Source organism: Ranitomeya imitator, chromosome 8 (genome assembly GCF_032444005.1).
Source record: "Ranitomeya imitator isolate aRanImi1 chromosome 8, aRanImi1.pri, whole genome shotgun sequence".
NCBI lineage: Eukaryota > Metazoa > Chordata > Amphibia > Anura > Dendrobatidae > Ranitomeya > Ranitomeya imitator.
The window spans coordinates 6095176-6167264 of NC_091289.1; the positions used below are offsets into that span (position 1 = coordinate 6095176).

Below are 72089 nucleotides of genomic sequence, written 5' to 3' on the forward strand. Positions count from 1 at the left end.
TGGGGAGCCGAACTTGGGGGTTCAGTGGCCACATACTGAGACACTATCCGCCCCAAATCGGTCCCAAGTAATACATTAGCAGGAATATTCGACGTTACTCCCACCTCCCGCATTCCCCTCCCGGCACCCCAGTCCAAAAACACCTTTGCAACAGGCAGCGCCGGTTCCATGCCTCCAATTCCGGAGACGGACAGGGTTCTCCCTGGCACCAAGTCTTGAGGGGACACCACCTCAGGACGTACCAGGGTTCGTTCAGCGCCTGTGTCCCGCAGTCCCACGACCGCTGAGCGGCCGATAGTGACGGGTTGGTAATTGTCCAGGGACCTCCCACCATCCCCTCCCACACATAAAACAGTGGACGGTTCCGGGGACAGGGATGGGGCCTTAAGACGCTGGGGACATGCAGCCTTGAGGTGTCCCAGCTGGTTGCAGTGATGACAACGCCTGGGTTCTGCGCCTGGCCTGGAGAGGGCATCAGGGGGGTACACCCCTTGCACTCTGGGGGCTGGGGAAACAGGGGCAGGATTGGGCTTACCCCCTCTCCAGGTGCTGCTGGCAGGCTTCTTCGGCTCAGGTGCCCTGTTATTGGCATACTCATCTGCCAGGGCCGCTGTAGCAGAAGCCCCCTTCGGTTTCCGGTCACGGAGGAACTGCTGGAGGTCCTCTGGGCAGTTCCACAAGAATTGCTCCATGACGAACAGTTCCTGGACCTCCTGGCGGGTGGTGAGCGCTAGACCCGAGGTCCAGTGCTCTGCAGCTCTCAGCAACGCCCGCATGTGGTCGGTCCAGGTGTCCTTTGGGCCCCGATGCAGGCTCCGGAACTTCTTGAGGTAGGACTCTGGGGTGAGGTTGTAGTGCTGGATCAGCGCCCGCTTGATGCTGCTGTAGTCCTGCTCCGCCCCGGCAGGTAAGTCCCCCAAAACTTCCAGGGACTTACCCCTCAAACGGGGGGTCAGGTATCTTGCCCACTGATCCGGGGCCAGATGGTGTTGAAGGCAGGTCCTTTCAAAGGCCAGCAAGAAGGAATCCAGGTCTCCATCCTTCTCAAGCAGAGGGAAGTCCTCGGCCCGGACTTTGGAAGCCCTGGACTCTGGTGGTGCTGGGGCGTCCAGCAGGAGCCCGCGTTGAGCCATCTCCAGTCGGTGCTGGCGCTCCGCTGCCCGCTCAGCAGCTCTCTCTGCCCGCTCCTCTGCTTCACGGCGTTCTGCCCGCTCCTCTGCTTCACGGCGTTCTGCACGCTCGGCCTCAGCTGCTTTCTCTGCAGCTGCCATGAGTCTCATATAGGCGTCTTCATTACCCGCCTCAAGACGTGCCACTGCCGCTGCAACAAGGGCCGCTGATGTGGACAGGCAGGGGCGGGTAGGTGGTGGGTAGTCCCTTGCCGGACTAAGCACGGGTGGCTGGCTCCTTGGGGAGTCTGGGCTGAGCCCCCCTCGCCTGGAACAGTACCGTCCACCACCACCTCCTCATAGGCCATAGCACTGGCCTGCGCCCTCACTGCACTCCTGGTGCCATCCGCCATCTTTGGAACCTCTGGTTACTGACACAGCTGTAACCCCGACCTTGCACACAACTTATTATATCTACACTCTGACCGTCTAGTGCTGGGCTGACCTTAAGACCCCAGCAGCGAAAGTTACCACTGGTAGTCTTTAGTGTCTGGGAGTAGGGGTCCCACGCACACTATTACTCTGATCCCACGTACGCTGCCACCACTGTGAAGGATTACCCCTTCCTCCCACGTCCCCGATCCGTGACGTCACTACCCAGGCCCAGCCCTCCGGCACCCCCTTTGTCTCTCAGGTCAGTAAAGGAACTGCACCCAGAGCAAATGGCCGCCGGGGAGACTGCCCTGTTACCCACCCTGGGTATTCTAAGATTCGCAATCAGAGTAAAAGGATCAGCCCAAAATTAATTTATGATTTAATTGCCTTAAGGGCGCACTAGATAATTACAAGAAATATACAATCACAATATATCAAGAGTTACAGTCAGAGTACAATATAACAATAATAATACAAGGCTTAAAGGTATAAAGCTGGAGGTCAATTTACCAGGTTGAAGGTCGCTTGTGGAAGCCGGGGGGCATAGCATTCCGCAGGTCCAAAACTTAGTTGCCGGGCAGCCCCCAGAAAGCATGTGCTTGCTCCCCCCTCTGGCTGGCATACCCTGTTCCTTAAGAAATCATCATAGTCTTCTTCTGTGGAGTGAGACCCTCCCAGTGACCTCAGCTTCTTCTTATACCTGGCTGAGCCCCCCTGCCTGCAGCTGGGTGGGCTTAGCAATCTCCACCCCCTCTGCCTCCCTGCAAGATTTATTCCCATATCTAATAAATGGGATAACTTCTCTCAGGATGATTGGATCAGCACACGGGCAGTACCAGCGCCTGTGGTTTGTTCTGCCGGTCGTACTGGGATCAAACCTGGACCCATTCGGTCCCTGTGGGAGGCTGATCCCTATATCTCGGGTTTCAGACCTTCCACCGTCACGGGAGTCACACTGTTGGATGCACAATTTCTTTAGGGCAAGGAGAATATTTTTTATGAGCCTGTACCTCGGACGATGCGTCCATAATTCACAATTCCATGTTGGAGACGGTTCGGCTGGGCTGCCATAATAGATGTGTATCCAGTGGCCACTTGGCATGCGTGTTTTAATTAAGTCCCCAAGCATTTCCAAGCCCCCTGCTGGCGTGGTTTCCTCACAGCTTTGAAATACCATCTACAGTTTACACTGAGCTCAGCCCGTTAGCATACTAATAGGAACTCTATTCATTAGCAAAGGTGGGGGCCAGGAGCACTCCTGGCTGCCGACCTGAGACCAGGAGACAAAATGGAGTCACGCCAATCTGTAAGAATGCCTGTTCCAAGATGGCGGCTGGTCCCTCATCACACATCTGCTTCTCCTCAGTGTGGCAGACACCCCTAGCTCATTATCGCACCTGCTTCTCCTCAGTGCTGCAGACACCCCTACCTCCTTACCGCATCAGCTTCTCCTCAGTGCTGCAGACACCCCTACCTCATTATCGCACCTGCTTCTCCTCAGTGCTGCAGACACCCCTACCTCCTTATCGCATCTGCTTCTCCTCAGTGCTGCAGACACCCCTACCTCCTTATCGCATTTGCTTCTCCATGCTGCAGATACCCCTACCTCCTTATCGCATCTGCTTCTCCTCAGTGCTGCAGACACCCCTACCTCCTTATCGCATCTGCTTCTCCTCAGTGCTGCAGACACCCCTACCTCTATATCGCATTTGCTTCTCCTCAGTGCTGCAGACACCCCTACCTCCTTATCGCATTTGCTTCTCCTCTGTGCTGCAGACACCCATACCTCCTTATCGCATCTGCTTCTCCTCAGTGCTGCAGACACCCCTACCTCCTTATTGCATTTGCTTCTCCTCTGTGCTGCTGACACTCCTACCTCCTTATCTCATCTGCTTCAGTGCTGCAGACACCCCTACATCCTTATCGCATCTGCTTCTCCTCAGTGCTGCAGACACCCCTACCTTCTTATCGCATCTGCTTCTCCTCAGTGCTGCAGACACCCCTACATCCTTATCGCATCTGCTTCTCCTCAGTGCTGCAGACACCCCTACATCCTTATCGCATCTGCTTCTCCTCAGTGCTGCAGACACCCCTACCTCCTTATCGTATCTGCTTCTCCTCAGTGCTGCAGACCCCCCTACCTCATTATCGCATCTGCTTCTCCTCAGTGCTGCAGACACTCCTACCTCCTTATCGCAACTGCTTCTCCTCAGTGCTGCAGACACCCCTACATCCTTATCGCATCTGCTTCTCCTCAGTGCTGCAGACACCCCTACCTCATTATCGCATCTGCTTCTCCTCAGTGCTGCAGACACTCCTACCTCATTATCGCACCTGCTTCTCCTCAGTGCTGCAGACACCCCTACCTCCTTATCGCATTTGCTTCTCCTCAGTGCTGCAGACACCCCTACCTCCTTATCGCATCTGCTTCTCCTCAGTGCTGCAGAGACCCCTACCTCCTTATCGCATTTGCTTCTCCTCAGTGTTGCAGACACCCCTACCTCCTTATCGCATCTGCTTCTCCTCAGTGCTGTAGACACCCCTACCTCATTATCGCACCTGCTTCTCCTCAGTGCTGCAGACACCCCTACCTCCTTATCGCATCTGCTTCTCCTCAGTGCTGCAGACACCCCTACCTCCTTATCGCATTTGCTTCTCCTCAGTGCTGCAGACACCCCTACCTCCTTATCGCATCTGCTTCTCCTCAGTGCTGCAGACACCCCTACCTCCTTATCGCATTTGCTTCTCCTCTGTGCTGCAGACACCCATACCTCCTTATTGCATCTGCTTCTCCTCAGTGCTGCAGACACCCCTACCTCCTTATCGCATTTGCTCCTCCTCTGTGCTGCTGACACTCTTACCTCCTTATTGCATCTGCTTCAATGCTGCAGACACCCCTACATCCTTATCGCATCTGCTTCTCCTCAGTGCTGCAGACACCCCTACCTCCTTATCGCACCTGCTTCTCCTCAGTGCTGCAGACACCCTTACCTCCTTATCGCACCTGCTTCTCCTCAGTGCTGCAGACACCCCTACCTCCTTATCACATTTGCTTCTCCTCAGTGCTGCAGACACCCCTACCTCCTTATCGCATCTGCTTCTCCTCAGTGCTGCAGACACTCCTACCTCATTATCGCATCTGGTTCTCCTCAGTGCTGCAGACACTCCTACCCCCTTATCGCATCTGCTTCTCCTCAGTGCTGCAGACACCCCTACCTCCTTATCGCATTTGCTTCTCCTCAGTGTTGCAGACACCCCTACCTCCTTATCGCATCTGCTTCTCCTCAGTGCTGCAGACACCCCTACCTCATTATTGCACCTGCTTCTCCTCAGTGCTGCAGACACCCTTACCTCCTTATCGCACCTGCTTCTCCTCAGTGCTGCAGACACCCCTACCTCCTTATCGCATCTGCTTCTCCTCAGTGCTGCAGACACCCCTACCTCCTTATCGCATTTGCTTCTCCTCTGTGCTGCAGACACCCATACCTCCTTATTGCATCTGCTTCTCCTCAGTGCTGCAGACACCCCTACCTCCTTATCGCATTTGCTTCTCCTCTGTGCTGCTGACACTCTTACCTCCTTATAGCATCTGCTTCAGTGCTGCAGACACCCCTACATCCTTATCGCATCTGCTTCTCCTCAGTGCTGCAGACACCCCTACCTCCTTATCGCACCTGCTTCTCCTCAGTGCTGCAGACACCCTTACCTCCTTATCGCACCTGCTTCTCCTCCGTGCTGCAGACACCCCTACCTCATTATTGCACCTGCTTCTCCTCAGTGCTGCAGACACCCTTACCTCCTTATCGCACCTGCTTCTCCTCAGTGCTGCAGACACCCCTACCTCCTTATCGTATCTGCTTCTCCTCAGTGCTGCAGACACCCCTACCTCCTTATCGCATCTGCTTCTCCTCAGTGCTGCAGACACTCCTACCTCCTTATCGCATCTGCTTCTCCTCACTGCTGCAGACACCCCTACCTCCTTATCGCATCTGCTTCTCCTCAGTGCTGCAGACACCCCTACCTCCTTATCGCATCTGCTTCTCCTCACTGCTGCAGACACCCCTACCTCCTTATCGTATCTGCTTCTCCTCAGTGCTGCAGACACCCCTACCTCCTTATCGCATCTGCTTCTCCTCACTGCTGCAGACACCCCTACCTCCTTATCGCATCTGCTTCTCCTCAGTGCTGCAGACACCCCTACATCCTTAAAAGGGCTGTCGCAAAAACAAAGTACATTTTAGTTAATACATTTTAGAATAAAATATTGCAATAATATAACAATACATTATGTAAGAGCAGTAAAAAGCTTATGAGCCAATCGTCTAATATAAATATGTAATAACAAAGGATAAAAAACCTTCAATAATACAGATAATAAAGTATGGTGCTAAAAAAAGTGCCTCCAAACACAGTGTGATACCCCCATAGTGAAGTCCTCCACAGTACCCTCCACATGCACGGTTTGATGACCCTAGGGTACCTCCTTTCCCTCAATCCTCCTGGCAAGGAATGGTGACTCACAATGAAAAGAGGAAACAAAGCCAGCTCCCCGATCTTCAGAAGGAGCACGGAACTCCGTCCTGATGAGACATGACCAAGAGCAAAATTGTAAATGAAGTATTCCAGCTCCTTCTTGATAAAATAATTTCTTTATTCCATATATATTAAAATGCAAAAGGCTCCTCGGACATCACCATAACGCACGTGAGGACAAGCGACGCGTTTCGACTGCTGCCACGGTCTTCATCAAAGCTGATTCGCCATGGAATCATTAAAAACTATAAATTAATAATAAGACAGGGATTCTTTGTTACAACCATTAGTTTGCAGAATTCCAGGGTACATTAAGGATATTAAAGATGTTCTTGATATTTTATCTCACAAAATGTGGTTATCGGAGTATACCTGTGTCGGAGTATACCTGTATCGGAGTATACCTGGTTGAGTTGTGACGTTACAAGCCCTGGAATTCCATCTCAACACTTACAGTAATTATTCTAAAGATCTTATTAATTATGTTTTACAGGTTACATTATTTTTGTTGACTCACAATTGTTTTTCTTTTGGACAGGAATTTTATTTACAATGTACAGGAGTGGAAATGGGGGCAAAATTTTCACCATGTTGTGTACTGGTATCTCTAGACTGGTGATATATAAGATACTGCTGACTCCAACATCAAATAATAATAATAATGATAAAAATAATAGTGATAATAATAATGATAAAAATAATAGTGATGATAATAATAATGATAAAAATAGTAATAATAATAATGACAATAATAATGATGATAAATAATATAACAATAATAATACGAATAGTGCGAAACCGGCTAAATAAGATTAAAATAGATAAATCTCCGGGTCCGGATGGCATACACCCACGAGTACTAAGAGAACTAAGTAATGTAATAGATAAACCATTATTTCTTATTTTTAGTGACTCTATAGCAACAGGGTCTGTTCCGCAGGATTGGCGCATAGCAAATGTGGTGCCAATATTCAAAAAGGGCTCTAAAAGTGAACCTGGAAATTATAGGCCAGTAAGTCTAACCTCTATTGTTGGTAAAATATTTGAAGGGTTTCTGAGGGATGTTATTCTGGATTATCTCAATGAGAATAACTGTTTAACTCCATATCAGCATGGGTTTATGAGAAATCGCTCCTGTCAAACCAATCTAATCAGTTTTTATGAAGAGGTAAGCTATAGACTGGACCACGGTGAGTCATTGGACGTGGTATATCTCGATTTTTCCAAAGCGTTTGATACCGTGCCGCACAAGAGGTTGGTACACAAAATGAGAATGCTTGGTCTGGGGGAAATTGTGTGTAAATGGGTTAGTAACTGGCTTAGTGATAGAAAGCAGAGGGTGGTTATAAATGGTATAGTCTCTAACTGGGTCGCTGTGACCAGTGGGGTACCGCAGGGGTCAGTATTGGGACCTGTTCTCTTCAACATATTCATTAATGATCTGGTAGAAGGTTTACACAGTAAAATATCGATATTTGCAGATGATACAAAACTATGTAAAGCAGTTAATACAAGAGAAGATAGTATTCTGCTACAGATGGATCTGGATAAGTTTGAAACTTGGGCTGAAAGGTGGCAGATGAGGTTTAACAATGATAAATGTAAGGTTATACACATGGGAAGAAGGAATCAATATCACCATTACACACTGAACGGGAAACCACTGGGTAAATCTGACAGGGAGAAGGACTTGGGGATCCTAGTTAATGATAAACTTACCTGGAGCAGCCAGTGCCAGGCAGCAGCTGCCAAGGCAAACAGGATCATGGGGTGCATTAAAAGAGGTCTGGATACACATGATGAGAGCATTATACTGCCTCTGTACAAATCCCTAGTTAGACCGCACATGGAGTACTGTGTCCAGTTTTGGGCACCGGTGCTCAGGAAGGATATAATGGAACTAGAGAGAGTACAAAGGAGGGCAACAAAATTAATAAAGGGGATGGGAGAACTACAATACCCAGATAGATTAGCGAAATTAGGATTATTTAGTCTAGAAAAAAGACGACTGAGGGGCGATCTAATAACCATGTATAAGTATATAAGGGGACAATACAAATATCTCGCTGAGGATCTGTTTATACCAAGGAAGGTGACGGGCACAAGGGGGCATTCTTTGCGTCTGGAGGAGAGAAGGTTTTTCCACCAACATAGAAGAGGATTCTTTACTGTTAGGGCAGTGAGAATCTGGAATTGCTTGCCTGAGGAGGTGGTGATGGCGAACTCAGTCGAGGGGTTCAAGAGAGGCCTGGATGTCTTCCTGGAGCAGAACAATATTGTATCATACAATTATTAGGTTCTGTAGAAGGACGTAGATCTGGGTATTTATTATGATGGAATATAGGCTGAACTGGATGGACAAATGTCTTTTTTCGGCCTTACTAACTATGTTACTTATAATAATAATGATGATGATGATAAATAATGATAATAATAATAACAATAATAATGATGATGATGATGATAATAATGATGATGGTGATGATGACGATTGATGATGATTATAATAATAATAATGATAATGATGATGATGATGACGATTGATGATGATAATAATAATAATGATAATGATGATGATGATGACGATTGATGATGATAATAATAATAATAATGATGATAAATAATGATAATAATAATGACAATAATAATAATGATGATGATGATAATAATCATGATGATGGATGATGATGATGATAATAATAATGATAATAATGATGATGATGATGATGATGATGATGATAATAATGATGATGATGGATGATGATGATGATAATAATAATGATAATAATGATGATGATGATGACGACGATTGATGATGATAATAATAATGATGATAATGCACAGGTCTTGGTGTTAGAGATGAGCGAGTTGATTCTGCACAAATTAAGTTTGACACAAATTATTCTAAATTTGTCAAACTTTGTGAATCTGACTAATTCTCAGTTCTCTGATGAATCTGACCTTACTTCGCCGCCTTTTTGCTGCAGAAAGCACAAGATAGAAAATCAGGGTAACATGACGTTGGGCATGGGCGGGCAGAATTACCGATAAAGCCTTGTGAATAGCACATCCTATATGTCAGAAGTCAGCAATAACTTACAGCCAATGTAAATGCATATAGAGGAGTAAAATAAATCACACTTCGGTCAATGCCGCGGTGACGCAGCTTCCTACGCAGAGCGCAGCAGCGGAGAGGAGTTTGCCATGGACTGCTGCGCTCTTCATAGGCAGTGACTCAGATGATGCAGCTCTCAATATGATGAATTTAGCTTTGTCCTCTCTGTCAATGCTTATACAGAGCACAGCAGCTGAAACAAAAATTCAGCTCCACTGCTGCACTCTGCATAGGCAGCAACTGACATGGCCCCCACGATTCTCCGCTGCACTCAGAGGCTCCTCATCGCAAAATGTCTGGTAAAAGAATGAACAGGGTGACAAAAAAGGAAAGACCCCGTGCCCGGTCATCTGACAGTAAGAATGTAGCAGCAGCCCTCTCGGCGCCGGCGGTCCGGACTGTTGTCATTGATAAAAATGTTGTACCTTTCCTTTTGAAACTCAATAAAAGTCTGTCAGTGATGTGTGTTAATGAACGGGCTTTTCCCATCAGATACGATCCGCTGACCCATGGCTAGATACATTGCTGAGAAAGAGTTTGGAATCAGTCCTAGGAGACCTCAGAGTGTTACACGCGTCTTTTCTCACCAGTTGGATTCTTTGCAGCACTTTTCGTGTCGGATCTATGGTTATTTTTCAGCCGACATTTGGGGACTTTCCTCTCTTGTTGGTATCCGCTGGTTCTCAGTGGTTGACTTGTTTGCATTAAGCTCGCTCGTGTCTTCTCATCCACATCTAGGTAAGATTTGGTGATTGTTCCTTACCTTTATTCTTGCAGGTGCGCGGCCTTGAGCAGGTTCCTACTGCCCACATCTCATGGACCCATTCTAAGTCGGGGCTCACAATGTCTCCGCAGACCCCCCTATGTGGTCTATCTACACGTGACCTGGTACAATGCGGGCGAATATCGTGACGATACTATTAATGTCTTCTCTACTCCCTAAGCAGTAATGTAATAGGATTACAAAATAGGCTATCCTGAGAATTCTCCGCTCCGGTGGTCCGACCGGTCATTGCTTATACGCACTCAGCGATGGGAGCAAAGATGCCAATAATTTGGCACAGAACCGCCGCTACCAGGGAGTAAATGGTTAAAAATAAAAAAAAGAGTAAGTAACGATGCTGCTGATTTATGAAGATGGGCGGAAATGGAAGTAACAGATTTATTCAGGATAACAGAGGCTGCACGTTTCTTCTCTAGACTAGCCCCTTCCTCAGGCCGCATTACAATAACACACACAATAATAAGGAAATTAACACTTAGGGAACATTTCTAAAAAGAAAGCACAGGTTGGATTAGACCCCAGGATTGTACCTTAAGGTCGTAATGCTGCCACTAAACCACATCCTGATAACATCACTGATGGTGAATTTTTTGCTTATACAGATAGACGAGTCTCTTGACGGCATCTTTCAGGTCTTTGTTTCTGATACTGTAGATCAGGGGATTCAGTAAAGGGTTAATGAGGGCATAGGTAACGGAGACCACCCTGTTCAGAGTGAAGAGCTTACTGGTGGTGGGCACAAAATAGATAAAGATAATGGACCCGTAGAAAATAAACACCACCGTCAGATGAGAGGTGCAGGTGGAGAAGGCTTTACGCTTTCCGCGACTGGTCCGGATTCTGAGAACGGTGCGTAAGATGCGAAGGTAGGGGACAAATGTGACTGTGAAAGCCCCGATTCCGAAGCTTCCACCTACCAGTAATGAGACCAGGATATTTAGGAAAATGTCAGTACAAGAGATCTGGAACAGATGAGGAAGGTCACAGAAGAAGTTATGGATGGTGTTTGGACCACAGAAGGTCAACCTGAGTGTGAATAAAGTGTGGACCAGTGAATAGAGGAACCCAAGAATCCAAACCCCAGAGGCCATGTAGGTACAAGCCGTCCAGGACATGATCTGGGTGTAACGCAGGGGGTGGCAGATGGCAATGTATCTGTCATAGGACATAGCAGAGAGCAAGAAGAGCTCCGCACTGGCCAAGTAGATGAAGAAGAAGACTTGGGTTGTGCAGGCCGGTAAAGATATTGAGTGGTTTTCGGTGACCAAGTCAAGGAGCATTTTAGGAGCCGTCACTGAAGAGTAGGAGACATCTATAAAGGCCAAATTTCCAAGAAAGAAGTACATCGGAGTGTGAAGCTGGGAGTCGGTGAAGACACAAAGGATGATCAGGAAGTTTGTGATGACGGTCAAGACATAGATGAAGAAGAAGACAATGAAGTAAAGATGTAAGTTGTGCGGATGATCTGAGAGGCCGATCAGGAGAAACCCAGAGACATTGGCTAAATTCTTCATCGCTTTGGTCAAAGTCTTTGTGGTGCTTAGAAACCTGAATGACGTGGGTCAAAGAGACGCTGAGGAATTAGCATGAAGAACTCGAGAACACAAGAGGTCGGCACAGAAGTCTCCTGAAGGGTTCATACTGTTCATGTGGAGTCATTGCTGCCTGATAGATATAGAGAAATATTCACCTTCCCAAGAGACGCCAGGCTTGGAGTGTTCCTACAGATCCCCAAAGCAGTCATTATATTTTGCAGTTTTTGTGTTTTTCACTTGAGGTTATTAATTATTTTCCAGGCAATTTTAAAGTATTTATTTTAATAACTCATTTATATTGACATGGATTTTGGTGGAAGGGCTAATCCTTCTGTGGCTCTCCTGTATACCAGCAGCAAATCTAGATCCAAAAAGTGATCTTATCCACCAAAATGTAGATACTTTACTAAGTGTCAGGAAATGAAAAAAATCCACGAGACGGCATCTGACGGGAACTTGAGAGAGTAACAAGGGGAGTGACTAAGGGACAAAAACTAGAATAGATCTTCAGCGACACATGATGGAGCATTCAGGACTAATCGGACTGTTAGGATCCAGGAAAAAGTGGTCATGAGTTGTAAGTGAGCATCAGGGATCAGTAAGGAGAAGATCCGGGGACAGGTGAGCATCAGAGGATCAGTAAGGAGAACATTCGGGAACAGGTGAGCATCAGGGATCAGTAAGGAGAAGATCCGGGGACAGGTGAGCATCAGGGGATCAGTAAGGAGAAGATCCGGGGAGAGGTGAGCATCAGGGGATCAGTAAGGAGAACATCCGGGGACAGGTGAGCATCAGGGGATCAGTAAGGAGAAGATCCGGGGACAGGTGAGCATCAGGGGATCAGTAAGGAGAAGATCCGGGGACAGTTGAGCATCAGGGGATCAGTAAGGAGAAGATCCGGGGACAGGTGAGCATCAGAGGATCAGTAAGGAGAAGATCCGGGGACAGGTGAGCATCAGGGGATCAGTAAGGAGAAGATCCGGGGACAGGTGAGCATCAGGGGATCAGTAAGGAGAACATCCAGGGACAGGTGAGCATCAGGGGATCAGTAAGGAGAAGATCCGGGGACAGGTGAGCATCAGAGGATCAGTAAGGAGAAGATCCGGGGACAGGTGAGCATCAGAGGATCAGTAAGGAGAAGATCCGGGGACAGGTGTGCATCAGGGGATCAGTAAGGAGAGGCTCTGAGGGAAGATGAGCATCAGATAATCAGGAGAGGATCCAGGGGAAGAGGAGCATCAAGGGAGCAGCAAGGAGAGGATCCGGGGTAAGATGAACATTGGGGGATCAGTAAAGGAGGATCTGGGGGAAGATGAACGTCAGAGCATCAGTAAAGAGAGAATCCAGGGGAAAGGTAAGCATGGGGGGATTAGCATGGAGAGGATTTGGGGGGAAGAGGAGCATCAGAGGATCAGTAAGTGTAGGTGGCGATGGTGTGAGGCGCAGTTAATAACGAGGACACAGGGTTGCAGTCTATTTACCTTTTACTGAAGACTTTGGGATCCGCAATCCAGAGCACTGCTAACAGGGCTGTCTGAGACCGGCCGGTCCGATGGGCACATCCAGAGTTCCCTTTGCAGGTGGAAATCAGTGCCTACCACTAGCGCCTGTGTGTTGTAGTGCTTCCCTGCTGAGCATTCGGGATAGTCCTCACAACTTTCGTATTCATTCTCTCTCTCTCTCTCTCTCTCCGTCCCCCAAGTTTATCTGGATAGGACACACCCATTTGACGGGAAGGCTCGGAGCTATTCTGGGACCCTAGAGATGCCCCTCTCCACGCTTGCCCCCTATGTCTGCTTAGGTGATGTAAGGTAGACAGCCAACCTATAATCAACTGTCCTGCCGTTATTTGAAGTAATGCTTGGAGTCAGTTACTTCCTCGGTGTTCCGGCCACCGGCTACGCGCCTCAGTAGGATGTTGCCGATCTCGGGGCACGACTCCTACTGGTTCTATCTCCTTTGTGCTTTGATCTCGTTCACTTCTCCACAATATCCTTCTCCTCATGTCCTTTCTTAGGATGCCGCCGCAAGGTAGTGCAGGCGCGGCTCCATCACTTTCTATTCTTTCTGCTAGGTACCTGCCAGGAACCCACCCCTGACAGGTCCTTCCTGGATCTCTCCCAGGCTGCGTTCTCTTCCAACTTCCTATCCGACCCCCAGTTTTACCAGTGTGAGGAGTGGCCTAATACATAGTGCCTTTTGCTCCCCCTAGTGGCCGGAGTGTGAAGTGTAATGTGTGCTTGTGATACCTGGTCAGGTGAACTCCTTTAGTGCAATCAGATATAACATTACTCCCCTTAGTGGCAGAGCGACATTACTGCAACGACCAGGACTCTGGGGCGCTGCACTTGCAACTCTTAAATTATAAGTTACTCCCATTGACATGGCTTTGTTTTGCTAGTAATTACAAAAATGGATAACTGGCCAGGTCCCCCACCCTTAGGGGCACCCTTATAACTAACTATAGGATGTGGTTCACTTCTAGGCCTGTGGCTTTTATGACAGGACAAAGAACAGGATGTCAGATATCATTGTGACTCCTGCACTGGGTGGCTTATTATCATTATTATTATTATTATAATGTCTGTATTTTCTGGGTCCACCCTATCAATGTATGCAAATATTGCCTTCATGACGCAGAATTCTCAGATCTGCAGCTTGCCCTATTAACACACTTATACAATGGTTTGTAGTTTTTATTAGCACCATTTTGGAATATATAAAACCTATTGATTCATTTGTAATTAAAGATTTAACGTAAAAGGAAAATTTATTTTTAATATCTTGCATCATAAAGCACTAAGATACGGTAACAGAACCAAGCTCAGTACTAAGATACGGTAACAGAACCAAGCTCAGTACTAAGATACGATAAAAGAACAAAGCTCAGCACTAAGATACAATAAAAGAACAAAGCTCAGCACTAAGATATGGTAACAGATCCAACCTTAAGACTAAGATACAGTAACATCCAAGCTTAAAACTAAGATATGGTAACAGAACCAAGCTAAACACTAAGATACGGTAAAGAACCAAGTTCAGTTTTGATTAGCACCATTTTGGGATACATAAAATATACTGATTCATTTTTAATTAAAGGTTTCACTTACAAGGAGTATGAGAATCTCTTTTTAATGTCTTGCATCATATTTCACTAAGATACAGTAACAGAACCAAGCTCAGTACTAAGATACAATAAAAGAACCAAGCTCAGCATTTAGATATGGTAACAGCCTAAGACTAAGATACGGTAACAGATCCAAGCAGAGAACTAAGGTATGGTAACAGAATCAAGCTCAGTACTAAGATACAGTAACAGTACCAATCTGAGGACTAAGATACGGTAACAGAACCAAGCTCAGTACTAAGATACGATAAAGAAAGGAATTTAGCTAAACAGAAATATAAAACTCTTCTTTATTGGTGTGAATAGAAAAACTTCAGTCGGTGAATTTAAAATGTCATGGTAATTGATAAGTCAACAAATTTCAGGTAGTAAAACCCTTAATCATAGTACCTTAATAGGAAGGGTTGGAACATATATAAGGCAGAAACCTGTTTTCAGATTTGATACCTAATTGACATTTGATCAGATTAACCCCTTCACATGCATAGAAAACAAAGCGCATGATGATACTGATAACAACAAATGACATATCATGTACAAAATATACAATGTGTATGAAGCACCTACAATAAAATAAGTATACAAAACAAAATACAAAACTTGCATCATATATACAAAATTGTGCAATGTGTAAGAAAATCCTTACTGAGAACTGGAAGAGTCGGGAAAAAGATGTAGACAATCCTCTTATCAAGCTGAGGCTGAAGTTTATTTAGAGATACGCAGCAGAACAGTTCATGAAAGTCAGTGAGAGGAAGCGTGCAGGCACGAACAGGTGTCCAGACAGATAAAGTAATGCTGGGATATCTGGCGATGGCCTGGCAGCAGACTGGTGATGTTATGGCCCCGAACAACAGTACCAGGGGCTTTTTATACATGGTTTAGACAAAGAAAGCTGCAACTTGCAGCAAAGGGCGTATACATGATAACCTCATACTGCAGAGAGAAACATGTATTTTAGAACAAAGAATACAATGACACAATATGACATTAATGAACATTCCCCCAAACTACATTAAAAAACACAAATCTCCATGTTCCTCTTAGCCAACCTCATTATTCACATCATGCTTTTAGCGTGCTGCTATAACTATTCATACACTGACAGCTCTTGATTCTGGTTTCTATCTTTACTCTCTCTCTCTATATATATATACACTATTCACTACCATATAATACCACTTATTTACTATCACGGTGCCCTGCAGCTGTTCCAATTAGTTTCCCTGGACTCCATCCATAATTATTATTTTCACTGAGGTCATTTAATTTCTCTATTCTGGGGAGAGCCTCAGAATATTTAGCAAAGTTAGTTGACTAGAGTTTGTCCAAGATGGCTGCTAGAGCCAATATGGCTGTTCACTATATTATGGCTGACCATTCTCTTACACAATGATTGTACAAAAAGCAAAACATATTAAAATGCATTATATGTAAAATATACAGGATATATATATATATATATATATATATATATATATATATATATATATATATATATATCTGCCGCTGATTTCTCATCTGTTTCCAATATGGAGAGATTTTTAATAAACAGGAACCAAGCTCAGCACCCAGATGCAGTAACAGTACCAAGCTCGGTACTAAGATATGGTAACAGAATCAAGCTCAGTACTAAGATACAATAACAGAACCAAGCTCAGTACTAAGATACGATAACAGAACCAAGCTCAGTACAAAGATACAGTAACTGAACTAAAATCAGTACTAAGCTATGGTAAGAGAATCAAATTCAGCACTAAGATATGGTAACAGATGCAAACTCAGTACTAAGTACTAACATACAATAACAGAACAAACCTCAGCAGCAAAATATGTTAAGAGTCTAAAGCTCAGCACTAAAATTAGGTAACAGATCCAAGCTCAGGACAAAAATCTGGTAACAGAAACAAGCTCAGTACTAAGATTTTATAAAAGAATCAATCTTAGTACTAACATACGATAACAGAACCAAACTGAGCACTAGGCAATGGTATCAGATCCAAGCTCATGACTAATATACGATAACAGAACCTAGCTCAACATTAAGATACAATAACAGATTCAAGCTTAGTCCTTGGACACAGTAACAGAAACAAGCTCAGCACTAAGATGTGGTAACAGAATCAAGCTCAGTACTAAGATATAGTAAGAAAACCAAGCTCAGTGCTGACATACAGTAACAGAACCAAGCTCAGGACAAAGATATAGAAATGGAATTAAGCTGAGTACTATGATAACTGAAAAAAGCGCAGTACTAACATACGAAGACAGAGCCAAGCTTGGCACTAGGACACAGTATTAGAACTAAGCTCAGTACTAACATACAATAACAGAGCCAAGCTCAGATATACGATATCAGATCCAAGCTTAGCACTAAGCTACAGTAATATAATCAAGGTCAGTACTAAGATACAGTAAGGGAACCAAGCTCAGTACAAAGATACGATAAGGGAACCAAGCTCAGTACTAAGATACGATAAGGGAACCAAGCTCAGTACAAAGATACGATAAGGGAACCAAGCTCAGTACAAAGATACGATAAGGGAACCAAGCTCAGTACAAAGATACGATAAGGGAACCAAGCTCAGTACTAAGATACGATAAGGGAACCAAGCTCAGTATTAAGATACAAAAACAGAACCAAGCTCAGCGCTATTATACAGTAACAGACCCAAGCTCAGCAGTAAGATACGGTAACAGAACCAAGCTCAGGACTTAGATACAGTAACAGAACAAAGCTCAGTACAAAGGTACGGCAACATTACCAATCAGAAGACTAAGATATGGTAACAGAACCAGTCTGAAGACTAAGATGTGCTAGCAGAACTAAGGTCAGTATTAAGATGTGCTAATATAAAATGTGGCAGAATAGAAACATATAAAAAAGAAGTTTAGCTCCAAGAAAGACATAGAGATTATAACAAATGTAAGTTGGTTAGTCCCATGTCCATTGAAAAGTTCTGTTGAAAAATGCTTGCAAAAGTGAACACTTTTGTAATTTAATATTTATTAACAATTCACTGATAATTTACAATTTTAGTTTTTATCATTTTCTGCTCATTGCGGCGGTGGCCAAACTTGCGCAGCGCTTACAAGTTCTTTCTAAAAGAGCTTGGTGAGAGCTGCACTATTTGCAGTCAGCTTCAATGCGGCAGCGCTTTCGATTCTGTGGAGGAAAAACTACATCACATAGCAGCGTGCGGAGCGCACAGTTTGGGCCATTGCTCTGAACTGTCAATCAAGCAGGCGCATCCGCCCCTCAGCAGTTAGGACATGTGGGGAAGCAGTGCGCTCCTGAAAAGTCAATGTTAAACCAACCCTTTAAATGCAAATTGCTTGCACATTGTTAACGCCAGCGCAATTTCTGCAAAACGTCTACAGTATATATGCAGCACACTCACACAGGAATGCCTTTATATACAGACCTGTACACGACGTATCCGCGCTCTTATGCTCATATTTCTACAGATGCAGGAACATTTTTACACACCTTCCGCTGCACATGCAGATGTCAGTCTACAATGCTGCACACTACTATATATATATATATATATATATATATATATATAATATATATATATATTTTTTTTTTTTTTTTTTTTTTTTTATTTCCCCTGCCTCATAGTCTGACCCTTTGGTAAGGTTGTGGCAAGTTGTGGGGGCTGCAGGGTTTCCATGTTGGTGGTGTCCAGATAATGGACGGACTCCTCCACCCATTGTCAGCAGAGTTCCACTGTGAATGTGACTCCTCATGGTCTAATTTTCCCTCAAACTGCAGTAAAATGTTGTGTTTTTGCAGCAATTCTATGAAAAATTAGCACACGCAGCCACAGCCCTACTGACCAGAGGTGTTGATTTGAGGAACACTTTTCAGCCAAAAGTACTAAAAGGCCGTCGTCCAGTGAATCAGCTCTCCTAATCATTAGTGACTATGCAGGGAAGACTATGCAGCCAGGACCCCAAGCAGCAAGGGCAGATGCTGTGTGCTATAGCATGGAGGCATTCATTCTCCCTTTAACAGGAGGTGTTGGGTCCATGGACGGAGGGAGAGTAGCTCCTCACTGCTGATTCTAGGACAGTGTCAGCGTGGCAAATGTTTCTGTACCCCTCAGGGGTAGAGTTTACTGGCAGAGCATGCGGAGAGCTGGTAGGTTTAGGAGCCCACCTGGAGATTCCCCAGCTCTCCGGTGGGCCAGTCTGAGCTGGCATTCCAAACAGCATCTGGAGCCCAAAAACTGGACACCACGTGATAGGACACCCAACTGTTATGCTGTGCTATCAGGCAACACAGTGTGCAGTAATCAGCGCACATACAGTGATATGGCAATAACCCAAAAACAATAGAACAAGCTCTGAGACGTGGAATCTCTGCAGACTGCAATACCTGAACCTATCCTCACACAACTAAAAGCAGCAGTGGATTGCGCCTAACACTACCTATGCAACTCGGCACTGCCTGAGGAGCTGACTAGCCTGAAGATAGAAATACAAGCCTGACTTGCCTCAGAGAAATACCCAGTGGCATAGGAAGGTGGGTGCGGGGGGGCGGTCCGCCCCGGGCGGCACAATGCTGGGGGCGGCCGGCGCTGCAGGAGAAGAAGATAAAAAAAAAAAAAAAAAAGACGCCCCTTTAAATCTTCGGGCGGCGCCGTCCGCCGCCACGACCAGGGCCAGCTCCCCCCACCCCCGGGTCCCGCCCCCGCCCCCCGCTCTATACTCACCTCTCCTGGTTCCTGCGGCTTCAGCGTCCTCTGACTCTGCGACGTCTCAGAGCAGAGGGCGCGATGACGTCACTACTGTGCGCGCCGCTCTGCCTCTCTGTCCTGAGCGTCGCAGAGCCGGAGAGACGCTGACTGCACCGGACCTGCGCTGGGAACGGGAGAGGTGAGGATTTTACTTTTTTTTTTTTTCTTTATTTCTGACTGTCTGGGGCTGGGGCAATGCTGGAGACCATGGGGCAGAATGCTGGACACACTGGGGCAATACAGGAGACCATGGGGCAGATTGCTGGACACACTGGGGCAATACAGGAGACTATGGGGCAGATTGCTGGACACACTGGGGCAATACAGGAGACCATGGGGCAGATTGCTGGACACACTGGGGCAATACAGGAGACCATGGGGCAGATTGCTGGACACACTGGGGCAATACAGGAGACTATGGGGCAGATTGCTGGACACACTGGGGCAATACTGGAGACCATGGGGCAGAATGCTGGACACACTGGGGCAATACTGGAGACGATGGGGCAGAATTCTGGACACACTGGGGCAATACTGGAGACCATGGGGCAGAATGCTGGACACACTGGGGCAATACTGGAGACCATGGGGCAGAATGCTGGACACACTGGGGCAGTACAGGAGACTATGGGGCAGAATGCTGGACACTCTGAATACTGGAGACCATGGGGCAGATCTCAGGACACATTGAGGCAATGCTGGAGACCCTGGGGCAGACTTCTGGACATACTGGGGCAATACTGGAGACCCTGGGGCAGATTGCTGGACACACTGGGGCAATACTGGAGACCCTGGGGCAGATTTCTGGACACATTGAGGCAATGCTGGAGACCCTGGGGCAGACTTCTGGACACACTGGGGCAATGCTGGACACTGGGGCAGATTGCTGGACACACTGGGGGTAATATACTGGACACACTGGGGCAATGCTGGACACTGGGGGTAATATGCTGGACACACTGGGGCAGACTGCTGGACACACTGGGGAAAGGCTGGACACTGGGGCAGATTGCTGGACACACTGAGGGCAGATTGCTGGACACACTGGGGGTAATATGCTGGACATACTGGGGCAGATTGCTGGACACACTGGGGGTAATATGCTGGACACACTGGGGCAGATTGCTGGACAGCATGGGGGTAATATGCTGGACACACTGGGGCAGATTGCTGGACAACATGGGGGTAATATGCTGGACACACTGGGGGCAGGACTTGAGGCATGGGCAGAATGTAGATACGGGGCATGATTGGAGACACGGGGCAGGATTGGATCATGGGGCAGGACGGATACGATGGAGGCTGGTGGGGCAGGATGGGGAGATCATATGGGGTAGAATGGATACTCATGAGGGCAGGATGCGAGAACATATGGCTGGAGCCAGGAATGAGATAAACGGGGCCAGGGTGGGGAATATTATTACCATAGGGGATAATTAAGGGATATTGTTACTGCAGTGATGTATTTATTTTATTTTTTGAGTATACTGTTTTAAATGGGGGGGCGGTCCTGTTACTGTGCAGAGTGACACTATATCACCTTTTTTTCTTCATGTGGTGTAATGTAGAAGTTGTGAAAAATTAAGTAATGTGTTCTGCAAGCGGAGCTCGAGATAACTGTGTTATTTCCTGCAGAAACGAGTCCTGGCTGGAAGGAATGATGGCGGTCTGTGCTGGATGAAAGATGAAGGACTTCACCTAGAGACGTCACTGGTGAGTCAGTGTTACCTATACACTGACACTATACACTGTATACTATATAGAGGTCCTGTGTATAATGTCACCAGTGATCTCTGTATTACCTCTACACAGACACTGCATACTAAGTACAGATCTCCTGTGAATACTGGCACTTATGGTGATAGTATTGTGGGTTTTTTTTATTACTGATCAGTATTGTAGTATTCAGTCACTATGTGGTGGTAATATGTGGTCTGGAAATGGTGCGGTGGTATTTGTCCCTTGTATGTAGTATTATTCGGTCACTATGTGGCCTGGTCATGGTGTGGTGGTATTAAGTCACAGGTGTGGCATGTGGGGGTGACACCATTAGGCCCAGTTTAAGTTCTACAAAACAGGAAAACCATTTTTGGTAATCTTTGTGTGTATTGAGCTGGGGGGGGGGGATAGGGGGGGGGGGGGGTGGGCGCCAAACTCGGGAACAGCCCCGGGCGGCAAAAGCTCTAGCTACGCCTCTGGAAATACCCCAAAGGAATAGGCAGCCCCCCCACATATAATGACTGTTAGCAAGATGAAAAGACAAAACGTAGGAATGAAATAGATTCAGCAAAGTGAGGCCCGATATTCTAGACAGAGCGAGGATAGCAAAGAGAACTATGCAGTCTACAAAAAACCCTAAAGCAGAACCATGCAAAGGGGGGCAAAAAGACCCACCGTGCCGAACTAACGGCACGGCGGTACACCCTTTGCGTCTCAGAGCTTCCAGCAAAAGAGAATAGCACAGCTGGACAGAAAAAACGGAAACAAAAACAAAGTAACACTTATCTAGCAGAGCAGCAGGCCACAGGAAAGATGCAGTAGCTCAGATCCAACACTGGAACATTGACAAGGAGCAAGGAAGACAGACTCAGGTGGAGTTAAATAGCAAGGCAGCCAACGAGCTCACCAAAACACCTGAGGGAGGAAGCCCAGAGACTGCAATACCACTTGTGACCACAGGAGTGAATTCAGCCACAGAATTCACAACAGTACCCCCCCCTTGAGGAGGGGTCACCGAACCCTCACCAGAACCCCCAGGCCGACCAGGATGAGCCACATGAAAGGCACGAACAAGATCTGGGGCATGGACATCAGAGGCAAAAACCCAGGAATTATCTTCCTGAGCATAACCCTTCCATTTGACCAGATACTGGAGTTTCCGTCTAGAGACACGAGAATCCAAAATTTTCTCCACAATATACTCCAATTCCCCCTCCACCAAAACAGGGGCAGGAGGCTCCACAGATGGAACCATAGGTGCCACGTATCTTCTCAACAACGACCTATGGAATACATTATGTATGGAAAAGGAGTCTGGGAGGGTCAGACGAAAAGACACCGGATTGAGAATCTCAGAAATCCTATACGGACCAATAAAACGAGGTTTAAATTTAGGAGAGGAAACCTTCATAGGAATATGACGAGAAGATAACCAAACCAGATCCCCAACACGAAGTCGGGGACCCACACGGCGTCTACGATTAGCGAAAAGCTGAGCCTTCTCCTGGGACAAGGTCAAATTGTCCACTACCTGAGTCCAGATCTGCTGCAACCTGTCCACCACAGAATCCACACCAGGACAGTCCGAAGACTCAACCTGTCCTGAAGAGAAACGAGGATGGAACCCAGAATTGCAGAAAAATGGAGAGACCAAGGTAGCCGAGCTGGCCCGATTATTAACCCCTTCATGACCAGGGGATTTTTCGTTTTTCCGTGTTCGTTTTTCACTCCCCTCCTTCCCAGAGCCATAACTTTTTTATTTTTCCGTCAATTTGGCCATGTGAGGGCTTATTTTTTGCGGGACGAGGTGTACTTTTGAACGACATCATTGGTTTTAGCATGTCGTGTACTAGAAAACGGGAAAAAAATTCCAAGTGCGGTGAAATTGCAAAAAAAGTGCAATCCCACATTGGTTTTTTGTTTGGCTTTTTTGCTAGGTTCACTAAATGCTAAAAATGACCTGCCATTATGATTCTCCAGGTCATTACGAGTTCATAGACACCAAACATGACTAGGTTATTTTTTATCTAAGTGGTGAAAAAAAATTCCAAACTTTGCTAAAAAAAAAAAAAAAAAAATTGCGCCATTTTCCGATACTCGTAGCGTCTCCATTTTTCGTGATCTGGGGTCGGTTGAGGGCTTATTTTTTGCGTGCCGAGATGACGTTTTTAATGATAGCATTTCGGTGCAGATACGTTCTTTTGATCGCCCGTTATTGCATTTTAATGCAATGTCGCGGCGACCAAAAAAACGTAATTCTGGCGTTTCGAGTTTTTTTCCCGCTACGCTGTTTAGCGATCAGGTTAATACTTTTTTTTATTTGATAGATCGGGCAATTCTGAGCACGGCGATACCAAATATGCGTAGATTTGATATTTTTTTTATTGATTTATTTTGATTGGGGCGAAAGGGGGGTGATTTAAACTTTTATGTTTTTTTTATTTTTTTTCACATTTTTTTAAACTTTTTTTTTTAACTTTTGCCATGCTTCAATAGCCTCCATGAGAGGCTAGAAGCAGGCACAAGCCGATCGGCTCTGCTACATAGCAGCGATCTGCTGATCGCTGCTATGTAGCAGAATTGCACGTGTGCTGTGAGCGCCGACCACAGGGTGGCGCTCACAGCGACGGGCAATCAGTAACCATAGAGGTCTCAAGGACCTCTATGGCTACAATGGAGACGCATCGCCGACCCCCGGACATGTGACGGGGGTCGGCGATGACGTCATTTCCGGCCGCCCGGCCGGAAGCGGTAGTTAAATGCCGCTGTCTGCGTTTGACAGCGGCATTTAACTAGTTAATAGGTGCGGGCAGATCGCGATTCTGCCCGCGCCTATTACGGGCACATGTCAGCTGTTCAAAACAGCTGACATGTCCCGGCTTTGGTGCGGGCTCACCGCGGAGCCCTGCATCAAAGCAGGGGAGCCGGCATCGGACGGTATAGTACGTCCGATGCCGGTAAGGGGTTAAGGGCGAACTCAGCCAACGGCAAAAAGGACACCCAATCATCCTGGTCTGCAGAAACAAAACATCTCAGATATGTTTCCAAGGTCTGATTGGTTCGTTCGGTCTGGCCATTAGTCTGAGGATGGAAGGCCGAGGAAAAAGATAGGTCAATGCCCATCCTACCACAAAAGGCTCGCCAAAACCTCGAAACAAACTGGGAACCTCTGTCAGAAACAATATTCTCAGGAATGCCATGCAACCGAACCACATGCTGGAAGAACAAAGGTACCAAATCAGAGGAGGAAGGCAATTTAACCAAGGGCACCAGATGGACCATTTTAGAAAAGCGATCACAGACCACCCAAATGACTGACATCTTTTGAGAAACGGGAAGGTCAGAAATGAAATCCATCGAAATATGTGTCCAAGGCCTCTTCGGAACCGGCAAGGGCAAAAGCAACCCACTGGCACGTGAACAGCAGGGCTTAGCCCTAGCACAAATCCCACAGGACTGCACAAAAACACGCACATCCCGTGACAGAGATGGCCACCAGAAGGATCTAGCCACTAACTCTCTGGTACCAAAGATTCCTGGATGACCAGCCAGCACCGAACAATGAAGTTCAGAGATAACTTTACTAGTCCACCTATCAGGGACGAACAGTTTCTCGGCCGGACAACGATCAGGTTTATTAGCCTGAAATTTCTGCAACACTCTCCGCAAATCAGGAGAGATGGCAGACACAATGACTCCTTCCTTGAGGATACTCGCCGGCTCAGATAACCCCGGAGAGTCGGGCACAAAACTCCTAGACAGAGCATCCGCCTTCACATTTTTAGAGCCCGGAAGGTACGAAATCACAAAATCAAAACGAGCAAAAAATAACGACCAACGGGCCTGTCTAGGATTCAAGCGCTTGGCAGACTCGAGATAAGTCAAGTTCTTATGATCAGTCAATACCACCACGCGATGCTTACCACCCTCAAGCCAATGACGCCACTCCTCGAATGCCCACTTCATGGCCAGCAACTCTCGGTTGCCCACATCATAATTACGCTCAGCAGCAGAAAATTTCCTGGAAAAGAAAGCACATGGTTTGAACACTGAGCAACCAGAACCTCTCTGTGACAAAACCGCCCCTGCACCAATCTCAGAAGCATCAACCTCGACCTGGAACGGAAGAGAAACATCAGGTTGACACAACACAGGGGCACAGCAAAAACGACGCTTCAACTCCTGAAAAGCTTCCACGGCAGCAGAAGACCAATTAACCAAATCAGCACCCTTCTTGGTCAAATCGGTCAATGGTCTGGCAATGCTAGAAAAATTACAGATGAAGCGACGATAAAAATTAGCAAAGCCCAGGAATTTCTGCAGACTTTTTAGAGATGTCGGCTGAGTCCAATCCTGGATGGCCTGGACCTTAACCGGATCCATCTCGATAGTAGAAGGGGTAAAGATGAACCCCAAAAATGAAACTTTCTGCACACCGAAGAGACACTTTGATCCCTTCACGAACAAGGAATTAGCACGCAGTACCTGGAAAACCATTCTGACCTGCTTCACATGAGACTCCCAATCATCAGAGAAGATCAAAATGTCATCCAAGTACACAATCAGGAATTTATCCAGATACTCACGGAAAATGTCATGCATAAAAGACTGAAAAACAGATGGAGCATTGGCAAGTCCGAACGGCATCACCAGATACTCAAAATGACCCTCGGGCGTATTGAATGCCGTTTTCCATTCATCTCCCTGCCTGATTCTCACCAGATTATACGCACCACGAAGATCAATCTTAGTAAACCAACTAGCCCCCTTAATCCGAGCAAACAAGTCAGAAATCAATGGCAAGGGATACTGAAACTTAACAGTGATCTTATTAAGAAGGCGGTAATCAATACACGGTCTCAGCGAACCATCCTTCTTGGCTACAAAGAAGAACCCTGCTCCCAATGGTGACGACGATGGGCGAATATGTCCCTTCTCCAGGGACTCCTTCACATAACTGCGCATAGCGGCGTGTTCAGGCACGGACAAATTAAATAAACGACCCTTAGGGAATTTACTACCAGGAATCAAATTGATAGCACAATCACAATTCCTATGCGGAGGTAGAGCATCGGACTTGGGCTCTTCAAATACATCCTGATAATCAGACAAGAACTCTGGGACCTCAGAAGGGGTGGATGACGAAATAGACAAAAATGGAACATCACCATGTACTCCCTGACAACCCCAGCTGGTTACCGACATAGAGTTCCAATCCAATACTGGATTATGGGTTTGTAGCCATGGCAACCCCAACACGACCACATCATGCAGATTATGCAGTACCAGAAAGCGAATAACCTCCTGATGTGCAGGAGCCATGCACATGGTCAGCTGGGCCCAGTACTGAGGCTTATTCTTGGCCAAAGGTGTAGCATCAATTCCTCTCAACGGAATAGGACACCGCAAAGGCTCCAAGAAAAATCCACAACGTTTAGCATAATCCAAATCCATCAGATTCAGGGCAGCGCCTGAATCCACAAACGCCATGACAGAATACGATGACAAAGAGCATATCAAGGTAATGGACAGAAGGAATTTGGACTGTACAGTACCAATGACGGCAGACCTAGCGGACCGCTTAGTGCGTTTAGGACAATCAGAAATAGCATGAGTGGAATCACCACAGTAGAAACACAGACCATTCAGACGTCTGTATTCCTGCCGTTCAACTCTAGTCATAGTCCTATCGCACTGCATAGGCTCAGGTTTAACCTCAGGCAGTACCGCCAAATGGTGCACAGATTTACGCTCGCGCAAGCGTCGACCGATCTGAATGGCCAAAGACATAGACTCATTCAAACCAGCAGGCATAGGAAATCCCACCATGACATCCTTAAGAGCTTCAGAGAGACCCTTTCTGAACCAAGCCGCCAGTGCAGATTCATTCCACAGAGTGAGTACTGACCACTTCCTAAATTTCTGACAATATACTTCTATATCATCCTGACCCTGGCACAAAGCCAGCAAATTTTTCTCAGCCTGATCCACTGAATTAGGCTCATCGTAAAGCAATCCAAGCGCCTGGAAAAACGCATCAACATTACACAATGCAGGGTCTCCTGGCGCAAGAGAAAACGCCCAGTCCTGTGGGTCGCCGCGCAAAAAATAAATAATAATCAAAACCTGTTGAATAGGATTACCAGAAGAATGAGGTTTCAAGGCCAGAAATAGCTTACAATTATTTTTGAAGCTCAGGAACTTAGTTCTGTCACCAAAAAACAAATCAGGAATAGGAATTCTTGGTTCTAGCATAGATTTCTGATCAATTGTATCTTGAATCTGTTGTACATTTATAACGAGATTATCCATTGAGGAGCACAGAGCCTGAATATCCATGTCCACAGCTGTGTCCTGAAACACCCAAATGTCTAGGGGAAAAAAACAAACAAAAAAAAACTGAAGACAGAGCTGAGGAAAAAAAAAATGATGTCAGGACTTCTTTTTTCCCTCTATTGAGAATCATTGGTTTGGCTCCTTGTACTGTTATGCTGTGCTATCAGGCAACACAGTGTGCAGTAATCAGCGCACATACAGTGATATGGCAATAACCCAAAAACAATAGAACGAGCTCTGAGACGTGGAATCTCTGCAGACCGCAATACCTGAACCTATCCTCACACAACTAAAAGCAGCAGTGGATTGCGCCTAACACTACCTATGCAACTCGGCACTGCCTGAGGAGCTGACTAGCCTGAAGATAGAAATACAAGCCTGACTTGCCTCAGAGAAATACCCCAAAGGAATAGGCAGCCCCCCACATATAATGACTGTTAGCAAGATGAAAAGACAAAACGTAGGAATGAAATAGATTCAGCAAAGTGAGGCCCGATATTCTAGACAGAGCGAGGATAGCAAAGAGAACTATGCAGTCTACAAAAAACCCTAAAGCAGAACCACGCAAAGGGGGGCAAAAAGACCCACTGTGCCGAACTAACGGCACGGCGGTGCACCCTTTGCGTCTCAGAGCTTCCAGCAAAAGAGAATAGCACAGCTGGACAGAAAAAACGGAAACAAAAACAAAGTAACACTTATCTAGCAGAGCAGCAGGCCAAGGAAAGATGCAGTAGCTCAGATCCAACACTGGAACATTGACAAGGAGCAAGGAAGACAAACTCAGGTGGAGTTAAATAGCAAGGCAGCCAACGAGCTCACCAAAACACATGAGAGAGGAAGCCCAGAGGCTGCAATACCACTTGTGACCACAGGAGTGAATTCAGCCACAGAATTCACAACACCCAACATTGTTGCAGACATCCAGGTGATGATTATGAAGTCTGAGGAACTCAGCATGAAAATGCATCAAGCTGGCACCTGTCAGCAGGACAACATGTCGCCATGTAATTATATCACATTGTCACCTGAAGCCACCAAGTGTCAGCAGTGTGAAGGTTAATGGAGGAGGGGGATGAGCAACTGGGTATGGTGGTAGACGGCCTTGTGCCGCGGCCTGGCATCAGTGCACATGTACAGCTCTCCGCAGCGCCGCCTTCAGGTCTCTGCTCCGTAGGCCGTAGATTAGGGGATTCAGTAAGGGTGTGATTAGTGTATATATCACAGTGATCACTCGGTTCAATGTAAGAAGATTACTCGCGTTAGGGACAAAGTAGATGAAAGTTACCGATGCATAAAAAATAAAAACCACAGTCAGATGAGACGTACAGGTGGAGAAAGCTTTACGTTTTCCATCACTGGTGCGGATCATTAGCACTGTCCTAAAAATTCTGACGTAAGGGTAAAATGTGGTCATAAAAGCTATGGCGCCAAGAAAACAGCCTACAACTATCAGGACTAGGACATTGATGGAAATATCAGTACAAGAGATCTGGAACAAATGGGGCAGATCACAAAAGAAATTCTGGATGAAGTTGGGACCACAGAACGTTAATCTTATTAAACATAAGGTACAAATAATGGGGGCTAGGAGAGATGAAGACCAAACCAAAGATACTATCTGAGTGCACTTACTCCAGGACATGACCTGGAAGTAATGGAGGGGATGACAGATGGCTACATAACGGTCGTAAGACATGGAGGACAACAAGAAAACCTCAGAGGTCCCAAAATAGATGACAAAGAACACTTGTGCTATACAGTTTGTGAGGGAGATGGACCAATGTTGGGTGGTGAGGCCAAAGAGCATCCTCGGAGCAGTCACCGATGAGTAGGACATGTCCAAGAATGCCAAGTTTCCAAGAAAGAAATACATGGGGGTGTGAAGATTAGGGCAAGTAACTACTAGGAGGATGATGAGAACATTGGTGAAGACGGTCATCAGGTAGACGAGGAGAAAGACGGTGAAGAGGACATGGATGGTGCTCTGATTATCGGACAGACTCAGGAGAAGAACGCTGGTGATCGATGTTTGGTTCTTCATCTTTTCCTCACAAATATTTCCAAATTAGCAAAATAAAGGGCAAAAATGTAATGATGGTAGAATTTTATGGAAGGTATGAACCTAGAAGGTGAAAATCTCGGCGCACATCAATAACTGCTGATTGTAACAGCTAATGGCGTTCTTCATTTTAAAGCTCATCCATTCTCCCGGGAGAAGAAGTCCCAGAAGCCCAAAGCTCAGCTCCGCACATCCATAAATAATGTAATAGGGTCTCAGGACGCTCATTGTCCTGCTTGTTTATAGCGCAGAATTTTGCAGTTTAATTTTAAGTTTCCAATTTACATCTTGTACGACAGGCGGACAGTCTCATGTACAGCGGAGAAAACAAAGGAGCGAAACAAATATACGATTCCCAGCAGGGAATGTCACAGATAGGAAACTGCACTGATAGAGAGAATTGTCGGGCACACTGTAGGTTTGGTAGAATGGGGTGTGCAACCATGCAAAGCGGAGAGTCATTCACCGCACGCTCTTTGTTTCATTGATGCAAAGAATTGAGTCAATGTGCCGGCATGTGGCAGACATTTATGTGCAAGGACATGTAAGACTTAGACAGGAATTAGGTTGACGTTTCGATCCATCCCGGGTCTTTGTAATTAAGTTGCTGAGTCCAGGATAAGGGAAGAGCGCTCCTGTGCGTATGTCATGGGCCACCTAGGTCATCAGACGCACATGACTGAGGAGCGCTCTTCCCTTATACTGGGCTCATCGACAAAGACCAAGGGTGATCTGCAAAGTTTCATAACTTTCCATGTTGGACAGAATTCTAAAAAAGAAGAGAAAGTTTAGTTACTACTTAAGTCATAGAAGAAGGATTCCTAGGGTCTTCAGTAATGGCAGCCTAGGAGCAGGTATAGCTATTTCTTCTTTGGAGAAGCCAAAGTATTCAAAGTCCCACCTCACTAAGACAATCCAATGTGTGCAAATGATGTAAGAAGCCTATGATCCACGCCAATTATGGGGGGAAGGTGCCAAAAATGGAATGGACAAAAGACACCACAGATAGGAAACCTTACACATTCATTATACGATTAACTAGACTGAAGGCTCACATGGCTCCCCCGACATACTGTATAATTCTTATAAGTGCTGGACCTTAAACGACTGGTGGAGGAAACCTACCACTAAGAAGATACATTGGCCCTCATCTGACTAAAGCAAGAATGTACTGAAAGTTACTACTGGGCAAATGGTTGGTTGACTCTCTGGTTTTGGATGATTTCCACACTGATTCTTCTAGACATCTTAGCCATAAGAGACGTTGGTTGAACTCCCAGACCTCATTGTTGTACCTTTATACCTACAGAATTCAGTTTAATAGCCTCCGAAATGTCTCAGAGAAGACCCAAAAGAAAAATGTGCAGCAAACAGGTTGGATTCATAGTCAAACACCCAGAAGACAATCAGGGTCGGACTGGCCCATTGGGAAACCGGAGAATCCTCCGGTGGGCCCGCCCCCTGGCCAGCACCACAACCCCTGCCTCCTTCATTTGGCTGCTCTGCCCTGTATTCTGATCAGGTGCACGGAGCGGTGATTGCATTATTGTATCCCAGTGCCGCCGGCTGTCTGCACTGCTCAGCAACAAGTGATGTGAGGTGAGCGCTTTCTCATCACCTGCTGCTGCTGTGGCTTCTATTGATCTCATTGAGCTCACCGCTCTCTCAGCTGCACAGTGCTCAATGAGATCAGTAGAAGCAGGCAGCAGCAGATGATGAGAAAGCGCTCACATCACTTGTTGCTGAGCAGTGCAGACAGCCGGCACCGGGTGTAGGACAACTCACTCACAGCATAGCCGGCTCCATCACAGACTGTGAGACTGCGCACACAGCACGGGGGCGACTAGAACGGAGTTGATATTTGGGGGGAATGATGTCACCGGAAGGGGCGGGGCCTTCTTCAGTCCAGTGAAGACCTGATAGCATCAAGCAGCGTTGTGCTAGGTTGCTGGAGAGGAGGAAAATGACAGGCTGCACCATGGAGCTCTGTGAGGAGGAGAATACTGAGGGGCTGCACCATGGAGCCGTGTGAGGAGAGGAATGAGGGGCTGCGCTATGGAGTTGTGTGAACAGAGGACTGAGGGGTTGTGCCATGGAGCTGTGTGAGGAAGAGAGGAATGAGGGACTGCACCATGGAGCTGTGTGAGATGAGGACTGAGGGGCTGCACCATGGAGCTGTGTGAGGAGAGGACTGAGGGCTGCACCATGGAGCTGTGTGAGGAGGAGAGGACTGAGGGCTGCACCATGGAGCTGTGTGAGGAGGAGAGGACCGAGGGGCTGCAAAATGGACCCTTGTACAGATGGGAATGAGGACCCAGGACTCAATATGAATACTCTGAACGGGGGGATGAAGAGGGGCTGTGTGAAGAAGGGGGAGTGAGAAAAAGCTTCTGTGCAATTTCTCAAACTGAACTGCGGTGAACTCTCTGAGCTCAGCGTTGCACCATGCGACTTTCTCACTGTGCTAGTGTGCTAGTTGTGATCTCACTGAGATCACCGCAGTTCAGCTGAGAACGTAGCCTCAGTGACCTGCGGTAATCTCGATGACGCTACCACTGCTCACTGATGATGCTCGCAGCAGCTCATACATTACTGGTTCTCAGGCTGGACGGTCGCATCTTGGCACCGTCCAGGTTGAAAACTGTTTATCCCCACATGGATTACGGCGTGGGACAGAATGACAGACAGGTGAGGGATATTGTTGCTTTTTATTTTTGTTTTATTACAGGAGAGGAGGGATTCTAAGGAATGGGTGATGACGTGAGTGTGGTTTAACTTAGATTCATTAAAGGAGTCACCTTTCCATTGCTAATCTGTGGGCTTGATGTCACCGGACAATACAAAGGTGACATCAACCCCACAAATATGAACCTGCCACCGCTACAGGCAAGTGGGAAGAGCCAGGCAAAGGGCTAGAATTGGCAGAACTAATAGATGCACCTCTTCTGGGTAGCTGTGGTCTGCTGATTTTAGAGGGGATGGCAATATCAATGGCCCTTTACCAGCCTGGGAATATCAGCCCCCAGCTGTCTGATTTGGCAAAGCTGATTGTCAAAAATGAAAGGGGATCTCATGTCGTTTTTTACAATTATTTATTTAAATAATTAAAAAAAAACAGCGTGGGGACCCCTCTATTCTTGATAACCAGCCTTGCTAATGCTGACAGCTGAGGGTTGCAGCCCCCAGCTGTCAGTTTTGCCTGGCTGGTTATCAAAAATACAGAGGAACGCACACTGTTTTTTTTTTCTTAATTGTTTATTTAGAGTGCAAGCTGATGAATACTTCCATCAGCCACTCCTGCTCTCGCCGCTGTTAGCAGCAGCAGGCATAGGCTGATGGAAGCAGTAGTCCCATTAGCTGGCGCCAGTGACCGGTGGTAAATTTTATACCTACGATCACTGTTATGGGCTCACGCTGTCATTTGATAGCATGGGAATCATGGCTGTCTGACCGGTGGTAATGATTTTACCGGTGATCAGAAGCGGTGCTTGTTGTGCTGTCATGCAGATGACAGCATGGCAAACACTTGATGTCTGGGCCCCCCGTTCAAGTGAATGGAGTCTGGGTACTGTTCTGGTACCCGAACCTAAACTTTTTTTTAACTGTTTGGCCGGATACGAATATATAGAGGTCTGCCCATCTCTAATCTTGTGTGTAGCTTGTGACAGGTATGCGTGTGTCTTGTGTTTAGCATGTGTCTGGTGTGTATATTTTCCTATTTCAATATTGTATTTCCAATTTTTAAAAATTCCATATGTGCATAATATAGCACTTACCTATTTTCTATGGCAGTAATGCAGTTCCAATTTTCTAGATTTACCATTCTAAACAATCCAAAGTGCAGCTTTATATTTTCTAAGTACTGGTGTCTGTGTGTCCTGTGTCTAGCATGTGACTGGTCTGTCCTGTGTCATGTGTTTGGTGTCTGTATGTAGCACATATCTAATTAATACAATCTTTCTGTGCTTATAAAATACTAGATGGTGGCCCGATTCTAACGCATCGGGTATTCTAGAATATGCATGTCCACGTAGTATATTGCCCAGTCACGTAGTATATTGCCCAGTCACGTAGTATATTGCCCAGTCACGTAGTATATTGCCCAGTCACGTAGTATATTGCCCAGTCACGTAGTATATTGCCCAGTCACGTAGTATATTGCCCAGTCACGTAGTATATTGCCCAGTCACGTAGTATATTGCCCAGCCACGTAGTATATTGCCCAGTCACGTAGTATATTGCCCAGCCACGTAGTATATTGCCCAGTGACGTAGTACATTGCCCAGCCACGTATTATATATTGCCCAGTCACGTAGTATATTACCCAGTCACGTAGTATATTGCCCAGCGACGTAGTATATTGCCCAGCCACGTAGTATATTGCCCAGACACGTAGTATATTGGCCAGCCACGTAGTATATTGCCTAGCCACGTAGTATATTGCCCAGCCACGTAGTACAATGCCCAGCCACATATTATATATTGCCCAGCGACGTAGTATATTGCCCAGCCACGTAATATATTGCCCAGCCACGTAGTATATTTCCCAGCCACGTAGTATATTGCCCAGCCACGTATTATATATTGCCCAGCAACGTAGTATATTGCCCAGCCACGTATTATATATTGCCCAGCAACGTAGTATATTGCCCAGCCACGTAGTATATTGCCCAGTCATGTATTGTCCAGCCACATAGTATATAGCACAGCCCACGTAGTACGGTATATTGCCCAGCCACATAGTATATAGCACAGCCCACGTAGTACGGTATATTGCCCAGTCACGTAGTATATTGCCCAGTCATGTATTGTCCAGCCACATAGTATATAGCACAGCCCACGTAGTACGGTATATTGCCCAGCCACATAGTATATAGCACAGCCCACGTAGTACGGTATATTGCCCAGTCACGTAGTATATTGCCCAGCACAGAGCCACGTAGTATAGAGACTTAAAATAAGAAAAAATATACTCACCTATAGCCCGTTGAAGTCCTGCTATACTCACCCTCCGCCGCCTTTCTCGCTCCTCTCCTCGCTCCCGGGACCGCTCCATTGCAAGCGTCAGCTTCCGGTCCCAGGGCTGGTGTGAGAAGGACCTATGATGACATCGCGGTCACATGACTGTGACGTCACGGCAGGTCCTTGTCGCACACCAGCCCTGGGACGGGACCGCAAGCTGCCGCTTGCAATGGAGCGGTCCCGGGAGCGAGGAGAGGAGCGAGAAAGGCGGCGGAGGGTGAGTATAGCAGTTTTTTGTTTTTTTGTTTTGTTATTTTTAACATGACATATTTTTTACTATTGATGCTGTATAGGCAGCATCAATAGTAAATAGTTGGGGACACACAGGGTTAATAGCAGCAGTAACGGAGTGCGTTACACCACGGGCCGTTACCGCTGCCATTAACCCTGTGTGAGCGGTGAGGGGAGGGGATTACGGAGCGGGTGTCGGGCAGTGAGTGCAGGGGAGTAGGGGAGGGACTAATCGGACTGTGGCCGTCGCTGATTGGTCGCGGCAGCCATGACAGGCAGGTGCCGAGACCAATCAGAGAACGAATAACCGTGACAGAAGGACAGACAGATAGAAGTACCCCCTAGACAATTATGTATATAGATTATTGTTGTCGGCAGCACTTGACTTGTTTACACAAAATTATCTGCTGCCGATGAGGATGCTTTTAAATCAAGCATAAAAATCATTGCACCTAACATATGAGCATTTTGCTGGGCTGTCAGGTGATTGTTTGGACAGATATATAGTTGGAAAAATTCCCTGATAATTAGCTTGACAAGATGGAAGCTAAGGGAAGACTCTGCAGATAGTACCCCTTAGACATGGTGGGCCCCAAGAATGATTTTCTCTGGTGGGTCCAAACTACTCCAGTCTGATGCTGGGCGTATAACAATGGATCAGTGGATAGTTTTAAAGAAATACCCGAGTGCAAGGTGGATTTCCTCCCGGGGACAAACCAGCTCAATGTAGCCCATAGCTACTGACTCCAAGTTCCACAATCCTGACTATTCTGGCCTTAAATTCCTCTACTGAATTTTATCCTTACACTGCTCTCCCAATTCCTTTCTCTCCTTTCTTACCCCCGAAACGGACCCTTCTTGTTCTACCTCTCTACGTAGAATATCTATGTAGCCAGCACCATTTTTCACAAAGATCATTTCCTCCGACTTAATCTAAACTACACCTACTCTTTAAGATCCTTTCTTCTTGGAGCCGAATGATCCCTTTTTGGTTACTTGGAGGCACTACACTATATAGCACTCTTAAATATCGCTGACCAATGGATTTCCCGGCAGCGTGACCACCGTTGAAGAGACTATTAACAACATGACAAAAGTTTGACCAAATTTTAGTTTGAAAAAACTTTTAGTTTTACTTTGAGGGTCATTAACAGAATGTAATTACCCCATCACAAAGGGCGCCACAAGCCTTTCTAGTTATACAACTGTATTCAGGGGACATACAATTAATGAGTCTGGAAAGTTGGGTCGTAACTCCTGTGGGACCATCAATAATAAATGCATTGAAATTGACCTAGTCCTAGATTGATTGTCAATTATTCACTGCCTGCATTTCTTTTTTATTAATTTTATTTACAATTCCATATTTCCCAACAGTTCAGGTTGCAAGAGAGGACCCCCAGCCTGTAACAGAGTGGAATTGTGAGATTTGACAGACTTTTCCGGGTGCAGCGAGGGTGGCTGTCCTGTGTTAGTTCTACGAGCCACAAAGATACCGAGAAAGGGATTTACAGTTTCCAGGAGCACCTCCAGGAGCCAGAAGCAAGGAGAAGACCACGTTTCATGGAGAGAGCCATGCGCACCACCGTACTAGACTGCTGGGGCCCCCCCGGGACTGGATCTGAGTTCCCAACATCACCGTGAGTTTGTTTCTGTTTTGTGCACATGTCAGGGCCAAGTGTAGGCTTCAATAGTTAGAACACGGCAGCCGTGTGGTCTGCTTAGTAAAGGCCAGGGAGGTTATACATAGAGGAGTATAATTCTTTGTTTATTGTTTGCATTTACTTGTGTAACATATATTGAGTCTGTAACAGCTATTTTACGGACAAGCTAAAGAATATAACTCCTGTAAATTATCTTTTACCATTGCATACCCCTGTTTGCATCTTCCTCATCCACTTCATTCCTTGCCTTCCAATAAATCAACCCTTTGTTGTTTGCACCTCATCTTGAGTACAGTAGTCTTCCTGCACCATGGTGGTCCCCGGCCATCGCTTCAACAGCACTTCAGATATTTGTAGACTGCTATCAAGTCTCCTCTCAGCCTTCTTTTTTGCAGCTAAACAGTCCCAGATCCTGTAACCGTTCCTCATAGGACATACTTTGCAGTCTGCTCACCATCCTGGTCGCTCTTCTTTGAACTTGCTCCAGTTTTTCCAATGTATTTTTTACAATGTGGAGCCCAGAACTGGACACAGTATATAGATGAGGCCTGACCAAGGAGGAGTAGAAGGGGATAATTACTTCACGTGATCTAGACTCTATGCTTCTCTTAACACATCCTAGAACTGTGTTTGCCTTTTTGCTGCTGCATCACACTGTTGACTCATGTGCAGTCTGTAATCTATTAGTATACAGAAGTCTTTTTCACACGTGCTGTTGCTTAGTTCTATTCCTCCCATTCTGTAGATGTAATTTTTGTTTTTCTTGCCCAGATGTAGAATCTTGGTGTTTCTGCCTGTTAAATACCATTCTATTAGTCGCTGCCCATTGTTCAAGCTTATCTAGATCCTTCTGAATCCTTTCTATGTCTTCATTAGTGTTATTTATCCTTCCTAGCTTTACATCGTCTGCAAATTTGATTAGTTTACCTTCAGTTCATTTATCTAGAGCATTTATAAAAATGCTGAACAACACTGGGGCCAGGACAGAGCCTTATGGTATCTCACTTGTAACACTGGGGCCAAGACAGAGCCTTGTGGTACCCCACTTCTAACACTGGGGCCAGGACAGAGCCTTGTGGTCCCCACTTGTAACACTGGGGCCAGGACAGAGCCTTGTGGTCCCCACTTGTAACACTGGGGCCAGGACAGAGCCTTGTGGTCCCCACTTGTAACACAGGGGCCAGGACAGAGCTTTGTGGTACCCCACTTGTATCATTGGGGCCAGGACAGAGCCTTGTGGTCCCCACTTGTAACACTGGGGCCAGGACAGAGCCTTGTGGTACCTCACTTATAACACTGGGGCCAGGACAGAGCCTTGTGGTACCTCAATTGTAACACTGGGGCCAGAACAGAGTCTTATGGTATTTCACTTGTATCACTGGGGCCAGGACAGAGCCTTGTGGTATCTCACTTGTAACACTGGGGCCAGGACAGAGCCTTGTGGTCCCCACGTGTAACACTGGGGCCAGGACAGAGCCTTGTGGTCCCCACTTGTAACACTGGGGCCAGGACAGAGCTTTGTGGTACCCCACTTGTATCATTGGGGCCAGGACAGAGCCTTGTGGTCCCCACTTGTAACACTGGGGCCAGGACAGAGCCTTGTGGTACCTCACTTATAACACTGGGGCCAGGACAGAGCCTTGTGGTACCTCAATTGTAACACTGGGGCCAGAACAGAGTCTTATGGTATCTCACTTGTATCACTGGGGCCAGGACAGAGCCTTGTGGTATCTCACTTGTAACACTGGGGCCAGGACAGAGCCTTGTGGTATCTCACTTGTAACACTGGGGCCAGGACAGAGCCTTGTGGTCCCCACTTGTAACACTGGGGCCAGGACAGAGCCTTGTGGTCCCCACTTGTAACACTGGGGCCAGGACAGAGCCTTGTGGTCCCCACTTGTAACACTGGGGCCGAGACAGAGCCTTGTGGTCCCCACTTGTAACACTGGCACCAGGACAGCACCTTGTGGTACATCACTTGTAACACTGGGGCCAGGACAGAGCCTTGTGGTCCCCACTTGTAACACTGGGGCCAGGACAGATCCTTGTGGTCCCCACTTGTAACACTGGGTCCAGGACAGAGCCTTGTGGTCCCCACTTGTAACACTGGGTCCAGGACAGAGCCTTGTGGTCCCCACTTGTAACACTGGGGCCAGGACAGAGCCTTATGGTATCTCACTTGTATCACTGGGGCCAGGACAGAGCCTTGTGGTATCTCACTTGTAACACTGGGGCCAGGACAGAGCCTTGTGGTCCCCACTTGTAACACTGGGGCCAGGACAGAGCCTTATGGTATCTCACTTGTATCACTGGGGCCAGGACAGAGCCTTATGGTATCTCACTTGTAACACTGGGGCCAGGACAGAGCTTTACCTCTGAATGAACCCAAAATAATTCTCTGCTGAGTTCAGCAAAATCCAAAATTACAAACTTTATTTTATTATGAAGCGTCATCATCTGCATATTACTGGCTGGGTATATTGTGTCCCTGTACAGAACGATCGCAGCTCTGCAGCATAAGTTAATGCAATTATTGCTTTGCTGCATCCTGGGAGTAATTACAGCAAACCTCAGCTCAAGAAATTAGCAATTTAGTCCCAAAGCGTAATTAAGCTGAGGATTACCGCGCTGAGAGACAATAAACAAAGGAGCCAAAATGATCCAAGCTGAGAGAGAAGAGACGGAAACAAAGAGATAAATAATAAGATGGAACGTCAAGATGTCAGCCTACAGTGGCTTACGAAAGTATTCACCCCTTGACTTTTTACCTATTTTGTTACATTACAATCTTTGTGTATATATTTTTGTAATCCGATTTGTGTGTGATGCATCAGAACGAAATAGTCTAAGTTGGTGAAGTGAGAAAAATATAGGCAAAAATTAAGTTTCTGGGATCAAATAACAAAAAAATGTTACTTGCAGATGTATTCACCCCTTTTCCTATGAATCCACTAAAAATGTCTGGTGCAAGCAATTCCCTTCATAAGTCTCATGCTTAATGACTGGAATTCCCCCTGTGTGTAATCTAAGTGTCACACGTCTGTCAGTATATACACATTACCTTTTCTGAAAGGCCATAGAGACTGCAGCACCATAAACTAGAGACTCCACTACCCAAACAACACCATGAAAACCAACGAGATCTCCAAACAACACCATGAAGACCAAAGAGATCTCTAAATACTATTATGATGACCAAGGAGATCTCCAAACACCACCATGAAGACCAAGGAGATCTCCAAACACCACGATAAAGACCAAGGAGATCTCCAAACAGCACCATGAAGACCAAGGAGACCTCCAAACAACACCATTAAGACCAAGAAGATCTCCAAACAACATCATGAAGACCAAGGAGATCTCCCAACAACACCATGAAGATCAAGGAGATCTCCAAACAACATCATGAAGATCAAGGAGATCTCCAAACAACATCATGAAGACCAAGGAGATCTCCAAACAACACCATGAAGATCAAGGAGATCTCCAAACACCACCATGAAGACTAAGGAGATCTCCAAACAACACCATTAAGACTAAGAAGATCTCCAAACAACATCATGAAGACCAAGGAGATCTCCAAACAGCACCATGAAGACCAAGGAGATCTCCAAACAACATCATGAAGACCAAGGAGATCTCCAAACACTACCATGAAGACCAAGGAGATCTCCAAACAGCACCATGAAGACTAAGGAGATCTCCAAACAGCACCATGAAGACCAAGGAGATCTCCAAACAACACCATGAAGACCAAGAAGATCTCCAAACAACATCATGAAGACCAAGGAGATCTCCAAACAGCACCATGAAGACCAAGGAGATCTCCAAACAACACCACGAAGACTAATGTGAACTCCAAACAAGTCAAGGACAAAGCTGTTGAGAAGTACAAGTCAGGTTGGGTTATAAACAAAATCCCAATCTCTGATTGTGACGAACCCGCACCTCGCCACCTGCCTGACATCACTTTTAAGTCAGAAGGGTCTATCCACTTTCACCAACATGATGTTCCGCACCTCCTGGGGACACGTAAGGTCAAATTGCTACAGTTTTACACAGACACCTCCTGTCCCCACGGGCCCTGTAAGGTACTTTTCACTAGCACCAGTGGATCAGTGCCTGGTCTGCCAGCCCGGTAAGACTGCCACCACTTCCTTATTAGATAAAAGTCCAGTCCATTATCGCGAATATATCGGGTCAGAAACCAGCCCCGGTAGCATCAAACGTTAAGCCAGGAAACAAACGTGTGGATTTGTGGATCGAGATAAAATAGCAGCCCAAGGATAATTTATATATTTAATAACCTTAAGGCACACTAGACAATACCCTATGTACAAGATGGTTATATAAATATACAATGATCAGATATGCAAATACAATAGTGGTAGGACAAAGTACGCTCAATATAAGAGTCATTTACCAGTCAGATGAAAGGCCTGGCTTGCGGAGGGGCTGCCACATGAGAGGGTTGTGGTCTTCTCTGTTCCTTGACCTCATCTCATCAGCACGGTGGCTCAGTGGTTAGCACTGTAGCCTAGCAGCACTGGGGTCCTGGGTTTTAATCCCACTAAGGAAGAGGAGTTTGTATGTTCTCGCCGTGTTTCCTTGAGTTTCCTCCGGGTTCTCCGGTTTACTCCCACACGCCATAGACATACTGATAGGAAATCTAGATTGTGAGCCACATTGGGTACAGTGATGATAATGTGTGTAAAGCTGGCAGTATTATACTACAGGGTGGGCCATTTATATGGATACACCTAAATAAAATGGGAATGGTTGGTGATATCAACTTCCTGTTTGTGGCGCATTAGTATATGGAAGGGGGAAAACTTTTCAAGATGGGTGATGACCATGGCGGCCATTTTGAAGTCGGCCGTTTTGGATTCAACTTTATTTTTGTCTATGGGAAAAGGGTCATGTGACACATCAAACTTATTGTGAATTTCACAAGAAAAACAATGGTGTGCTTGGTTTTACCATAACTTTATTCTTTCATGAGTAATTTACAAGTTTATGACCACTTATAAAATATGCTCAAAGTGCTGCCCATTGAGTTGGATTGTCAATGCAACCCTCTTCTCCCACTCTTGACACACTGATAGCAACACCGCAGAAGAAAGGCTAGTACAGGCTTCGAGTATCCGTGGTTTCAGATGCTGAACATCTCGTATCTTCCCAGCATAGACCATTGCCTTCAGATGACCCCAAAGATAAAAATCTAAGGGGGTCAGATCAGAAGACCTTGGTGGCCATTCAACTAGCTCACGATGACCAATCCACTTTCCAGGAAACTGTTCATGTAGGAATGCTCGGACCTGACACCCATAATGTGGTGGTGCACCATCTTGGGTGTCAGGTCCGAGTGTTCCTACATGAACAGTTTTCTGATAAGTGGATTGGATCAGAGCTGAAGAGGTTAAAAAGGCGGATGGTCAGAACAAAGTCCAGGTCAGGCTACAGATCAAGTATACAGAACTCAAGACACAGGAGAACAAACCTCACAAGCTGAATGTATGTCTGGCAGAGTTCAGGGAGACACAGCTCAGTTAAGTAGCATGGCAATTACCTGGAATAATGAACACTTGGAGACAGCCGACGCCTCACAGTCTCAGATTGGATAGTTAAGCTGTCAATCAACACACTAACATCTCAGCACGCCCCTGTACTAGATTGGATGGCCAAGCTGTCACTCAAAGCACTGACAGCTTCAGCACGCCCCAATACCAGATTGGACAGCCGAGCTGTAAGTAAATGAATCCCAGACACCCTGAGGGGTGGAACCGTGACACTTGGGAAGCTTTTTGTCACCCCTTAAGGTGTTGTGTATACGTTTGGTTTGGCCTCCCATTGAATCTAATGGGGTTTGAGTACATTCGTCAAACATGTTTGGCGACCGTTTAAACTTTCAGCGAATCGAACCGAACCTTGAAAGGTCCGCTCATCTCTACTCCTGTTCCTCCTGCTTTTGCTTCCTCCTGAGTCACGACAAGCCAAGTTTTTGATAAATGGAGACCCTTATTCGGATCACGTTGTTGTGTGTTGCCTGTAGTGGGAGGTGTATCAGAGCACCATTACACTGTTTCTTCTCTGTGGAAATTGATGCCACTTTAGTGGTGTGTGACAATTATTTTTTGAAATGTGGAAACTCCAAGTCGGCTCTCCAGCTGGTGGGTTGCCTGTAGTGGAAGGGTCTCAGAGCACCAGGCTTACACCTGTCATTTATACAACTCTTACTGACCAATTTGTAAGCTAGACATACTGGGCCAGGTCTCTCCCATCCATGCTGCTCCATTATAACATTTCTACTGTGGGTCAATTGATGACACTTTTCCTGTTGTCTGTCCCTAATTTTTTGGAAATGTTTGGACTCCAAGTTGGGTCTCCTTCGTGTGTGTTGCCTGATTTTGGCAGTGCACTCAGAGCACCAGGCCTACATATGTCACTCATCCACCTATTAATGATCAATGTTTCAGCTAGATTTGCTGCTCCAAACCCTGTCCCAGGCATCCATGCTGTGCAAATATAATATTTGTACTCTGGGTTATTTGATGCCACTTTTCCTGGTCCCTACCACTAATTAATTTGAGCTGTTTTGGCAGCTTTTGGCTCCCCTGAAGGTGTTGTCTATGCATTTGGTTTTGCCTCCTGTTGAATTCAATGGGGTGCAGGTAAGTTCTGCAAACATCCAGAAGTTCGCCGATCCCAGCTGAACCGAACCTTTAATGGTTTGCTCATCTCTATTGGGAAACAATAGTTTGATGAGAAAAGTTTCAGAAATTAATTTATCAAGTACACCTACATTCCTAGCCCCCAATCTTGCCTTGCGCAGGCGTGTACTATGGAGGACAGAGAATGAACTTCAATCCAATATTGCAGCCAGCATGCAGCCGGCGGGTAAGGAAAGGGTCAATCAAACACCCGATAACCCCGCCTCTATGGATGAAAATTGTTCCCTCCAAATTCAGGTGACAGTGTCCCTTTAACAGAATGTCCTTTCTGCATATACTTCACCAGTTGTGGGGAAAAGGCAATGATGGTGGTGGTGGAAAGGACAATAATGGGGGTGGTGGAGGAGAAAGCAATGATGGAGGTGGTGAAGAGGGCAATGATGGGGGTGGTGGGGAAGGCAATGATGGAGCTGGTGAAAAGGGCAATGATTGGGGTGGGGGAGAGGACAATAATGGGATGCGGGGGGAGGAGGACAAGATGGGTGTGGGGGATTGGGATGGGAAGAAAGGGGATTTATAATGAATTTAGGAACAGGGAAGGTGGAGGAAGTATATAGCACAGTCCCTTAGTATATAGCGTACTCGCTTATTATTTTATGATGCCGTCCCATATTTTATAGCTTCCTCTGCTGTTATGTACAGTGCTGTCTCTTACATAGTGTATTCTTGTTATTTTTGTTATTCACAGCGCCCTCTTTTATTACATAGTCCCCTCTCTTGTTAGATGTAAAATGACTGCTGATGGAGGAGCCGGTGACCAGACGACCAGTCCATCAGCTCCTCCATTAGAAAAGAAGCATTCCCATGCTCCATCAGCCATAATTGCATTATACAGCTAACAAGACAGAACAGTATGTAATAAAAAATCAGGGCTCTATATAATCCAATATGTAAGGGACGGTACTGTACATGACAAGAGAGGGCACTGTATAATAAGGGACGGCAATATACATAACAAAGGAGACTATGTAATATATATACATGTATGTGTGTGTGGCTATATATATATATATATATATATATATATATATATATATAATGTAGCTTTGGAGAGGGGCCCACAGACACATTTCTTGCACAGGGGCCCCAAGCTGTCAGTGTCCGCCCCTGCTCCATCCCATAGCCCCGTGCCCATATACCCATCATACATATCTTACATCCCATAGCCCCGTGCCCATATACCCATCATACACATCCTCCATCCCATAGTCCCATGCCCATATACCCATCATACATATCTTCCATCCCATAGTCTCATGCCCATATACCCATCATACATATCTTCCATCCCATAGTCTCATGCCCATATACCCATCATACATATCTTCCATCCCATAGTCTCATGCCCATATACCCATCATACACATCCTCCATCCCATTGTCCCATGCCCATATACCCATCATACATATCTTCCATCCCATAGTCCCGTGCCCATATACCCATCATACATATCTTCCATCCCATAGTCCCATTCCCATATACCCATCATACTCATCCTCCATCCCATAGTTCCAAACCCATAAACCTATAATTACATCATCTTCGCCATGGAAACTTATTATGACATCATCGTTACCATGGCAACTATATGACATCATCTTCGCCATGGCAACCTTTAAGATATCATCATCGCCATGGCAACCATAATGACATCATTGTCGATACACACAGACATACACTTGTTTTTGTAATAATAATAATAAAGAGCAAAAAAAGGAAAAAGAAAAGAAAAAATCTTTACTTTGCAATTCATAGAACACACGTTTCACACTCTGAAGAACATAAAGGCAAATTTGGAAACCCTCCAATATGGTGGCTATGTGAGTGCCCCGTTTCCATGCATGCATAGTCATGCCAAATCTCTGTGTCTTGTGTCTACTGAAAATGTCTTCTCCACTTTAAGGAAACTGTGACAGTAAAAGGTAACATCCATCACTGATGGTCAATTTTTTTGCTTATACAGATAGACGAGTCTCTTGACGGCATCTTTCAGGTCTTTGTTTCTGATACTGTAGATCAGGGGATTCAGTAAAGGGTTAATGAGGGCATAGGTAACGGAGAACACCCTGTTCAGAGTGAAGAGCTTACTGGTGGTGGGCACAAAATAGATAAAGATAATGGACCCGTAGAAAATAAACACCACCGTCAGATGAGAGGTGCAGGTGGAGAAGGCTTTAAGCTTTCCGTGGCTGGTCCGGATTCTGAGAACGGTGCTGAAGATGTGAAAGTAGGGAACAAATGTGATGGTAAAAGCTCCAATTCCGAAGATTCCACCCACAATTAATATGACTACAATGTTTATATAAGTGTCAGTACAAGAGATCTGGAACAGATGAGGAAGGTCGCAGAAGAAGTTATGGATGGTGTTTGGACCACAGAAGGTCAACCTGAGTGTGAATAAAGTGTGGACCAGTGAATAGAGGAACCCAAGAATCCAAACCCCAGAGGCCATGTAGGTACAAGCCGTCCAGGACATGATCTGGGTGTAACGCAGGGGATGGCAGATGGCAATGTATCTGTCATAGGACATAGCAGAGAGCAAGAAGAGCTCCGCAGTGCCCAAGTAGATGAAGAAGAAGACTTGGGTCGTGCAGGCCGGTAAAGATATTGAGTGGTTTTCGGTGACTAAGTCAAGGAGCATTTTAGGAGCCGTCACTGAAGAGTAGGAGACGTCTATAGAGGCCAAATTTCCAAGAAAGAAGTACATCGGAGTGTGAAGCTGGGAGTCGGTGAAGACACAAAGGATGATCAGGAAGTTTGTGATGACGGTCAAGACATAGATGAAGAAGAAGACAATGAAGAAAAGATGTAAGTTGTGCGGATGATCTGAGAGGCCGATGAGAATAAATTCTGTCACTTTGGTGAAATTCGTCATTGCGTTGATCTAAGAACTTTCAATGCTCAGAAACCTGAATGACTTGGGTCAAGTAGACATTGGTAAGTAGGAAGAACACGAGGACGCAAGATGCCGGCACACACGTCACCTGAAGGGTTCATATTGTTCTAGTGGAGTCATTGCTGCCCGATAGATATAGAGAAATATAGATCCTCACCCTCCGAGGAGACGCCAGGCGCTGTAAATAACCAGCCAATTCCTACAAAGCCTCAGAGCATTAATTATAATGTCAAGTTTCTGTGTTTGCCGCTTGAGATCAGTAATTATTCTTCAGTTTTAAACTTGCAACAAATTGCGCTACTTTTATTATTGTTTTACAACTTAAACTTATAGCTTAAAATGTGTCTATGAAAATTTCAAGAAAGCTTTTTTTTAACCCTCACTTATTGACATGATAAAAATGTATAAAATCTGATTGCAATTCTATCATATTCTGAAAATACTTATCCAAATGTATCCAGATCTCTATGGCAACAGACTACAAAGTCTCTGTGTTGTCTGATTTCAAACCTTTGTCTCTTTTTTCTCTACCAATGGTGTGAAGGAGAGGAGGTAAAGATCTGCAGTATCAGACTACACACACTATTACTTGCCTGAAACCAGACTCAGAGCTATGCGTTGGGAAGATTTGGACACTTGCACCATTTACACAAGATTCTTTGGATTAGTAACATTCATATGATAAGTCCGATAATGTCTACCTTGGGTTAACTATTAGACGAAAAAGATAATTGACTATTTTGTTCTAAATGGATTCCGGAATCAACGGAAAATGACAACATTGTAATAAACTGACAACTGCCAATATGGTCCTGTATAGGAATCTGCAGGATGACAAGGACATTCCCAAGTGTTTAGTTCAGGACCTTCAGGGACCGATAATGCAGACCAATGGTTAAAGAAATGATAATGAGCACATCGTTTCCCGTAGTATCATCACAGGCACAGACTTTGGTGATATCTACCTTCAAAACCTGTGTTTTGTAAGATACAACAGGTCTTCTGCTAGAAGAAATCACGGAGGCCGAGTATGATGCATATTTATTTTTACTGATTTTATCATTTTACTGTTCTTATAAGCTGGATATACTTTTATATATTTTTTGTTAATTTTTGATTTCAAAGTAAAAAGTCATCTTGAATTTCAGATTTGCCAGAAACGGAATTCTTTTGCAATTTTATTTGCCCGGATCTTACAAAATGGTGACCTGAGCGCCTATCCGCCATTTTGCTGGAAAATGGGTTAAAAAGTAACAAAAAATAAAAATACACAGCCCTCATCTATCTTCTTTGGTCTGGTACAATTTTCAGCATCTTCTAATTGCCGACGTCTTTGGTGTTTCCTACACCGACTACGCCTTGACATCATAATGTCGCAGGTTAATCGGCGTAGGAGACACTGGTGATGACGGACATCAGAAGATGCCACAGATGCCAGGCATCGAGAGATGCTGAGGATGGAGCAGTGCAGACCACACCGGTGACCAGACTAAAGAAGATGACTGGATCGGAGTGGGACTTTGCGGCAGGACAGGTGAGGGCAACGGGAATATAATTTTGTTTTTACATCTATTTATTGTGCTCTAGGGTTTGGTCGGTGCCTCAGAACATAATAATGCACATTTACACACAGATACATTTATATTTACATTTTATTCACACCCAATACATTTTTTGCAAATTAAATTTCCTGGCCAAAGTGATGTGAAATACCGGCTTGAACTTCTTTGGATTCACTCATCGCTGGATTATATGGTATTGATACCTTGCACGGTTTTGATGTTTTTGTGGTATTATTTAGCGCCAGAAGTGGGAAGCTGGAATAAATGGTTGATAAATCAGGATTTATCAGTGGTGATCCTCGTGCTCTATCACAGATCAGTTTCATCTAGTTATGGACCCAGGGCACCCATAAACCATACACAGATGATTGACAGTTTGCCAGGCGTCATGGCTGAGCCTGAGCCACTGGCCTGACCTGTGCGCTCTCCCATACTGCTAGCAGAAACAACGTTACTGCAGCGCCCCAGGGTCCTGGTCGTTGCAGTAATGTCATTTTCCTCTAGGGGAGAGTGATGTTACGTTTGGAGGCAAAGAAGGATAACTGCATCCAGGTATCACAAACATGCAATACATTTCACACTCCAGGCCAACAGGGGGAGCTCTTGCTCCTATTTATTAGGTCACTCCCCACATTGGAGTGAGTTGCTGGCTGAGCTCCGCTCAGGTAGTTGGTCCCTGACAGGGGTGGGATCCTGTCAGAGGATGAAGGAGAAGGACACGGAGCTGTGCATGCCCTAAGAGCTGCAGCTCCTAGAAAGAGACACAGAAGGAGAACTGTATTGCCGAGAGGGTTAAAGAAGTCGTAGCAAAGGAGTGAATTCCAGAAGGGGACCAGCCCTACACAGGCTGCCTCCTTCTGAGGCGCAGGATCCCGGTAGCCGGAACACCGAGGGAGCAACGACCCTTTATGCCTTCCTCCAGAGACCAGCAGGACAGCTAATTTCACGTTACCTGTCCGCCCTACACCCAGGAGGCACAGTGGCACCCCTTAGAGGCTGGGGCGTGATAGAGTCCCTATAAACCGCCTCAAGCCACCAGTCATACGGGTTTGTCCTATCCTATATGGGGGACAGCGAGAGAGACATTACATCTGTGAGACCCTTATGTGAAGCCTTAGGCAGTAAGGAACTTCAACACCACAGTGCTAGAGGAAGGCTACTGATTTCCACCTGGACAAGGCGACTCTGGACTTGCCTCCAAACCGGCCGGACTCTGCCTGCCCTGTGATCTGGAGCTCTGGACTGTGGATGCTGAAGCCTTCAGTAAAGGTAAAGAGACTGCAACCTTGTTCACTGCGCCTTACATCATCCACCATCTACACACTGGGAAGCCCTGGGGACATACTTCACCTGTGGGAAGGTATACCATCTAGCTGCCATCACATCACCCCCAGCGGACCCCTTAAAGCAGCATCGGTCACCCTGACCGAATACCACAGGTGGCGTCACGAACATAAACTCTATAACTCTATCCCATTAAAGACCTTTCCCTTTTACACAGATGTCTCAGGGCCACAGACCGGGTCAGCCACCATGACATCTCCCCTGTGAACGGAAAGACCCAGTACCGAGTACCCCGCTGCCCTGACGGGGCGATCCATTTTCCCTGCAGCATCAGAGGAGGCTAGTGGGACAAAAGCCGGCTGGATACAGCTATTTGGTCAGTTTCAGAGCAAGGATTGCAAGCGCGCACTCCTTATCTAGGAACCCTACCTCCTCTGAGGTGGCCATAGACTTGGCAATGAACTGGAAACTATAGAATTAAAAATCCCTTATGCCTGGAGCCGGAAGTGGGTGAGTACTATCTGTGTTTGCTACTTTATGTGAGCAATAGCTTGGGCACTAGTCTATTGAAAGCAGAAAAGCCATTTAAAGCCAGTGAGGTATAATCTCAATGATTCCTCTTTACACATATGAAGTGGAACAGCCAAATCCAGGAGCCGTCACAGGAGGAGCCATCACAGAAGGAGGTGTCACAGGAGGAGCCGTCACAGGAGGAGCTGTCACAGGAGGAGCCATCACAGAAGGAGCCGTCACAGGAAGAGCTATCACAGCAGGAGGTGTCACAGAAGGATCCATCACAGAAGGAGCCAGCACAGGAGGAACAATAGCTAGGAGCTGTCACGGAAGGATCTATCACAGGAGGAACCATCGCAGGAGGAGCTGTCACAGGAGGAGCCATCATAGAAGGAGCCGTCACAGGAGGAGCTATCACAGCAGGAGGTGTCACAGAAGGAGCCATCACAGCAGGAGCTGTCACAGAAGGAGCCGTCACAGCAGGAGCCGTCACAGAAGGAGCCATCACAGCAGGAGCTGCCACAGGAGGCACCATTACAGCAGGAAGCATCATTGGTTTAAAGTGATATTCATTATTATTAACCTTCTTTGGTTGTCCACTTGCTAAGGCACGTGAAATGAGCAAACACCAGAGTAAAAATATTTATGCCACCTGCTCACAATGTCACATATCCAGTCTGAAGATGAGGTCCGTGTAACCCTCCAGGTAACCGGTTGTTACAGTGGCATTGCTTTCCTCACGGGGAGAGTGATGTCATGCTTGGAAGCGAGGAAGGATCCCTTTATCAGGTATTAAGCACATACAACACTGTTCTGACTCCAGGCCAGAAGGGGGAGCTCTGAACCCAGTTTCAGGGGAGCTTCACTAGATAATATATATTCTGGTCTGGAGGAGGAGTTAGTCAGTCTGTCAGAGAGACAGAGGAAAGTGGAAGCAGATGGAGAAAGTCTGAAAGGAAAGCTGGGGCCATGCAGCCACGTGAGGTGCTGCATCTCTAGAGCAGTGCAGTCTGTAAGAGACTGAGAGGGTAAATGGTGCACAGGAGAGTAAAGAGCTGTGGGTAAGCTGCGACTGAGCTTCCTCCATGCTGAAGCGCAGATACCGGTAGCTGGAAGACTGAGGTTGTGTGGCTAACTTCATGCCCCATGGCAGAAACTGGTGGACAGCTAGATTTCAAGTCACCTGTCCACCATTAACACCCAAGGACACAATAACAGATAGAGCACGGAGTCATCTAAGAGACCTTGTAAAAAGGCTCGAGTTACCTGTTGTGCGAGTAGTGTCCTACCAACAAGGGGCCAGAGAGAAAGTGAGGACCTTGTGTGAGGCCTAAGGCAGCAAGGGACTGCAAGACGGCACTTAGGGAAGGCTTCCAATCCCACCTGGCTAGGGGGATCCCTGATCCGCTTCCAGGCCGGCCGGACCTCACCAGCACCTGTGATCTGGTACCCTGGACTGTGGCTGCCTGAATTCTACAGTAAAAAGATAAAGAGACTGCAACCTTGTGTCCTCTGTTTCTTACTACACCATCTTCATCTACTACATCGGGAGCCCTGGGGACCCAGCTTCACCTGTGGGAAGCCATACCATCCCTGCTGCCATAACATCACCCCAGCAGACCCCTTTAAGCAGCGTGGGTCATCCCTGACCGAGTACCACAGGTGGCGTCACTAACTTTTATTATTTCACAAATCCCCTTTGTGGCCCAGGGCCACAGACCGGGTCACCACTGCTGTGCCACATCCCTTTAAGTACCGGACCGGTACAGAGATCCCCACGGCCCTGGCGGGCGTTCCATCCGCACTTGGCATCTACTTCCTTCCTTGTATAATTTGTAGGAATGGACAACATCCCGTTTGGGTCACATAGAATCCTAGAATGTTAGAGTTACATGGGATCTCCGGGGTCGTCGTGTCCAACCCTCTGCTCAATGTAAGAGTCACTAAATTATCCCAGACAGATGTACAGTTAGGGCCATATATATTTGGACAGAGACATTTTTCTAGTTTTGGTTATAGACATTACCACAATGAATTTTAAACAAAACAATTCAGATGCAGTTGAAGTTCAGACTTTCAGCTTTCATTTGAGGGTATCCACATTAAAATTGGATGAAGGGTTTAGGAGTTTCAGCTCCTTAAAATGTGCCACCCTGTTTTTAAAGGGACCAAAAGTAATTGGACAATAGACTCCAAGGCTATTTCATGGACAGGTGTGGGCAATCCCTTCGTTATGTCATTCTCGATTAAGCAGATAAAAGGCCTGGAGTTGATTTGAGGTGTGGTGCTGCATTTGGAAGGTTTTGCTGTGAAGTAAACATGCGGTAAAGGAGCTCTCCATGCATGTGAAACAAGCCATCCTGAAGCTGCGAAAACAGAAAAAACCCATCCAAGAAATTGCCATACTGTGTGCTCAGATCCAGCCAAATGCAGCCAAACTGATTGGTCGTCGTTTCATACTACAGATGGACAATGACCCAAAACATAAAGCCAAAGCAACCCAGGAGTTTACTAAAGCAAAGAAGTGGAATATTCTTGAATGGCCAAGTCAGTCACCTGATCTCAACCCAATTGAGCAGCATTTCACTTGTTAAAGACTAAACTTCAGACAGAAAGGCCAACAAACAAACAGCAACTGAAAACTACCGCCCTGAAGGCCGGGCAGAGCATCAAAAAGGAGGAAACACAGCGTCTGGTGATGTCCATGAGTTCAAGACTTCAGGCAGTCATTGCCAACAAAGGGTATTCAACTAAGTACTAAAAATGAATATTTTATTTAAAATTATTGAATCTGTCCAATTACTTTTGGTCCCTTTAAAAACAGGGTGGCACATGTTAAGGAGCTGAAACTCCTAAACCCTTCATCCAATTTTAATGTGGATACCCTCAAATGAAAGCTGAAAGTCTGAACTTCAACTGCATCTGAATTGTTTTGTTTAAAATTCATTGTGGTAATGTCTATAACCAAAATTAGAAAAATGTTGTCTCTGTCCAAATATATATGGACCTAACTGTATATCCAGACTTCCATTGAAGGAGAACTCGCCACCTCTCGTGGCAGCCTGTTCCACTCATTGATCGCCCTCACTGTCAAAAAGTTTATTCTAATATCTAATCTTTATCTTCTCCCTTTCAGTTTCCTTCCATTGCTTCTCGTGTTTCCAGGTGTAGATGAGAATAATGATCCTTCTACACTGTGACGGCACTTCAGATATTTGTAGACGGCTATTAAGTCTCCTCTCAGTCTTCTCTTTTGCAGCTAAACCTTCCCAGATCCTGTAACCGTTCCTCGTAGGACATACTCTGCAGTCCGCTCACTAGTGGTTCTGCAATTTCCTTTAACTCTTTCTGGAGGGTCAAGTTGTAGCCGGTAAACCTCATTTTCCTGGTTTATAAGGGAAGCAGATAGGGGGACCCCACTAGGACTTGCCTGTTGCTGCTCCTGAGATGTGTTACCCTCCTCTTAAATTATAAACTACATCTAAGCAGCCACTGGACATATCCAATCATTCCGTGTCTAGATAGTTGGGGGAGGCATTTCGGACAGCTTGTGGCCCCTGGGCTGCGCATTACTACTCCATAGACACGGTGATCATGGTACCAAACCTCATCTGTTAATAAAGATAAAAAATGAGGCCAAACTAATTTGGGACCCCCACTAAGGGCGTGTTTTCCAGATTTGTACCTACAGTAGATACCGAGATATATCCTGCACATTGGATAGGTGGGAATTTGCTGATTGCTGGGGGTCCCAAAAACAGAGTTCAACGATGGTATCTGAATGAATTGACAGTCAATCATCACTGCTCCATTTATTGTCTATGAGTCTGTTGGTCATAGCCATATATGAAGCGCCCCCGTAGGGCCGTGGGGTACTCGGATCCGTGCTCTTCTGTAGTCAATGGGGATGTCACGGTGACTGACCTGGTCATGGCCCTCGGGTGGTCCGTTGATGAAATGGGGGGGAAAGGTCTTTAAAGGGATAATGTTCGTGACGCCACCTGTGGTGTTCAGTCAGGGTGACCGACGCTGCTTGGGGTCCACTGGGGTGATGTGATGGCAGCTAGATGGTATACCTTCCCACAGGTGCAGTATGTCCCCAGGGCTTCCCAGTGTGTAGATGGTGGATGATGTAAGGCGCGGTGAATAACGAGGACACAAGGTTGCAGTCTCTTTACCTTTTACTGAAGGTTTCAGCATCCACAGTCCAGGGTAGGGACCACAGAGTAGGCAGAGTCCGGCCGGTCTGAAGGCAAATCCAGAGTCCCCTTGTCCAGGAGGAAATCAATAGCCTTCCCCTACCGCACAGTAACACAGTAAGTCCCTACTTGCATAAGCTCCAATAAGGTCCTCACTGTTATTACTCCTCTCACTGTTCCCCGTGGTCGTATAGAACAAAACCCGTATGACTGATGACCTGAGGCTTTTTACAGGGACCCTAGAGATGCCCCGGCCCCCACAAGTTGCCACCATGTCTTCTTAGGTATTAATTTAACGTCGGGCAGCTAACGTGGAATTAACTGTCCTGCCAGTCTCTGAAGTAACGGCATAGAGCACTTTACTCCCTCAGTATTCTGGCTACCGGATCTGCGCTTCAGATGGAGGCAGCCTGCTTCTAGCTGGTCTCCCACTGATGTTTCACTCCTATTGCTATGACTTCTTTTCTCACTCACTACAGCACAATTCTCTTCGTGTCCTTTCCTGGGATGCTGCCGCTTGGGATGCAGGCGCAGCTCCGTGTACCCTCGTCTTCCTCAGACCTCAATCTGGATCTGACTGGAGATCACTCCAGCCAGCTCGACCTGGAGACCTTTCCTCGTCGGTCCCCAGTCAGGAACTCTCTAACTTTCTCCCCAACCCACCAGTTTTACCCTAATGTGAAGAGTGGCCTAATAGATAGAACCTTTGCTCCCCCTGGTGGACTGGAGTGTGAAGTGTGTGTGTGGCTGTGATACCTGGACAGAAGATCTCCTTCATTGCCTTCAGACGTAACATCACTCCCCCTGGTGGAAGAATAACATTACTGCAACGAACCAGGACTCTGGGGCGCTGCATATACATTTCATGACAGTCCTGTAGGCAATAAATAGAGCGGATGCGCTCATGGGGCATTGTCTCTAGAGCCCTGTAGTTGGAATCGGTGGCACTTTCCAGTGATCAGCAGGATTGCCTATCTTATGCGTTGGTGTCAAATGGTTTGTGCTAAGATGGCAAGGTAATTGGTGATCAAACTAGATTAATGCTCATGTAAGGGGATGGAGGTATTGTCCGCGCTTCCCCTTAAAGAATATGCAAATTGTTATAATGTTTAATGTGTATTGTGATGTGGCAGGTGAATTGTGACTTGTGTTAATGATGGTGATAATGTGTGTAGTTTGACAGTAGGGATAGTGAGAGTTAATGTTTGGAACTGGCCCAGAGTGGGAGGGGAGAGGTGAAGGGACAGAGACAGTTTCCTGATAGAAAGACAGACAGGACCTAGGTTGCAGCTAGAGCAAGCAGCGCTCTGATCTGATTACTCAGCAGAACTGCATGCAGTGGGTGTCCCTGCGGCAAGAGAAGAACTATTGGAGCAGATAGTAAGAGCCTGTAAGAGAAGAACTAGAAGAGACGCGAGCAGCAGTCCGGAATCGGGAGAGAGACAGTGAAAGAAAGAATATCTGGGCCTGGGGCAGGAAACCTACAAGGACGGTACGGAGTCTTCGGGCAGAGAGGTAACGGAAGGCAAAAGTAACGGGAAAGAAGACAATAACGATATTATTGTAACTACTAAGCTTCTATAGTGAAGAAAGCCAAGTAGTCGCCATATTGGGACACATCTTCTCCTACAGAGAAATTAAAGGACGCGTTGCTACAGGATGGAGTCTATGATTCTTGAGACTGGACACTGGAAGTGCTATTGAGGTGTCGTATCGGGGAACCTCATCCCGTGGGGTCCGCATTAGTCAGCTGGGAGCTGAGAGTAACTGTGAGGGCCCGTAGTGTTACACCTTAACCCGTGCGGCCCCCACAGAGGAAAACGGAAGCTCCCAAGATAGTGTGCTGGTAGAGTAACCAGGGAAGGTAGAGTGTTTCCAGGAAAGAAGGAGATGTGTGTGATCATGTTGAGTCTCCCACCAGAGGCTGTGGGGTTACTCGGTAAAGGGTCCGGTGCTTAAAGGGGATGTCATGGTGCCTGTGACCCGGTCCATGGCCCTGGGTGCCCAAGTAAAAGGGAAAGGTCTTTAAAAGGAGTTGTTAAAGTAATGAAAGATCGTGACGCCACCTGTGGTTCTCTGTCAGAGGTGACCGACGCTGCATAAAGGGGTCTTCTGGGGTGATTTTACTGCAGCAAAGATGGTGACACTTCCCACAGGTGAAGCGGGGTCCCCAGGGCTCCCAAGCTGAATAGCAAGGGTGGTGAATGCTGGCAAATAAATGGAGGATACAAGTTTATAATGTCATTACCTGGTTTACTGGTGGTAGCAGGTCACAGTCCAGGGTACCAGTAACAGGTGGTGATAAGGTCCGGCCGGCCTGGAGGTAAGGGATCCTTCTTCCGGGTGCGGGTGAGGTCCGTAAGCCTTCCTATTCGTGCTCGTATGCGAGGTCCTTGTTGCCTCTGGCTTTCTGGCAAAGTCCTCTTTCCTGTCCAGGTACAGTTACCCGTATGGTGGGCAGTGTGAGCCTTTTTATAGGGTCTCTATCATGACCCGGGCTCTTCATGTACTGCTTCACCTTCAGATGTGGGTGTGGGCAGACTACATAAAGTCCTTTCTCTCCTGTTCTGCTGTGCGTCCTAGAGTTCAACGCAACCTCGGGCTTCCGGTGCACGGTTCCTGTGCTTCGGCTCAGAGGGTGCCTGATCACAGTTCCCCTCTAAGCCCTTTCCTTCTCCTTTGCTCCTTTCCTCAGATGCTCACTGGCATTCCAACCCTACAGGTTATCTTCCTTTCCTGGAGCTGCAGCAGTCTTGGCTGCATGGCTCCAATCTCTACTCTCCTTCCTCACTCCTTGCTAAATATGCTTATTACGCACATTTATTTAATCAAGACTATTCACCAGGTGCATTACTCTTAATGAAAAAATGTCATGATATTCTCATAAAACATGTGGTGGTTTATTGAATTGTCCACAGAAAAACCACTTTGCAGCGAAACATAAAAAAAGATGAAATAGTTACGAACAGATTGTCCATGTGTAAATATCAGCACTTGTTCCTCATCGTTTCTGAGATGGAGAAGTCATCTTACTTTCATGGAGTAGAATCATGGCTATCAGCTGTTCCTTCCTTGTGTGACTTGTCTGACGTCCATAGTGAATGATGGTGAAGGCAGGAGGTGACAGCTCCCACGTGACAAAAGCCCCCCACCCTCCTAAGAGACGTTATTTATATGTCCCACAGACCACGTGTTCCCCTTTATATGGCATTGACTTATACTCTGAGCTACATACACAGAAATAGCTTTTGGTAATGTCAGCAAGAAGCAATGTGCTCAGTACAGAATTGAAAATAAGAATAATTCAATTAATAATTAATATTTAACAATTCCCCCTTTTGAGGGTGACAGACATTGATTGGAACCCTCAAAGTAAATATATTAATAAGATCTTCTTTCTTCTTTTCTTCTTCTTTGGCAAAATATTTTAATAAATAATAATATCAATAATATAATAATATTGTTATACGTACTCGATAATATAATGATATCTTAATTCATGTTATGGTAAGCCGTGACTAATATTCATATAAAATATATATATATTATACTTTCCTATATCTACTTGAAGCATCTCAGGTCTGATCATCATCTGATGTCATCTGGTCTTCATCTTGATATCTTCTTGGTTCTTTTAAAACAATGTTTGTTATAATTCTTTTGAAATAGATTTTTGCATGTAGATATTGTAGAGACTGTGTGTCATGTGTCAATCAAAGTCCATAAATTCAAATGTTGATAAGAAAACAAAGTTCATAGATGAAATGTGGCTTTAGTATCTGTGCAGTGTCACCTTTAAAAACCTGGAATACATTGGCTCGCCTTGGAAATCATCTGGAATCCTTCCATATCATCCGCACTGGTCTTGGAACAGGTTTGACGTCTTTGGTCAGCACAGCAAAGGGTTACATTGACTCTTCCTTGCTAAACATAGCACCATAATCAGTCCTTAGTGCACAGGACACATGTCAGGGTTGTAGCGTCCTGACAATTACCTGATTGTTCACCAGCTTTCATGGAAGTCTTATAGGTGATAGGAAACCACTGGAACATGATAAAAACGTAATATCACAGTTCATCTTAGCATCATAGGATCATCGTCCTCTCCAATTGTGGTTGTCAGTTTAGATACTGTACTCATAGTTGTCAGTGATGGATGCTGTAGTTGTGAGTGATGACATGAATTGTATTTGACACAGTCTATTATTAATCAGAAATCATAGCATTGTTACCTTGTGGAACTTCTAGATAACGGCTTTTTCTTCTTGCAACTTTTAAGAATCAATTGAATTTAGAAATATGAAAAGTCTTTATTAATGTAACTTCAGTATCTTGATTGAATTCTTCATTCCCTATTCTTTACCATATCTGGTTCTTTACCTCACTTATAATATCACAGCTTACCATAGCAATCAATACTATCCATATAATTATTTTATCAAAATATTAATATGGCTTCTTGTTTGAAAAAAATAAAATAATAATAAATGATAATACATTATTAACCATATTCTTCATGTGATTGGACATTTTTATGTCATAGGTGTAATTTCTTTTTGAACCCATAGATGTCAGTGTGTCTTTTACTGAAACTTTATTAATAATTTATATTTATTAGACCAATAATATGTAAAAATGTGTAGCCATGAACCAAAATAAGTATATATATATGAATAAATGAATGATTGAATGAGTGAAAGAATTGAAACATTTCTTAATGAAACCATATGATCACTATATTTAATAAAGCAATATTCTTGTAGACATTACTTTATTAAATATTGATTTTTTTCTTCTTGAGATAAAAATAAAAATTAAGAATAAAAATGAAAAATAAAAATGAGAATAAAAAATAAAAATAAGGCCTTTATGTCTCAATAACACATTCCCTTTAATATTTCCATTATTTAGATGTTGTCATAACCTTGGATTACCAAAATATTGAAATTATGTAGCTTTGCATATAATATCCTTGATTAGAGAAAAAAATTACTTTTATAATACTTAATGTTATTATACCCAATAATACCTTATTCATATTTTTTCTTTATTAAAATGTGTGAAGAAGAGGTATTGATGAAATGTGATGATGTAATCAGGATCAAAAACACATTTCCCCCTTATTACCAAAAAATATTATTCTATGAAAAAAATTAATTAATAAAAACCAAAATTAAAAATAATTAATTTTATAACTGTCATTTCAGCTTTATGCGTTATATTTGTTTGAAGATGTGTACCCATCTATGTAACTAAAAAAACACTGAATATCATAAAATTATCATTTGGAAAAATGTTCTAAGTGTAGATTTTCTTGATAAACCATATTGATGTGTGATTGCACTTATTCACTATTAACTAAATCATGAAATAATAATTACTAAAGAAATATAGTAATATATGTTGAGTAAATAATATTTAAATATATCTTAATATTCTAATAATTTAACTGAATCTTATTTTCTCATAAACACAAGTTTTTTTTTCTTTTTCCCAACATACCATAAATCATGAGGCCTCTTTCATACTTGCACGTTCCACGCTATAGTCACTCTTACGTTAAGTTCACTCTCAGCAGCTGCTCATACTCTCATCTGTCATCTGTCACTCAGACTGTGACTCACATAGAAGTTGAAACTACATATTTCACATACAAAGAATAAGAATACATGTATATTAACCCAAAATATTGTATCCTAATTATCAATGCGCATTGTAAACTATTAAATTTAATATTCTAAGATTCCTTTGAATATTCCCCAAATATTATCTAACACTATCTACAATAACGCTATGTTCTAACCTATAGATAGGACTCATCCATAAGAAACTTGAGAAATGTTGTTCTAAAGCTATATCTGGTACCGGGCCTGACTAGGAACTTCTAAAGTTTCTTCTTACAGCTCTAAATTGAAACAGGGGTGTGACATGTCATGCCATGCAGTGGGGAAAAAATATTATTATTATCATGCAAAGGAAAAAAAAGTGTTAGATTCTGTTACAGAAAGAAAACTTACAGTACACAAATTTTAGATCGTTATATATTATTATTTTAAGTGTTAAATATAAAATCATGCAGTTATTATAACTTCCTGTGTAAATAAAGACATAAATCCATGTAAGAGATTTTTTTTTGTTCAATTCCTGCTTTAAAATGAAACTTATAAGGAAAAATAAAAGATAAAGGTTAATTTAATATTTACTTAAAAACAAAATAATTTAAATATCTTATACATATGTATATATTTAATACATGTATATAATGTAATTTTAAATATTATTACTGGATTAAATTTTAATTATTTCATTATACATATAAAAATACAGTTAATATATAATCTCTACTTATACAAATATGCTACAGTATTTACTATATACTATATTAATAGATATATATAACTGCAGAATTATATTTTTAGCCAATTCCTAAACCAAAATTTACCTCTCTGTCGATAATTTGTTGAAAACCTAAAATTGCCATCTTTAGACTTATGAGTTGTGATGATGGAGTTTTCAGCTCACTTCTTATGCTCAGTTGTTTCTGTCTATCAATTTCCGCCATCTTTACAGACAGATCTGGCCCGTCAGCTTTTAACCCTGTCAGAGCAGCTCGAGTGGATGACTCCTGAATCATTTTTTATAGGGCTTATAACAAATATGTAATTTTCTTCGTACTCCATAGATGTGATTTTGGATCAGCTTTGGAGATTTTGATTGGTTTCTAAGTTTAAAAAACTTAGTATGATTTGTTTTCCTTTCAAGATTCTCATGTTTTCTAGAAAAATCAAGGCATTGCGCACATTCAGATAAAGAATCTTTTTGTGATGCAATAACACGAGATGCAGGATTTAGGAATCCAAATTTGTTTACAAAACAATTTATCATTGATTGTTTATTGAAATTAGTAATGACCGTTTTGTACAACCTTTCAAATATGGACATGAATGTAAAAGTACATTCTTTCTGGCCAATCCTCAATTTTAGAAGAATATCAATATCTGGATAATTTTCTTTTAATCCACAGAATATCAAAATTTTTAATCTTTCTACATCAGTCATGTCTTCATGGATCTCATCATTCTGCATTTTTAATGAGAGTCTTCTGGAGAAAGTTACTGGAAGTCACATTTTAAACAACTGATTTTTCTCCTCATTAGTCAAATCAAACTTATCAGCAAAACTCTCAAATATCTCTGAATTTCTGCACACATGGATTTTATCATCATATGCAGGAATGATTTTGCATAATTTTAACAAGATTTCTCTAGATTTAGTTTGGAATTGGGCCTCTAAGTCATCTTCTATTTTGGTGGCAATGATACATCTGTCCCTCGTACATCATCTTTGTCAGTTGTCATGTCTCCTACGTTTCCTCCATCTTGTTTTTCATCATGAGAAACAAGGTCACCTTGAGTGGCCACTACACACACGTGTGTCACATCTTCCTCACTCTCCACATTACAGTCAATCTTGGGAACATCATTAATTTCCTTAGAAATTCTTTATACACAGTCTTTTTTGGACTTCTCTGTAACGTACTTGTGAAATACATCAATCATATGTAAAATATTTTTCAGTTGCTCTTTTTCTTTTTTTCCTAGATACTAGCTTAGAATTTAACTTTAGATTTGCTATCTTGCATTCTGCAAATAAGCTAAGCCAAAATATTTCTAAGGTTTTAGACTTTTCACCTAGACTTAAAAATTCCAGCGAACTTGACTTAGAATACGTATTAATTAAATCCATTTTTTGTTACCTTGAAATGTCTCAGTTTGTAGTTCCAGGATATTCACAGAAATAGGCAGTTCATATTTCTGGAAACCGCAGGGACAGGACTCCCAACTGGCGGGTTTTGGGAGCACAGCGCTTAGCAGAAATTTAGAAATGCATTATTGCTTAACTGAGGCTCATAGCCAAGCCGTGTATGGACTTAAAGGAACTCCCATGTCATGCTTAGCATAATGATAATTTTGTCTTTCTTCTAGGGTCTCTCTAAGAGAAATGGGTAATAGCAGGATTTCATATCTTTCAGAAAGGGGAGTATTCAGCCCTCTCAGTGAGGTCAGCACAGGGGGAGTGCCTTGGTTTTGGGCACAGGTATAAGATAGTGGGAGGTCATTTGGCACTAGTCTTTGTCCAGGAAGCTAGCTAAGAGACTCTCTGTGATGCATTTTGATGTCACCTCTCCCCCCAGCCGCATGGTCAGCCATGACATGAGAGAATTATAACTTTCTTTTCTTCTTTTAATCCCTTTTATTTTGTAATTGTCTGTACATACAATAATTGTCTACTTTTATAATATCTTTTTATACTTTTGTAAACACTGCCCACCTTTTGGAGTAAAATATATAAAATTACAAGCTTTGTTTCTCCTTGCTCTATAACGTACTTTCACATCCTCTGAAGTAAATTATGCTACTAATTGGGTTGGCTCCTGACTCGTTTTTAATTAAGAAATAAGAGCTGATGGCAGCGGAAGTGTCCTGAGCCTTTGGAAAAACTGGCAGTGACGGACAGCGTTGATAATTATTGTTCCCGCCTGAGTGGGAGTAGCTACATCGCCCTCGCTGCAGTGTGCCCAATAGCCAGTACATGGCAAGGCAGCCTTTCAGGCAACTAATTATCCTAGGTGCATTTCCCTGTCTGACCTGAGGGTATGGGGAGCACCAGAGAGCTGCAAGTTCCAAACCAGAACTGGGAAGTGGGATATAAATAAATCCCCTAAAGAAAGGAACTGGGGCAACCAAACACCCTCGGTTCATGACAGATCCCACCACATTACACTCATATACTCTCAAAACCCTCCATTTTGTATCCCAAGGACTTAGTTTTGAAATGTATTTACAGACTTTTTTTGACTATAGAGTGTGTTTATGATAATGTACAGCACATGTACAGCTCTCCATAGCGCCGCCTTCAGGTCTCTGCTCCGTAGGCCGTAGATTAGGGGGTTCACTAAGGGGGTGATTAGGGTATATATCACAGTGACCACTCGGTTCAATGTAAGAAGATTACTCGCGTTAGGGACAAAGTAGATGAAAGTTACCGATGCATAAAAAATAAAAACCACAGTAAGGTGAGACGTACAGGTGGAGAAAGCTTTACGTTTTCCGTCACTGGTGCGAATCATAATCACTGTCCTAAATATTCTAACATAGGAGTAAAATGTGGCACCAAAAGCTATGACGCCAAGAAAACAGCCTACAACTATTACAACTAGGACATTGATGGAAATATCAGTACAAGAGATCTGGAGCAAATTGGGCAGATCACAAATGAAATTCTGGATGAAGTTGGGACCACAGAACGTCAACCTTATTAAACATAAAGTAAAGAGAATCGGGGCAAGGAAACCAGACAACCAACTCAAAGATACTATCTGAGTGCACTTACTCCAGGACATGACCTGGGAGTAATGGAGGGGATGACAGATGGCTACATAACGGTCATAAGACATGGAGGACAACAAGAAAGCCTCAGAGGTCCCAAAATAGATGACAAAGAACACTTGTGCTATACAGTCTGGGAGGGAGATGGACCAATGTTGGGTGGTGAGGCCAAAGAGCATCCTCGGAGCAGTCACCGATGAGTAGGACATGTCCAAAAATGCCAAGTTTCCAAGAAAGAAATACATGGGTGTGTGAAGATGAGGGCAAGTAACTACTAGGAGGATGATGAGAACATTGGTGAAGACGGTCATCAGGTAGATGAGGAAAAAGACGGTGAAGAGGACATGGATGGTCCTCTGATTATCGGACAGACTCAGGAGCAGAACGCTGGTGATCAATGTTTGGTTCTTCATCTCTCTGCTGTGATTCTTACAAAATATTTTATTATCTTTGATGACATCAAATTAATATTAAGAGAATTTAATGGAATCTATGAACCCAATGGGTGAACATATCGGCTCAGATATAATATTGCTGATAGGAATTGCTAACGGCGTCGTTCATTTTATAACTCATTGGTTCTCCCAGGAGCTGAAGCCACAGAAGCCCAAACCTCAGCTCCACACATCCATAATTAATGTACGGGGTCTCAGGACGCTCATTGTGCTTGTTTACTGTGCAGGATTTTGCAGTTTAATTTTAACCAATGAAGATCCACAAAGCACATTTTTGTGGCAAACATCATTCGATATCTGGCTACTCTTTGAATCTTTCAGGTGTATTCCAGTGTTTGTGAAAAGGTTTGACCGCTTAAAACAAGTTATCACCTGTAACGACTTCACCTCTCAGTGCTGAGCTCTGTGCAGTGATTGACAGCTCAGTTGTCCAGTCTGGTGCACGGGTGTGCTGAGCTCTCTGTGCGATGATTGATAGATCAGTACAGTCTGGTGCAGAGGCATGCTGAGCTCTCTGTGCAATGATTGACAGCTCATATGTTCAGTCTGGTGCAGGGGCATGCTGAGCTCTCTGTGCGATGATTGATAGATCAGTACAGTCTGGTGCAGAGGCATGCTGAGCTCTCTGTGCAATGATTGACAGCTCATATGTTCAGTCTGGTGCAGGGGCATGCTGAGCTCTCTGTGCGGTGATTGATAGATCAGTACAGTCTGGTGCAGAGGCATGCTGAGCTCTCTGTGCGATGATTGACAGCTCATATGTTCAGTCTGGTGCAGGGGTGTGCTGAGCTCTCTGTGCGATGATTGACAGCTCATATGTTCAGTCTGGTGCAGGGGCATGCTGAGCTCTCTGTGCAGTGATTGACAGCTCAGTTGTGCAGTGATTTACAGCTCAGTTGCTCAGTCTGGTCCAGGGGTATGCTGAGCTCTCTGTGCAGTGATTGACAGATCAGTAGTGCAAGAGTCTTATAGAAAATGCGAGCACTCACCATCCACTAAAATCCACTTCTTTATTGTGACATGTAGTCAAAAGGCAGGAAAAGTCAGGGAAAAAAATGTGATTCCACAAGACGACGGCCGTTTCGCGCTGCCGCGCTTCCACGGGTCTTGATGCACATTGTGGGTGGAGTCCTTTTCAGCAGTATCCGCTCCTAGTTCACCACTCCTCCAACAGCGTCATCACCAGATCCTACTTATCAAATAAAATACCATGATATTACATGGAAAAATAAAAACATGTTTAAAAGAGACAACGTATGAAAATACAAAGAAGTCAAAATTACATAAACTGATACAAAGTTACATCACAAAAACACCGACATATCAAGTCTCTCATTTAACCCTAAAGGACCCGTAGCATTAACCCGCATGATCCACGTGCCTTCCCTTCTTAATAATAACCTATTATGATCCCCTCCTTGTTCGGGTAAAGAGACCCTTTCCTGTCCAGCAAACCGCAATGCAGACGCTTCTCCCCCATGTTGTGTACGCATATGCGAAATTAACCGTGGGACTCCCTTCCCAGTGCTGATTGAATTATAATGTTCCCTAAATCTCACAAAGAGGGGCCTGATAGTTTTCCTGATATAATAAAAACAAAAAGGGCAAAATAATACATAAACCGTATGTGTAGTTCTACACGATATAAAGTCTCGTACTCTGTGAACATGAGGGCCTCAATGATTCCTCTTTACACATATGAAGTGGAACAGCCAAATCCAGGAGCCGTCACAGGAGTAGCTGTCACAGGAGGAGCCATCACAGCAGGATCCATCACAGAAGGAGCCATCACAGGAGGAACCGTCACAGGAGGAACCGTCACAGGAGGAGCCGTCACAGCAGGATCCATCACAGAAGGAGCCGTCACAGGAGGAACCGTCACAGGAGGAGCTGTCACAGGAGGAGCCGTCACAGGAGGAACAATAGCTAGGAGCTGTCACGGAAGGATCTATCACAGGAGGAGCTGTCACAGGAGGAGCTGTCACAGGAGGAGCTGTCACAGGGGGAGCCGTCACAGGGGGAGCAGTTGTCATGACTCCCAGTTATTAATGTTGCGGGGAGAGCTGCACACAGCAGCAAAGGAGCTGAGCTAAACGCTGAGTTACTAACCTGGTAACCAACAGGAGACAAAGTGACCTGGTAAGCAACAGGACCTTAAACATGTGACAGAGTGGGAGGAGGTCAGGGGGCGGAGCCAGATGCTGGGAAACAGAGAAGGGACAAGCACTAAAGAATTATCAGCATGAGCTGTCACAACAGGATACATCACAGCAGGAGCTGTCACAGGAGGAGCCATCACAGCAGGAGCCGTCACAGGAGGAACCATAACAGCAGGAGCTGTCACAGGAGGAACCATAACAGCAGGAGCTGTCACATGAGAAGCCATCACGGCAGGAGCCATCACAGGAGGAGCCGTCACAGCAGGAGCTGTCACAGGAGGAGCCATCACAGCAGGAGCCCTCACAGCAAGATACATCACAGCAGGAGCCATCACAAGAGGAGCCATGACGGCAAGAGGTATCACATGAGGAGCCATCAAAGCAGGAGCTGTCACAGGAAGAGCCGTCACAGGAGGAGCCGCCACATCAGGAGCTGTCACAGGAGGAGCCGTCACAACAGTTGCTGTCACAGGAGAAGCTGTCACAGCAGGAGCCGTCACAGGAGGAGCCGTCACAGCAGGAGCTGTCACAGCAGGAGCCGTCAGAGCAGGAGCTGTCACAGGAGGAGCCATCACAGCAGGAGCCCTCACAGCAGGATACATCACAGCAGGAGCCATCACAAGAGGAGCCATGACAGCAGGAGGTATCACAGGAGGAGCCATCACAGCAGGAGCTGTCACATGAAGAGCCGTCACAGCAGGAGCTGTCACAGGAGGAGCCGTCACAGCAGTTGCTGTCACAGCAGGAGCCATCACAGGAGTAGCCATCACAGAAGGAGATGTCACAGCAGGAGCCGTCACAGAAGGAGCCATCACAGCAGGAGCTGCCACAGGAGACGCCATCACCGCAAGAAGCATCATTGGTTTAAAGTGATATTCATTATTATTAACCTTCTTTGGTGGTCCACTTGCAAAAAGTGAAATGAGCAAACACCAGAGTAAAAATATTTATGCCACCCGCTCACAATGTCACATATCCAGTCTGAAGATGAGGTCCGTGTAACACTCCAGGTAACCGGTTGTTACAGTGGCATTGCTTTCCTCACGGGGAGAGTGATGTCATGCTTGGAAGCGAGGAAGGATCCCTTTATCAGGAATTCAGCACATACAACACTGTTCTGACTCCAGGCCAGAAGGGGGAGCTCTGAACCCAGTTTCAGGGGAGCTTCCCTATATAATATATATTCTGGTCTCGAGGAGTTAGTCAGTCTGTCAGAGAGACAGACAGAGGAGAGTGAAAGCAGATGGAGAAAGTCTGAAAGGAAAGCTGGGGCCATGCAGCCACGTGGGGTGCTGCAGCTCTAGAGCAGTGCAGTCTGTAAGAGACTGAGAGGGGAAGTGGTGGACAGGAGAGTAAAGAGCTGTGGGTAAGCTGCGACTGAGCTTCCTCCACGCTGAAGTGCAGATACCGGTAGCCGGAAGACTGAGGTTGTGTGGCTAACTTCATGCCCCATGGCAGAAACTGGTGGACAGCTAGATTTCAAGTCACCTGTCCACTATTAACACCCAAGGGCACAGTAACAGATAAAGCCCGGAGTCATCTGAGAGACCTTGTAAAAAGGCTCGAGTTACCTGTCGTGCGAGTAGTGACCTACCAACAAGGCGGACAGAGAGAAAGTGAGGACCTTGTGTGAGGCCGAAGGCTGCAAGGGACTACAACACGGCACATAGGGGAAGGCTTCCAATCCCACCTGGCTACGGGGATCCCTGATCCGCTTCCAGGCCGGCCAGACCACCATCAGCACCTGTGATCTGGTACCCTGGACTGTGGCTGCCTGAATTCTACAGTAAAAAGGTAAAGAGACTGCAACCTTGTGTCCTCTGTTTCTTACTACACCATCTTCATCTACTACATCGGGAGCCCTGGGGACCCAGCTTCACCTGTGAGAAGCCATACCATCCCTGCTGCCATAACATCACCCCAGTGGATCCCTTTAAGCAGCATGGGTCATTGCAGGACAGCATAGAGGGTGGCAGGACTTTGTGTCCCTCTTTTACTGGTATATAGCATTATCTCGTTACACAAGCAGGTCCCCTGATGACTTGAGCTTGGAAGAAACGCGTCGGGACAACAAGAGAGGGAGAGGGAGAGTGCAGGGCATATGTATACAGGGTTAGCTGTGGACTGCCCTTGTAAGGGCAGGAGCTTTGGGGATAGCTTACCGGTAGCTCCATAGGGATTGACATAGGGATTGTCATCTCCTTTTGATCCGGATGTACATCTGATTAAAGAAACACCCAGTGCTCCTGTGCCCACCTGATGGAATTGGTGAGACCGTTCCTGTTATTTTGTCTTAAAGCTACAGTTAGCACTTTATGCAGTACCTGTTGTTAACTGTCTATTGTTGATATACATATCTGAGTGCATGGGGATTGCTGGTATCTCTTAGATGTTTTGACACAGCTTTCATGAACCCGGACTCAGAAATATAGGTTCCGAAATTACGGTCGGTAACTTTTTTACCCTGTCTGGGGCTTATCAGTCTCTGATATCCATTATATATGGTGGAGACGTGGCCCATGTGTCTTATGTGTTCACTTGGGTGACTATTTTTAACTAACTTTATAGTATTAAAAGTTACGTTTTAACTTCCACTTTTTTTGCTTTATCACAGTCCAGGGTACCAGTAACAGGTGGTGATAAGGTCCGGCCGGCCAGAAGGCAAAGGTGGATCCTCCTCCCAGGTGAGGTCCGTAAGCCTTCCTACTCACGCTCATATGCGAGGTCCTTGCTGCCTGTGGCTTGCTGGCAAAGTCCTCTCTCTCCTGTCCAGGTACAGTTACCCGTATGGTGGGCAGTGTGAGCCTTTTTATAGGGTCTCTTTCATGACCCGAGTTCTTCATGTACTGCTTCACCTTCAGATGTGGGTGCAGGCAGACTACATAAAGTCCTTTCCCTCCGGTTCTGCTGTGCGACCTAGAGTTCAACACAACCTCGGGCTTCCGGTGCACGGTTCCTGCACTTCGGCCCAGAGGGTGCCTGATCACAGTTCCCCTCTAAGCCCTTTCCTTCTCCTTTGCTCCTTTCCTCAGATGCTCACTGACATTCCAACCCTACAGGTTATCTTCCTTTCCTGGAGCTGCAGCACAGTCTTGGCTGGATGGCTCCACTCTCTACTCTCCCTCCTCATTCCTCCACTGTCTGCTACAGACTGTCTACTGTAACTCCTCCTCCAGACCAGAATACCTAAAGTTGGGGAAGGTCCCCTGAATCCGGGTTCAGAGCTCCCCCTTCTGGCCTGGATTCAGAATGCGTTGCATGTAGGTGCATTATCTGGTGAAGGGAATCCTCCTTGCCTCCAAGCATGATATTACCCTCCCCGAAGGGAAGGTAACATTACTGTAACAACCGGTTACCTGGAGGGTTACAAACTCGCTTGTTGATAAAGAAGCATCCGTGAAGATAAATGCCAACTATCTGCTGTATATAGTTCATACCAAGTTATTCTCCAGTAGAAAGAAGTTTATTTTTTTGTGGTGGTCTCCATCATTGAACTGTCCAGTACCTGTTCCTGGCAAACCAACAAAATTGGTTACATGCGGCCTGCACGGGTGTAGCGCCCTCACAGCACAAGTCCACACATCCAGCCATGACCTCCACATTCAGGTAACGTGGCCGGGTGCAAAAGATGAGTATTCGGCACACGGTTACGGCTCCGCGCCACGTTATAATTGGCTTAGCAGTCAGGAATGAGCTTTGCAGCTGGAAGAGCAGAGAAATGTGGGGAAGTTTCTAGTTGTGTGAAGGATAGCGATTGTTTCTCGGTCTAAGATGGCGCTAAACATGGACTCTGTAATAGGGGTTAGTGGCACAAGACAACAAGAAGGTTCGGCCCATCGTGGGCAAAGGAGGAGCAAAGGGACACAAAGTAGTGCCCAACCCTTTAGAGGTATAATCTTTATTTTATAATCTTTATTTTTATATAGCGCTAACATATTCCGCAGCGCTTTACAGTTTGCACACATATCATCGCTGTCCCCAATGGGGCTCACAATCTAAATTCCCTATCAGTATGTCTTTGGAATGTGGGAGGAAACCGGAGTACCCGTAGGAAACCCACGCAAACACGGAGAGAACATACAAACTCTTTGCAGATGTTGTCCTTGGTTGGGTTTGAACCCAGGACTCCAGCGCTGCAAGGCTGCTGTGCTAACCACTGCGCCACCGTGCCGCCCAGAGAAAGAACTGGAACTGGAATGGCCGGCTGTCACGGATCCATTCTCCGTGGCGTCACTTATTCATCACGTGCCTGCTCTCACACGTGACTTGGGGTTGTGCCTGCAAGGGGTAATCTATATCCCCACTCTCAATCCAGCATTCAACCTCTGTCCTATGCTGTAATGGGAGCTCAAATCACACACCCACACACCCACTCATACGCGCTGCCACCACTCATCGAATACACGGGCGATGAGTCCCGGAACTAACAATAATACTAATAAAAATATGTCTATCACTCGTAAGGCTCACACACCTTTAGGCTATGGATTCTTTAGAACATTCAAGGTTCAACTTGTTAAAGTTTTATACTTTAATAGCAAAAAGTTTAATGCTTACAATAAGAAAAGGTATAAAAATATAATAAAAAGACATACAACTTATGCAAAACAGTGTCAAAATAAACAGGAGAAAACTTACAGAAATCATCTATCTGGTAGTTTGCTTTCTGCTTCCTGAGGAGGGGTGAATGAAGTTGGTGGAACACATCAGCTTCTCAGGCTGCCCTCACATGTGAACACAATTCTCTGTCTGCAGCCTAAATTTATAACTTTGGACTGAGGTCAGGTTTCTAGACCGGCCTCCCAGGTTAATATCATAATTGCGGTCTGTTTGATTGGGCCACGGCTGCTCTACTAATTAATATATTATTTTCTCTTGTGGAAGGTTCTCAGGAAAACATTCCCTCAGGCCGCAATTAGCGTCTCCCCTCCAAGACCTAGAAGGTGCCAAATGTTGCTTTTCTTCTCAGCCCTAGCTAGACCCCCTGGTGAGATATGGAGACAGAATTTCTACTAGTCCCAAGGAAGTACCTATTAACACCTCGGTGCGACTTGCCTTCAGGACAGATATTACATTATCACTAGTCACACATATAACCCTAGACATATGTCCCTACACACATATATATATATATATATATATATATATATATATATATATATATATATATTTCACCACACCGGCCTATAGTGAGGAGTGGCCATTGTAGAAGAACAAAGTGGAAAGAAAAGGCCCACCTGGTAAGGTATGACTCACAAGAACGAGCAGAGGAGTTAGAGAAATGGGATGGTGAGCCAGAGAAAACTCCAATGAGCAAAAGGTGGAGCCATGATGGATCTCAAGTGGCGGAAGAGATGGGGCTGTCTGTTGGTTGTGAGTGTCACGATTCACACACCATCACCCCCACGTCACAGATCGGGGTGACTTTAGGCCAACACACGGCTATAACACGTGCAGGGGGGCTTATCTTAGTTATCCCTCCACTCCGCAATGTGATGAAAAAACACACACAAGGCTATTGACCTCTTAGTTTACAGCAGGGGCTTATTCTAGGTATCCCACTGCTCTGCAATATACCATGAACTGCATAGATTTATGTATATCCCGCTTACAGTTCCACTTGAAACTTGCAGCTCTCTGGTGCCCACTTTCTCTCAGGTCAGATTAGGTACTGCACCTGGGGTAATTAGTCGCCAGAAAGGCTGCCTGCTATGTACTGGCTATTGGGCACGCTGCAGCGACGCGATGAACTACTCCCACTCAGGCAGGAGCAATAATTATCAACGCCGCAGTCGCTACAACGACACCCAACTACCCAGTACAAATGTATGCTGCCACCAGCTTCGATTAAACGGGTCCGAAGCTAACCCAAAACAGTAGCGTAATTCCCTTCAGAAGACTTAGGGTACATTTTAGAGCATGAAGAACGACTCTAGTATTAAATATTATACTCCGTCAAAAGTTTCAGGTAGTGTTTATAAAAAGTCATATAAGGATGTTACAATATGAGACAATTGAAAATATGTACAAGGTAATTATAAAATAAACAGGGGTTAAATGAGAAGTAACACTTACATGTGTTCAGAGCATTGCAGGCAACCAGGCTAGTGGAGTTTCCATCTGCCCCAGTGCATTAGGACTCTGGATAGGAACAGCTCTTCAAGTCAAACTCACATAGACTCCAGCAGACAGACTCACTGCTGGGGTCTGGCCAAAAAAACTTATAGCTGCAGCCTGTGACATCACAGAAAGGGGTTGGTTTACCCCGTCCCTCTTACCTCTTCAGTTTAACTAACTTTAACCTAAATTTGTCTAATGCCTGTAACTCCGCTACAGAACATGTCATGGTCATAACAAACCCAGCATTAATCTCGTATTAACATTGGCATTCTAATGAGATCAAATATGTCCTATGTGTGATGCATAAATACAGAGAAATCACTACTTTTAACCTGATGGAGTTAGAAGCTCATGTTTACCGTGATG

The 72089-nt window shown here is 45.2% G+C and overlaps 4 protein-coding genes across 4 annotated transcripts; all 4 read right to left on the bottom strand.

The window, feature by feature from the left end:
• Positions 1-10548: 10548 nt before the first annotated feature.
• LOC138647504 (olfactory receptor 5V1-like) lies at positions 10549-11490 on the bottom strand. Its single transcript, XM_069736538.1, has one exon. The coding sequence runs from the start codon at positions 11488-11490 to the stop codon at positions 10549-10551; it is 942 nt and encodes a 313-aa protein (XP_069592639.1).
• A 17068-nt stretch (positions 11491-28558) lies between these two features.
• On the bottom strand, positions 28559-29479 carry LOC138647505 (olfactory receptor 5V1-like). Its single transcript, XM_069736539.1, has one exon. The coding sequence runs from the start codon at positions 29477-29479 to the stop codon at positions 28559-28561; it is 921 nt and encodes a 306-aa protein (XP_069592640.1).
• Positions 29480-45088: 15609 nt separating this feature from the next.
• On the bottom strand, positions 45089-46021 carry LOC138647506 (olfactory receptor 5AR1-like). Its single transcript, XM_069736540.1, has one exon. It carries the CDS (start codon positions 46019-46021, stop codon positions 45089-45091), a length of 933 nt encoding a protein of 310 aa, XP_069592641.1.
• A 16403-nt stretch (positions 46022-62424) lies between these two features.
• LOC138647507 (olfactory receptor 5V1-like) lies at positions 62425-63402 on the bottom strand. The gene has a single exon (XM_069736541.1). The coding sequence runs from the start codon at positions 63400-63402 to the stop codon at positions 62425-62427; it is 978 nt and encodes a 325-aa protein (XP_069592642.1).
• Between the last annotated feature and the right edge of the window lie 8687 nt (positions 63403-72089).

Coding starts and splice junctions, on each gene's coding strand:
- LOC138647504 (XM_069736538.1), bottom strand. CDS start 11,490: ATGAAGAATTTAGCCAATGTCTCTGGGTTTCTCCTGATCGGCCTCTCA.
- LOC138647505 (XM_069736539.1), bottom strand. CDS start 29,479: ATGAAGAACCAAACATCGATCACCAGCGTTCTTCTCCTGAGTCTGTCC.
- LOC138647506 (XM_069736540.1), bottom strand. CDS start 46,021: ATGACGAATTTCACCAAAGTGACAGAATTTATTCTCATCGGCCTCTCA.
- LOC138647507 (XM_069736541.1), bottom strand. CDS start 63,402: ATGAAGAACCAAACATTGATCACCAGCGTTCTGCTCCTGAGTCTGTCC.